Source organism: Salvia splendens, chromosome 2 (assembly GCF_004379255.2).
Source record: "Salvia splendens isolate huo1 chromosome 2, SspV2, whole genome shotgun sequence".
Lineage (NCBI taxonomy): Eukaryota > Viridiplantae > Streptophyta > Magnoliopsida > Lamiales > Lamiaceae > Salvia > Salvia splendens.
In genome coordinates this window covers 40,335,731-40,396,678 of record NC_056033.1, presented here as the reverse complement: position 1 = coordinate 40,396,678, position 60,948 = coordinate 40,335,731, and the positions used below count along the sequence as shown (strand labels likewise).

Below are 60,948 nucleotides of genomic sequence, written 5' to 3'. Positions count from 1 at the left end.
GGGAAGAGACAAAGCAAATGGAATTAAATATGTAGGTGATAAAATACTGTAAATAATTTTTTTTATTGTTATAGAAAATTAGAATTAAGCAAATTGGAGAAGAAATCATTTGTTGATGGAGAATTATAATGGGAGAAGAAGAAAATGAGAAATTGTTTATAGCAAATTATAATTGGAGAAATGGAAAATAAGAATTTATTGATAAACATATAAATAGAAAAGAAGAGAGAGAGCTTGACAACTAATGAAATAAAAATCTTTAAAATGCAATTAAATGTTAGGCACTTAATTTAACAAAGCTCGTTAACACACTCACATTCCTTAATTAAAAGCATGACAAGCGTTCATTAACCTTTTAACCCTATTATGGCAATGACATTATGTCGATAAATCATTTTCCAAATAATAAATAAAACACAATCCAATCGCACTTGCGCCATTTGTGCATACCAATGGTCAACATTAGATCTTTAAAAAAGTCATTAAATCCGACATCCTTTGATTTTATTCTCACACAAGATCTTTTTTTAACAACCTCTAATCTTAATTAAATCAATTTGTAATGTGCATCGAAGATTTATACGGTTTAATATTTTTACCTGGTCAAATAATTACCTTAAAGGTTATGAGTTAAGGTGATTATGTTCATGTTTAATGACAAAGTTTAAAAGTTAAATAATAATTTGAACTTATACTTAATTCATACCCACGTCCATATCTACGCACATTGGTGATTGGAACTTGGAATGAAAACATCTTGTCAAATCAAAATTATGTCACAATTAAAGTTGTATTGATGGATACTAGTGGCATTGATTGATAATGGTTGATATTTTTTTTACATTGTGATGGAATTAAGATAAAATTTAAACGCCGTTCGAAGATTGGTAAGACCATCCACAATAGGCGCCCAACGACCGCCCAGCCGAGCGCCGGCGCTGGGCGGTTCACTGGGCGGTCTATTGCAGCCGCCCAGCGGCTGAGTGGAGAGAGAAACCGCGCAGCGCTGGGCGGTTATGTGGCGCTGGGCGGTCGGCTGGGCGGTCCGTTCGGCGTAGGGCTGGCAAATCGTGCGGATTGGGTCGTTATCGGGTCAACCTGATAATGACCTAACCCAATAAGGCCTAACCTGAACCCGACCTGTTAAGGAAACTGTAAATCCGAACACGAACCCGACCTGCTACCTTCAAATCCGAACACGACCCGCACCCGACACGAACCCGTTATCGACACTATATAATATGGGTTGACACGACACGATAACAACCCGAACCTGATATTACAGATTAAAACCTGATATTACACGATTAAAACCTGATATTACACGATTAAACCTTAATTTTTAACCTAATTTACACAATTAAAATTCATTTTATACTATTTAAACCTAATTTATAAAAAATTAAAACATTAAAGTAATATATATATTTTTTAAATAATAATAAAAATAATAATATTATTTCTTAATGGGTTACCCGTATCCGACCCGCATCCGACCCGAACCCAACCCGAAATTATCGGGTTCTTAATGGGTCAACCCGATAAGGACACAGATCCAATAAGACTTGACCCCAACCTAATAATTTCGTGCGGATTCGTGTCAGATTATCGTGTCGTGTCGAAAATTGCCAGCCCTAGTTCGGCGCTATTGCAGCGCCCGGATCGCCCAGCGCACCGCTAGCGCGAAAATTAATTTTTTTTTCCGAAACACTATATATACGCGCTTTGCTCGTCATTTTCATTCGCACCACTTGTTTTAACGAGTACTCTCTCTATCTTAATTTCTGTTCAAGATCAACAACGGGAAATGGATCTCAACAACGAGCCTAGTTCCGGGAGTAGCGGGTCACAAACTCCGACGATCCCTGTGGGAAGTGGATGGGGTCAGGTGCCCGGGTACTACAACATGTACCCGTGGCAGCAGATGATGCCCGGGGCCCCAATGGGGCGGAGTCCGCCGGGGGGGTTTCCGCCGATACCGGGGTGGGTACCCGGGATGCAGATGATGCACGGGGGAGCACCGGCGACACAGTGGACTCCGGGGGTCGTACCGGCGACACAATGGACTCCGGGGGTCGTACCGGCTACACAGGGGACTCCTGGGGGGTCCCCGGCGATGGCGGGGGATGTCTATCGCCCCAGTTTTGATTTTTCGACTGGGTCTTCGCACACATCGACCCAAACACCCTTGGGGTTTGATAGTTTCTCCTTAGATGTGTTGGGGTTTGATACTCTCGGAGCTCCGGAGACTCTAGTTCAAGGGGGGGGCAGTGCCGGGGCGTGGCGCCCCAAAGAAGAAGGGCAAGAAGAAGGTTGGCCAGTCGTCGCAGCCAGGTGAGGAGGAGGTGGACGGACGACGAGAACGTCGCGCTCAGCAAGGCGTGGGTGAGTGTTTGCGACGATCCTCTCGTTTCGAACGAGCAAAGGATCGTCAACATGTGGGGCAAGATAGCAGCAGCCTACCAGAGATTTTGCCCGGAGGGGAGGCCCCGCAACGGGGAGGATTGCCGGAAGGGCTGGAACCGAATCAGGGCGGCGGTCTCTCGATTTTCGGGTTTGTACACCAACGCACTCCGCATGATGAGCAGTGGCCAAACGGAGGATGAGTGCAGGAGAATAGCGGAGAAAGCCTTCCCACTGAAGGGTTTATACAAGGACTTCACCTACTGGAACTGCTATCTTGTACTGAGCGAGTCCGAGAAGTTCCGAGTAGGTGTCGACTCTGGCTGGCCGAAGAAGCAACGACTGAACTACACCGGCGATTACAGCGGCAGCAGCGGAGGTTCCCACGACCTCCCCGAGACGACGCAGGAGTTCCCCACGCCGCGTTCGGTCGGTGGCCGACCTCGCCCGATTGGGCGCAAGCGCGCTCAGCAGGCGGCGAGAGGGAACGCCGGGGCTTCCCAGGAGGTCCAGTCGGCATCCCCCCTTGGCCAATCCACCCAGGAGCTCAAATTCTTCGCTCGCGCCCAAACGCGCGCTCAGTTGATCAAGACGATGGCCGAATGGCGGGTGGCGACGGATCCCGTGGAGAAGAGCGTGCTTCAAACCTTGCTCATGAGCCTGCAGGACGAGTTGGAGGCTATACGGAGGGAGACCGGTGGCGGCGGCAGCGGCGTAGGCGGCGGAGGCGACGACGATGGTGGCGGCGGCGATGGTGGCGACGGAGGCGACAGCGACGGAGGCGACGACGACGGAGACGAGGAGTGAATTGTCACTCTTTTTTATTAATGTATTTTTTTTTAAAATTAATGTACTTTTTTTAAATTATTGTACTTTTTTAAATTTTAATAGTATTATTAAACTTTTCCCGTATATGTCTCGTAAATTAAATTCCGTATATTGTGTGATTGTTAATTATGTCATTTTATATAATTGTTATTAGTGATGTGGCTATTGATCTGGCTGGGCTATTTATGATGTGGCTAGGCTATGGCTGGGCTATTTATGATGTGGCAGGAGGATTTTTAGTGCTGATGATGTGGCAGTGGCTAGGCTATGGCTGGGCTATTGCTGGGCTATTCCTATTGTGGATGGCCTAAGGGTACCTAAGACCATCCACAATAACCGCCCAGCGACCGCCCAGCCGAGCGCCGGCGCTGGGCGGTTCGCTGGGCGGTCTATTGCAGCCGCCCAGCCGCTGACTGGAGAGAGAAACCGCGCAGCGCTGGGCGGTGGCGTGGCGCTGGGCGGTCGGCTGGGCGGTCCTTTCGGCGCTATTGCAGCTCCCGGATCGCCCAGCGCACAGCCCAGCGCGAAAATTAATTTTTTTTTTCCGAAACACTATATATACGCGCTTTGCTCGTCATTTTCATTCGCACCACTTGTTTTAACGAGTACTCTCTCTATCTTTCTTTCTGTTCAAGATCAACAACGGGAAATGGATCTCAACAACGAGCCTAGTTCCGGGAGTAGCGGGTCACAAACTCCGTCGATCCCTGTGGGAAGTGGATGGGGTCAGGTGCCCGGGTACTACAACATGTACCCATGGCAGCAGATGATGCCCGGGGCCCCAATGGGGGGGAGTCCGCCGGGGGGGTTTCCGCCGATACCGGGGTGGGTACCCGGGATGCAGATGATGCCCGGGGGAGCACCGGCGACACAGTGGACTCCGGGGGTCGTACCGGCGACACAGTGGACTCCGGGGGTCGTACCGGCTACACAGGGGACTCCTGGGGGGTCCCCGGCGACGGCGGGGGATGTCTATCGCCCTAGTTTTGATTTTTCGACTGGGTCTTCGCACACATCGACCCAAACACCCTTGGGGTTTGATAGTTTCTCCTTGGATGAGTTGGGGTTTGATACTCTCGGAGCTCCGGAGACTCTAGTTCAGGGGGGGCAGTGCCGGGGCGTGGCGCCCCAAAGAAGAAGGGCAAGAAGAAGGTCGGCGAGTCGTCGCAGCCGGGTGAGGAGGAGGTACGGAGGAGGTGGACGGACGACGAGAACGTCGCTCTCAGCAAGGCGTGGGTGAGTGTTTGCGACGATCCTCTCGTTTCGAACGAGCAAAGGATCGTCAACATGTGGGGCAAGATAGCAGTAGCCTACCAGAGATTTTGCCCGGTGGGGAGGCCCCGCAACGGGGAGGATTGCCGGAAGGGCTGGAACCGAATCAGGGCGGCAGTCTCCCGATTTTCGGGTTTGTACTCCAACGCACTCCGCATGATGAGCAGTGGCCAAACGGAGGATGACTGTAGGAGAATAGCGGAGAAAGCCTTCCCAGTGAAGGGTTTATACAAGGACTTCACCTACTGGAACTGCTATCTTGTACTGAGCGAGTCCGAGAAGTTCCGAGTAGGTGTCGACTCTGGCTGGCCGAAGAAGCAACGACTGAACTACACCGGCGATTACAGCGGCAGCAGCGGAGGTTCCCACGACCTCCCCGAGACGACGCAGGAGTTCCCCACGCCGCGTTCGGTCGGTGGCCGACCTCGCCCGATTGGGCGCAGACGCGCTCAGCAGGCGGCGAGAAGTAACGCCGGGGCTTCCCATGAGGTCCAGTCGGCATCCCCCCTTGGCCAATCCACCCAGGACCTCAAATTCTTCGCTCGCGCCCAAACACGCCCTCAGTTGATCAAGACGATGGCCGAATGGCGGGTGGCGACGGATCCTGTGGAGAAGAGCGTGCTTCAAACCTTGCTCATGAGCCTGCAGGACGAGTTGGAGGCTATACGGAGGGAGACCGGTGGCGGCGGCAGCGGCGTAGGCGGCGGAGGCGACGGCGATGGTGGCGACGGAGGCGACGGAGACGAGGAGTGAATTGTCACTCTTTTTTATTAATGTATTTTTTTAAAATTAATGTACTTTTTTTAATTTATTGTACTTTTTAAAATTTTAATAGTATTATTAAACTTTTCCCGTATATGTCTCGTAAATTAAATTCCGTATATTGTGTGATTGTTAATTATGTCATTTTATATAATTGTTATTAGTGATGTGGCTGGGCTATTTATGATGTGGCTAGGCTATGGCTGTGCTATTTATGATGTGGCAGGGGGATTTTTAGTGCTGATGATGTGGCAGTGGCTGGGCTATGGCTGGGCTATTGCTGGGCTATTCCTACTGTGGATGGTCTAATTCCTGACTCCCCTACTATAAATTTCTCAAAACTTTGAAAGTGCAAAGAAAAATTATATAACTACCACTACTGATTATTATAATGTGTTGTTATGAATTAAATTTTTATTACACCATTTAGTATAGCATTTATCGTCGCACTTATGGGGGCATTGATAGTTTTATTCAAGTCAACTTCACATTTATTGCCATTGAAGATATTATTTCATAATTAAAGGTAGGTTCATAATGCATTGATAATTTGTATATCTCCTTTGCCTATTTAACAAATTAATTTATACAATTTATCTGTCTATCATCCATAATTAATAATCTTATTTTACAAATTTTAATTTATCCATACAAGTTAATCAACTTTTATTTTTTGTATACTTTACAACTTTATTTTAAAATCCGTGTTCTCCATTATTAAAAATGATAATGAACATAGGGAGTATTACAATTGGCTAAGCATCAAAGATTTATTTAATTATCAATACATTACGATTGTCAATAATTTGCCCCTTTTTGTTTTATCTTATCGTTACGAAGCCTGTTTATCAATATAAATACAATGAGTAGTTAAATTAATAGTGCAGGCCCAAAATAATGAAAAATCTTCTAATTGACTTAATATCAATTAACTAGAGTTTCTTATGGATTATAAGTATTTGTAGCGTATTCATTATATATCATGTTCGCTGATTATAAAATGAGGAATGTTATTTCATATTAATTGGCATATTTTAGCTAATATTTAATGCCGAAAAATTCCAAGTTTGATCGGCTTGCAATCCTCCCTCCACCTACCCTCAATTATCTCTTCCAAAATAATGGTCAATAATTTCAACTGCAATATATTCATCACTTGATTTTTCTTGGACCACAATTGTTTATTTACTCGTTATATCCAGTTTTCAATCAATAAACATTTGGTGCAAGGAAAAGGAATAAGTGGCCAACTCCAAGACATATACATTGCGTGGGCCTTGCTTTATTAAATATATTCCAATTTTTAGTAGTAGAAATTAGTACTATTAAACTGTAATTTATATATAATTTTATATATAAAACGAAACTAAATAATAAACAATGTATATTTGACCAAAATATCCATCATGATTAAATTTAATCACCCAAAGTCCACAATTTCTTCTCCTCACTAATTTCATTTCATTTCATTTCATACACTAAAAAAGCAAGAGAGAGAGTGGCAGTAGTAAATAAAACCAAAATGGGGCCAATGCTTGTCTTTTTTCCGGCCATCGTTGACCAACATCGATTCTCTCTCCTTTTTTATCCAGACGGCGGAGATCAAAACTTGCGGCGAGTTCCTGACCGTCGATCAAGAGGAGGATTCGAGAACGGGCGCCTCCGTATTGGAATAGGCGTGATTGTGATCTCCTTCATATGTTACTATTAGCATTGTCGGGTCGTCCAAGGCCCGCTCCACGTGCTTTCGGGCTGGGCACCCTTTTAAACTACTACACTTGTAATATCCCCTGCATTTCCAACAAATTCCACATAACAAATTTAGATCTATGTGACTAGAATTGATTATACAATTGAGCATGTCATGTGTAGGTAGTCATATAAAAATTCTGATAGAGATGCAAGTCCGAATTTTGACAATTGAGCGGAATGTTAATGTTTCTGAGCGATTGTTAAAATTACCTAGGGTGAGGAGAGCCTTTGATGGGCTTTTGACCGTATTTTCTCCAAGAGTAATCATCAGGTGGAATATCGGCCATCTTCATGCTTATAGCTGCAACTCTCACTACCTTCTTCAATCTTGATTTTCTGTCACAAATCACAACAATTAATGGTAATTAACTTTTAATATTTTTTTCAACTTTTGATTTTGATCAAGTATGTTAGTACCTTTTCTTCGGGCAGCGGCAGCGGCTGCCCGACGACGAGCCGCCGCATTTGGCGCTGGACTCGTCCATGGAGCTGCACTTCCGCTTGAACGACGACGTCGACGCCATCGGCCGCCCGGCCGATGACACCTGGGAGAGGTTCGTGATCTGGAACCTCGACTCGCTGTCGCTGGTCACCGACGAGAGGAACGAGTTCGCCGGCGAAGAGAAATTGATCGTCGTCGTCGACTCCTTCCTCTCGAGGGATCCGTTCCGGATCAGCTGGTGGTGGTGAAGGTGCGGCAGCCGCTGGATCGGCGTCGGGTGGTAAATCTTCGAACCCGGTTCTTTTTCCTCGGCTCTCACGGTCGGACCGGCCGGTTCGGTTACCGGTTCGATTTTTGGTTTCGGATTTTGGGGGTTTGGAATCGGGCCGCGGCGGAAGCGGGCGTGGCCGGTCCGGGTCCGGTCGAGGAGGGAGATGAATTTCTTGAATTTATCGACGGCGACATCGGCGGCGACGCGGTAGTCGGCGGAGGGGCTTTTTTGGTGGGAGTGGGAGAGTAGTCTGATTAGCTTCTCGACGCTCTGGAGACCGGCGGCGGCGGCTTCTTGAGCGGCATTCGCTTCCGTTTTGGCTGAGAAATTGTAGCCCGGCATCAATTCTACTGCCATTTTTCTAGAGAGAGAAAGAAGAAAAGAAACAAGCAGATTATAGTTGACGGAATTCTCAGAGAAGAGAGAGAGTAGAAGTAAATATAGAGAATGGGTCAAACATGTGATGCTTTTTCTATTTTTTTAATTAAAAAAAAGTGTTATTTTGAAGAGTGTTTATTCCACTGTGGGTGGTGTCGATTCTGACCGTGTTTGCTGTTAATTGGAGGAGCCATTGAGATTGCTCCACGTCATTGATTTAGAGAGAGAAAGGGAGACTGCATTGACCAATATTCTTATTGTGTGTGGGCCATTATGATTATAGGGATACAAAAGTCAAAAGGACTTTATGGGTGTCCACGATAAGGCGGACACCCCAATAGTCCCGTCCCAGTTTTTGTCTATATCCACAATTTTTTATCTATAGCCCCAAAATTTTGTTTCCGCCCACTATGATGGACACTTCCTATAGCCCCAAATTTTATAATCAATTTTCATTTTATAATGTTTTTAGTTTTAATTAGGTATAATTAAAATCATCGCAGTGTAAATAATTAGAAAACGAGGTGCTTGGGGCCGACCGTGCATTTTTAGAGAGTGAAAGTGTAGATAGTAAATGTAGGGATTATGTGAAAATGGTGAAAAAAATAAGAGATGGTGAGTGGTATTTATAGAGGTAAATAAAAAAAAATTAAAAAATCAACAACATGTCAACCGCCGCGCCGATCGCCGCAAGCTTTGGGAGGCGCGGCTATAGCCGCGGCGCACAGGGGAGCAGCCGCGTCCTCGCCCCCCCCGTCGCCTATCCGTCGTCCGCCGCCCACCACCCCAGATTCGTCGTCCGCCCCGTGGGCGGACACCTCCGCCACTATGGACCGCCCCGAGCTAGCCGCGCCTAACCATTGTGGTTGCTCTAAGAGCATTAGCAATGGGGCGCCCTAAGGCGCGCCCTATGCACCGCCACGTCATCATTTTTATTCTCCCACCCTCCCACCTGCAGTGTGGCGCCCTAAGGCGCGCCCTATGCATTTTCTTTTATTTGAATATTTAAATAACTACAAAAATTAGAAAAAAACTTCATTTCATTTATTAAAATTAATACATTACAATACGAATTAAAAAAATACGCAAACTCAGTGACGACAGTTACGGGCTCACACTTCTTCAATCATGTCGTTCATGAGCTGGGCATGGTCTTGTTGGTTGCGCATTGAGGCCTGTCTAGATAGAACCTCATTGAAGCACGTCGGTAATCCTCTAGCTGGGGGCTCGGTCGCCGTGCTGGACGAGCTAGATGCACCTTCATTATCGTTCCAGTCGGTGATGGTCCCACCTTCTTACTCGACTATCATGTTGTGCATGATTATGCTCGCATACATGACATCGGCGATGACTTCCTTGAACCAGAGACGAGCGGCCCTTTCACAATTGCCCACCGTGCTTGGAGCACACCAAATGTCCGCTCGACATCTTTCGGCGCTGCCTCCTGCTTTTGCGAAAATAAAACCCTCTTCTCACCAATTGGATAACTGATCGTCTTCACAAAAATAGGTCACCGTGGGTATATGCCATCGGCCAAGTAGTACCACATGTGGTATTGGCGCATGTTGGCAGTGAATTCGATGGCCGGGCTGTTGCCATTGTATTGCTCGGTGAAGAGGGTGGATGAGTTGAGGACGTTAATGTCGATGTTCGACCCGGCCACGCCGAAGTAAGCATGTCAGATCCAGAGTTGATGGTCAGCGACGGCTTCGAGGATCATCGCCGGGTGGCTGCCCTTGTATCCACTAGTGAATTGACCTCTCCACGCCGTCGGACAATTCTTCCACTCCCAGTGCATACAGTCGATGCTCCCTAGCATCCCAGGAAAGTCGTGCGTCGTCTCGTGCATCTTCATCAGGCCCTGGCAATCAACGGCAGTCGGCCTGCGCAAATATGTGTCGCCGTAGGCCTCCACAACTCCCCTACAAAATCTCTTCAGGCACTCCCGGCCTGTTGTCTCCCCGACGTGGAGGTACTCGTCGAAAATATCCGTCGTGGTGCCGTAGGCCAACTGACGGAGTGCAACCGTGCACTTTTGCAACGGTGTAAGGTCGGGTCTACCGACGCCATCTTCCGAATACGTCATGTATTCATCACGTGACGACAAAACCCAGACAATACTGAGAAAAAGGTAACGCGACATTCTAAACCTGCGGCGGAAAATGGTCGGTCCCCACCGTGGTTGCTCGGCAAAATAGTCTGCAATCAGACGTTGGTGAGCTGTCGCGTGGCCGCGTCGGACAACCGTCCGACGTCGAATAGGTCTGTGGATCTGCTCCTCCGCCTCCGCCTCCTCCTCGCGCTGCATTTCGACTAAGCATTCTGCCATGGCCTCTTCAACGGCTGCATCTAAGGCTTCTGAGGTCGGCCTACCTGACTCCAAGGAACTAGAACCGGTGTCGTCGTCGTGGTTAATTTTGGTATGTGAGAGAGGTAGAAATGTGAGAGAGGCGAGAAATGAGAGAGACGAGATGTTTGTATGAACAAGTGAATGAGAAACGAGGTTTAAATAGGCAAAATTCGGGAAAAAAAATTCAAAAATGCGTGCCATCGTCCGTCGAGCCCGCAATGGTTCCCTATGGCGCGGACGATGGCCTATCGTCCACGACCATCGTCCGCCGAGCCCACAATAGTGCCTGATGCCGCGGAAGATGGCGCGGACGATAGGCCATCGTCCGCGCTTCTTCCGCGCCCGAAGCCTAGGGCGTGGGCATAGGGCACGCCCTATGGCGAGCACCCACAATAGAGGCATCGTCTGCGCCCGAGGATGATGGCACGCATAGGGAGTTCCATCGGGCGCCCCATTGTGGGTGCCATAATGAGCCGATGGATCGGACAAAGGGTAAAAATTAGATGGTTGTTCACTTTCATAAAGCTATAGTAAATTTGTTTAATTGTTTATGATAATATTATTAAATTAATAATTCAACATTCCTTTTTAGGTTCCAATAAATAAAATACAGAGGATAAATAATTAGAATATTATAAAATTTACTCAAATTTTGGCTTATCACACAATTTTAAAATTTATCCGATAAAATTATAAATTTTGAATTTATTTATAATTATCATACAATGAAATTATGTCTGATATGAAAGTCATAAAATCATATGTGAACATCATCACAGTCCAATTAAGCAATATCGAATCCTTATAAAAAAAGATGTTTATTAAAAATAACTACAATATATTACAAGATCAGACTCTGTTGTCATATTAAATTACGAACAAATCTAAATTTTATACTCCCTCTGTTTCATAGTGGTGGAGTCATTTTGCCTTTGATACGTTTCACATTAGGCCATCCACAATGGAGCGGACGATAACGCGCCCGATGCATCGGACGCGCTATCGTTCGCCACTGTGGCACCGCGGACGACGGACGATGCGTCGTCCGTGCCCAATGCTTAGTCCGCGGATGAAGCGCGGACGATAGGGCATCGTCAGCCCATTGTGGGCAACGCGGACGATGGCGCGAACTATGCAACGCGTTTTAGTTTTTTTTTTATTCGAAAATTTTGTTATATATATACCCTGACTTCACTTTTCATTTGTAACTTTTCGATGAGTTGAGCCGGAAGTTGGGGCTTTTGTAGAATAGTCATTTTTTTTATTTCTAACTCGTGTAACTTTTTTTTTAAAATCAATGATTTTTTTGTCGTTCTTTTAGTTAATCGTGGTGTTTTTTAATAAGTTTGCATTTATATATTTGAAAACATTTAAATTAATAACAAAACAATAGTAAAATGCTTAGGGCGCCCTTTAGGGCGCCTCACTGCAGGTGGAAGGGCAGGAGGATAAAATGCTGACGTGGCGGTGCATAGGGCGGGCTTTAGGGTGTCCACTATAAGGCGGACACGCCCAATAGCCCCGCCCCAGTTTTTGTCCATAGCCCCAAAATTCTATTTCCGTCACTATAGTGGACACCTCCAATAGTCCCCAAATTCCAAATACAAAATTCAACAAAATTCACAGCCGCGTCCTCGCCCCGAACGCGGCTATCCCGCGTCCGCCGCCCCAATAGCCCCCAAAAGTTGTCCGCCCACCTTCCCCACTATAGCCGCCCGCCCACGGCCCAGGACGCGGCTATAGCCGTGTCCTACCCATAGTGGACACTCTTAGGCGCGCCTTAGGGCGTCCCATTGTGGATGACCTTAGTGGAGTCATTTTCATTTTTAGTAAAAGTCAACACAATTCTTTTCAGTTACTTTACTTTCTCTTACTTGTTATCTCTTCGTCTCTTAACATTTTTAGTATTCTTTTACTTAATTCACTTAACACAACTTTTCTTAAATCGCGTCGAAAAGAAACGTTTCTACTACTATTGAACCGAGGGTAGTTTTCTAGACAATTTTTTTATTAATTATGAAAGGAACGAGCACTTGATCAAGGTTTGTGAGTTTTTCGCTAGGAAGACCTTGAGATTTTTAGTATAGCCTATTAAAGAGTTTGGACCAGGGACCCACAATTATTCACTGTGTCAGTAATTCATTCATTTTATTTCAAGGTTTGAATGGGAAATAACATAATTGTGAGGGGTGTTATCACATGGGATTCCTCCTATGGTTTCGACTTTTTCTGGATGATAGAGAATAAAATGACTAGTTTCTCATTATTTTATTTTATCCCTTTTAATTTCTACCTCAATTAGGGAATTCTTTTGACTTACTTTCTCAACCATAAGGATGACTTGGCTCTATTTTGGGCTCTTATAATAATGTCGCAATTGATGTTCGGTTACTACTAGATGTTATACTAGTTTTTACAATTATAGAGTTATTTTTTGTTTGGTGAATCAGATGAGAGTGAATTGTATGAAAATTGTTTAATCCTATAGATAAAGGCAGGTATTTAATTTTGAGATAATATCATAAAGTTTTAATTTTGGATTATGAGTTTGACATTTTTATAACAACATTGATTTTATGTTAATTCGGGTCAATTAATCTCTGTACTTGAATATTTTATGTGGAGCTACTGTTTACATATTGTGTTTCACTAAAATTTCTATGTAATTACTAATTATTAGTATATCAAGTCGGTGTAATCGGATATTGGATATTGTATCATGCCGGATCACCAGTATTTAAAATTATGCTCATACTATTAAGCAAAACAATGTCTAAATAAGTACTCATATGTTGCATGTGTTTGTCAATATTGTGGTCAAATAAATTATACTACTATCTTGAATATGCGTGTGTTAAATTGACCTTTTTTCTAATATTAATTAAAACCAAACACAAATTAATTTGTGATCTTATCCATCACAATATTATGAACAATATTGCTCAACAATAAAAAAACGCCAAGTATATAAATAGATTATTTACAATAATCAGATGGTATAATCAATACTATAAGGATGAAGATAATCTTATATTTAAAAGTTTTTTTTACTGTCCTGAATTCTATTTATGTATTTTGATAAGAATACTCAGTTATAAGACGTGATTTGAATATTATACATGCCCTTGATTTTATAATTGAACATCACTCAACTAGTATTGAACTCTTCCTCATTTGTATTTACATTTTTTATGATGCAATCAATTCCTATGTGATATGATTTGAATCTTATATACTCTTTGATTTTAACATAGAACACGAAAATAATACTTTTATGTTGACTTCATCTTCTTTTAGATGAATTCAACATTATATAGGAAATAGATTAAAAAAAACCTCTAATTATACCCCACTATTTAAAGTTTTGAGAGGAAAAAGTTGACAAATTATGTAGTACTCCTTGATTTATAGTACTAGTATTTTAGCAATTGAAATTCAACTTTTTTCATTGCCAACTTCTTAAACTGAAATTTTTCCTTATTACTCATTCGAAAATGATAAATCTTACATCAAAGTATTTGTGTTTTCGAAAACACCAAAGCTCATGAATGCATTGCACTATATATTTTGGCAGTAAAAAAACATGGAAAGACGATTGTATGTGAACTCAATTTGAACATTGAAAATCTCATTTATTAGTGGTTGTTAGAATTCGATTCAACATGTATTCCATTTTCATACTTTTGGATTATTGATTTTGTCTGATTAATGACAAGTTATGAAATATCTAGGTAATGATAAATTGAGTAGGATTATCATGAATTTGATATGCTATACTTATATTCAAATATTTTCACGTTAAAACCATGCCAAATTTGCAATGATTCTAAAATTTTGAAATATAATTCAAGTAACGCCGATATTACACATTTTATGTTGTCCCAAAAAAGCAAGTATTTCATAATATATTCAATGACATTTTTTATGATTAAATTACAAAAAATTATTAGTGTCTATTGATATTAATCTTACAATGTAAAAGTATCAAAGATACAAAGTGAATTAGTTATATAATTAAAGCTAATTTGTTATGAAACACCCTCATCATTCTCAAATTTAATAATTAAAAAAGCTTAATTTGAATTTTAAACCAATAATACCCCGTAACAAATTTTAAATTGTTACGGTGCTAGATTTGAATAACTATCATAGTTTGTGTCCTGATTGGTCAAAATAATATTTCACTATTTAGCTTATTTTATTACATTTTCACTATTTAGTTAATTAGGAGTATAAATTTGATACTCGAATTATGTTTCTAATTCTTATTAGTACTTAGGAGTATTAATTTTAAGCCGAAAGCGGTCATTTATTTCAAAATAATTGAATCAAAAAGCCAAAACCAATACATTTGTACCCTCAAAAGTCTAAAAATGGAAGGCTCAACTTGTATTCAGTGTAACTTTGTTCTTTGCTTATCATTTTCTTGTATAAATTCTCTTTTCATATTTACTACTTTTTCGTATTTTATTTTTTTTGCAACGTCCTTCACCCGTCTTTGTGCATGTAAGAATAAAAGTAAACGGAAACAAAGTACTATAAACTTTAATAATCGATATGATAAAAGTATCATACAAATTATGAAATTAATTCTTCTAAAAATCATGAGTTTCTGAGACAAAGTTCTATAACTTTAAGGACTCGTTCGCTAAGATTGATTGGGCTGGGCAGAATTAAAACAGAGCAGAATTGATAAGGTGTGGCCCACTTGCATCAGATTGTACAATGGTGTTCACCGCTTCAGTTTTGGGCTATGTTTTGCTGAGCTCTCTCCATCAACCGCTGCTTCAAAGGGGTCGGTGTTCATCTCGAGTCGTATAAAATTATGGAGAAGGAAACACGCCATGATTAACCTGATTTGTGTTTGAATTGGGTAAAAAGACGCACTACGTAATATCCCCCAACGCATCTTCAAAACCGCAAATGCTCTCTCGATCACATTCCTAGCCTTGTTGTGCCTCATGTTGAACAATTCCTTCGGATTTTGTGGCTGTGCATTCCCTATGCCCCATTCCTTGAGGTGGTATCGAACCCCTTTGTACGGCGTCAGAAACCCGTTGCTATTGGCGTAGCCGTTGTCACATAAATAGTAACAGCCTGAAACGGTTGAGATTGGTACATAGTTAAACCCAATACATGAAAATCCTACAAACATAACATCCAATGACCTCAGAAAAACGATAGACCAGGCTACATACCCTGTGGAACTCTTAGCCCGTTGGGTCGCGCCACAGCATCCCTGAGTACGCGAGAATCACCGGCGGACCCTTCCCAACCAGGTAGGAAATAAACAAACTGCATATTGCGATCGCAAACAGCCAAGGTGTTCGTTGCAATAGACCCCTTTCGCGTGCGATAACGTGGTTTGTCACTGTTGCTAACCAGTACGTTGATGTGTGTACCGTCGAGTGCACCGAGACAGCCCTACAAGAACAACAACCGTTTACAAACATTTACATAAACTAAGCTAAAACCAAGTTCATGCTGCTGGGGGAAAGATTAAATACCTTGAACCATTTCCATCTGTTATCAGTACAATCAGCCGACACTGGTGTAGGCTTCGCCAATAACACTCTGTGGAGACTCAAAACAGCCCCCAAAACCTTGTTCATGTAATGGGACACTGTCGAACCGGATCTGGAAAAACTGAAACGAACAATGCGGTTTTTATTGTGATGCGCTAAGACGCCCACAAAAATCGCCACCTGTTCTTCAATGCCTAAGCATTTCCCTGTTCTCAAGCCTCCCTGCTCAGTAAGGATGCGACACAACTTCCCAAATGTGTTGCGATCCATTCTCAAGTTTGCTATGCAGTCAACATCAGTGACATGAATGAGTCGTTCCAAGTGAATCAATTGCTGAGGATCCTTGCTTATCAAGCTGTACTGCCTCGCATGTTCAATGATCCTACGCCTACCACGGTTTGTGCGGGCTCTGATGTAACGCTGAACGAGAATTGTGCTCTCTACCCGGTATAATAGCATGATGTCTTCAAGCATCATCAGTAATCTCGCTGAATTAACTGGAGTTCTCATCGTGGGTATGGCACAATGGCTGTGTAAAATGTTTGGTAGGCTGATCACCAGATAAGTCCCTGACTACTCTTTCTATATGATACATATGCACACATTAAAAAATAAAATACGGCCAAAACAGAAGAACAATGGGAATGGTGGAATTAAAGTCAATATATATGTAACTAAAAAAGGCTCATATTATGGCCGCCTAGATAATCAAAGCACGCCACATATTGAAGTTAGCACAGCAAAGCACGCAGATTTCATTACAAAATGCAAGCTCAATTGCAAACCGAAGATGCTCACCCCGACGGGGCAGTACGTACCTCTGTAAGTGATCCGTTTCTTGCTACGTCGTAGGTGTAGGTATGTTGGTTTTCCAGCAACCTATAAAAAACCCAAATTCCCTTGTCACCTGATAGTCCGAAAAATGTTGACGGTGAATCGCGGGGTAAGAGGAGATTGGTACACGAATTCAACCAAACACTTGAAGGCTACAACGGGATGAGAGCTTCTGAACCTGTTGTTGACGGCGTGAATAAATCTTGGAGACGGGATGAGAGATTCGACGCCCGCTGGCTAGGGTTAGGGATTTACTGAAATCTGGAATGTTCAAATGGGTTACGGGAAAGGGGGGAAAATTAGATGAGAGGGGTAATGGACACTTCTCATTTTTTGGTTTAATTCCTGTTGAAAAAGTCGACAACACGCCTGTTGTGTAGACTTTAGCAATTTCATTTAAGAGACACACAGTGCGGTATCATCATTTATGTGGGGCCATCCGAAATAAACAACACACATCGAACAACATAATTGGGAAGAAATAAATCAATTTCTGGTGAACGCGTCCTAATAATCAAGACCCTTAGACCATTCACATGCTTTTTGACCCCTCCCAGTAATAGTTGAATACAAAAAATGAGTACAACTACTACACTATACGGTTTTCAATTACATGTTAAAAGTTCTTGAAACATGACACTTGTCGTCGTCTACACATTGGATGGCAGTAACTGTGCGCAAGCATGCAACGGTCGCGTGCTCACCGCCTTACAACGTCGTGCTTTGGTGCTGAGTACGCGTGCTTACTTCGAAGATCACAACGCTATAAATACCTCAGTTCATACCTTACTAGAAGACGTAAAAGTAATAACTGTGCACTCGTTGAAGAGCATGACACTATAAATGTGGAATGCCCTAAGTTGGTGACATTAAAAAAAACACAACAATATTAACCATAAAAGTTATTTATATCCCTTTTTAATTTTAGTAGTATTATATTTTTGCTCAAACCATACCACAATTTAATTATTATGTGACATTATCATAAAAAGATCAATAATAATAAAGCACAAATCAAATTCATAATTTAAATCCTACTAATTATTTTATATATTTATTACATTTCGATTATTTTAAAAAGTTAAACAAATATAATTAAAAGTCTGAAATTACATTGAAATTGAAATTGAAATAATTAGTGTACATGGAAATTGTTAGCGAGCCAAGTAAATTAAACTGATTTGGTATTTTAATTGGGTAAAATCACCGACGGCCGGCGCAACGCCTCTCCCAGGTCCGACCGCCGCCTCCCTGTAAATGTAACTTTCATCATTTCTAATTTTGTTTTCGGATAATAAAGCAATTGAATTTCATTCTACATTCATATGTTGACTTTGATCGGCTTGATTCAGTAGTAGTGAAGGAAGAAGAGATGAACCAACTGCAGCAATCGGCTCTTCTCAACGCCGCGTCTCGCTTCCCCATACCAGCAGGAGCGAAGTTTTCGTACGGCACATCTGGATTTAGGGCGGATGCGTCGTTGCTTGAATCGACGTTATTTCGCGTGGGGATATTGGCGGCTCTGCGGTCCTTCCAGACGAGGTCAGTGATCGGCCTGATGATCACCGCTTCACACAATCAGATTTCTGATAACGGTGTCAAATTAGCTGATCCATCTGGTGGAATGCTTACTCAGAGCTGGGAACCCTTCGCCGACACCCTTGCTAATGCCTCAGATCCCCATTCCCTCCTCCAGGTTCGATTAGCTTCAATTAAATATACCTCTTGTGGTTGATGATTTTTCGTTTTTGAGACTTCTGTTTGGAACCTATCCGTTGATTGAATCATAATTGTGATCAATGAACCATGATTAGGGACTGATGAATCCTAATTGGGAATTAATTCACCCTATTTGGGGTGGATGCATTTTACATCAAGATGTACAGAAGTTTTTGCCAAATTTGTGATCTTTTGTGTGTCAGGACGGTTTTAATTTGGGAGAAGCGAGGTCTCGACTTCTATGTGATGATTTTTGTTTTAGTTTTTGGAGCTATGCCTTTGTTTAACTTGGAAAATCGAGGTTTGGGCGATTGTGAGATACTGGCTTGGTGCTGGATGTGCTTGTTTTGATAGTTGAAGTTTGATTCATGTGGAGGTTTCAGTCCCAGTTGACTAAGAGATCTTCTTTTGATTATTGAAACAGTTGCTTGGTGATTTCATAAAGAAGGAAAACATTATACTTGAAGGAGCCCCTGCAGGGGAAGTTTTATTGGGAAGAGATACCCGGCCCAGTGGGGAGACTCTTCTCGAGGCTGCTAAACAAGTAATGCTTTGTTTTATTTCTACCCTTTTTTTGTGAGTATAAACTCATGTCATCTATTTGATAGCATCTAACATAATGTTGCATTTTGATACCTATTTATTGTTTTCCATCTGATTTCTTACAGAAATTGGATATCTATCATGCATTCTCTTATCTGAAAAGTTTTTTCAAACCAAACTTGGCCCTTTTGTATTCATTTTGTTTCAATCCTAGGTAGGGTTTTGTTGTTTAAAAGTACTGATGGGGGCAAGCTCATTAACATTTAATAGGGCATAACTTCACTTATGGGCACCACTGCCTCAGATATGGGAATCCTGACAACTCCTCAACTGCACTGGATGGTTCGTGCAAAAAATAAGGGCATTGAAGCAACTGAACTCAATTATTATAACCAAATGTTGACGTCCTTTAGGTTAGTTTCATTGGAATATTTTATTTTATACTATGTGATTATCAGTCTGGCATTGAGATTTTTCGTCAGAGGTGCCATGTAAGTCTGTATGTGATATTTCAGGTGCTTGTTGGATTATATTCCCCACGGAGATAGCAGCAAAAATGTGAGTGATAAATTGATTGTGGATGGCGCTGACGGTGTGGGAGGAGAAAAGCTTGAAAATTTGAAGACAAGGTTAGGTTATTTGACCATTGATGTTCGCAATTGCGGTGAGGGTGTACTTAATGAAGGTGTAGGTGCTGACTATGTGCAGAAAGAGAAGATGGTTCCTCGTAATTTAGGCCACGCTGATGCTGGCATGAGGTGAGCTATCTTCCTTCTGGATCCTATATTAAATTAGCCAGGAATTTTCATGTAAGGGCCTCATCACTTTAAGGTTTATCTCTAAAATGCATATAAATCGTAAATTTTTACTTTTGTTATTGTTTTGTTGTCTGGGTGATGGTGTACAAGTATCTTCCTTTCATGAAGTTGTTGTCTTTTGATTGGTAGATGCTTTGCACAGTTTTTCTAATGAATGCATGCATATTTATTTTGGGGAGATGTCAAAGAAGGCTTCACTAGTTGTAATTTACAGCTCAAAATAAAATTAAACAATTTAATTTATGGTTTTCCTCAGAAACATTTCTTACAAAATAGTAATCATTTTCAAGGCTACTCCATCTTTTGTTAATGGGGAACTGAAACCCTGAACTTGTCTGGCTTAGTGTTTCAGGTGTGCCAGTTTAGATGGAGATGCTGACCGCCTTGTATATTTCTATGTAATATCAAATAGTAATAAGATTGACCTTGTTGATGGGGACAAGATATTGTCTCTATTTGCTTTGTTCCTCAAGGAACAGTTATGCCTTCTTAATGGACCCGAAGATGGAAAGACAAACAATTCCTATAAAGCTTCACTAGGTGTGGTACAGACGGCTTATGCTAATGGTGCATCCACTGATTACCTGAAGCAGATGGGGCTGGAAGTTGTTATGACTCCAACAGGTGTCAAGCACCTGCATGAAAAAGCTGCCGATTATGATATTGGCATTTATTTCGAGGCCAATGGGCATGGAACTGTCTTGTTTTCAGATGCCTTTCTGTCATGGTTGGAGATAAAAAACCAGGAACTTTCATCAACATCAAAAGGTGAAGTGAGCTCTTCTTGTGCTACCTTTTGTTCTGTGACCAACTTGCTTCTGATAAAGCAAATGCTTCTGTTCGGTTATCTCTAGATTCGGATCAACACAAGGCTGCTTTGAGGTTATTGGCTGTAAGCGTATTGATTAATCAAGCTGTTGGAGACGCATTAAGCGGGTTGTTTTTAGTGGAAGCTATCTTGAAACATATGGGATGGTCTATCCATAAATGGAATGAACTTTATCAAGATTTACCTAGTAGACAGCTTAAGGTTTGTTTCTCCTTATTAGAGTATATTCTTCAATGTTCCTTGTATAAGTGTGACAGAAAAGAGAAGAAGATTGAAGACTCCTACTCCGAAACATGTTTTCCATAGGGAAATGTTTACAAACTAACAAAACTGAAACCTACCAAAGGCTAAAACTTTTCATTCATGTAATATCATGTTCCTTTAATCTTCGTTCACTTCTTCAGGTAAAGGTTGTTGACAGAACCGCGGTTATTACTGCAAATGCAGAGACTAAAGTTGTGAGCCCGACCGGTATACAAGAAGCTATTGATGCCGAAACTGGTAAGCTTATCATGATACACATGCCGAATTTCACAGTTAAATATGTTTAACTGAAGCATTCAAGTGTACTTGGTTACATGTCCCAATGGAATTGCTCACCTTATACACTTGATGAACATGTATAAACTGCAACACAAAACCTATTTCGCTGGAGTTTGTTTCTTTGCCAAGTACTGAAGGTGTTTTTTGTCAGATAAATACCCGAAAGGAAGATGTTTCATACGGCCCTCAGGAACTGAAGATGTGGTAAGAGTGTATGCTGAAGCATCGAACCAAGAAGCAGCAGACGACTTAGCTAAGTCGGTGGTGAGGCTTGTGGAACAATATCTTGGATTTGGCCGTAGCTAATGAATCCATTATCTGTCGAGGTACGTAGTTTCTGCAATCATGAGCTGACAGGATGGGACGTCTACAACTACTGAGCTTGTAAATCCCATTCTACACTTTTGCAGATTAATTCCTATTTCCTCAAACAAGTATTTGACAATCTTTCAACTTGGTTGTTCCAAGAATGATTGAACCGTTGCTATGCAATAAAGGATCTTGACCTCAAATTGTAGAATCTATGCTTTGATCTATTTTTAAGGAGCCTGTTCGAGTTGTCTGTATTACTTCCTTCGTCCGCGAATATGAGTCTCATTGTGAGTTTGATGCGGATTTTTAATAAATAAATAGAAAAGTGGATAGAAAAAATAGTGGAACGTGGGTTCTACTTTTATATGGGGAACTAGTTTTATGAATATAAGTGAAAAGAGTTAGTAGAATATCCGAACTACTTCCCATTTATAGCTAAGCGAATTGGAACTCTTACTGGCAGACGAACTAAAATGAAAAAATGGGACTCCCGATCACAGACACAGACATAGGAAGTAGTTTGCAATAAATTATTTTTCTAGGGAATAACCATAAAACCAATATTATGTAGTCTGTAGATTATAGTGAATGTAAGCTAATTTTTTACATGGATCTATATATTGTATTACTCTGTCCATCATATTTAAAGTGGAGTATTTTTTATTCGACATATAATATTATGTAATGTTGTTTTGCGTATTAAATGGAGAAAATAAAGGCAAAAGAATGATACTTATGTCTTTAGAAAAGATTTACTCTTAGCGGGATATTAAAAAGGAAAAATGTATCAATTTAAATGAGATAGAATGAGGATATTACATTGAGAATAATAGTAGAAATTATGAACGGAAAAAATGATTCATGTATTGTGTAGTTTCGTGCAATAAAGGTGAAGTTGAAATATGAAGTGATAGTTTACGTTATCGTTTCGTTTAACAATACATAATATCGAATATACGAAATATTAAATATTATAGTACTCGTATCTTGATATTTGAGTTTTAGTTTCTTTAAAATTCGTATTATTTTCCAATCAACTTAGATCAGCCTAACAAATTCCAAAGATCCATTGAGTGGGACCACTTCTGAGTTCTGACCTTACAAGTTCAAGTTGAAGAAGCAACTACACAGGCCTTTCTTTTTTAATCTTTGTTAGAGATAGTTGAAATTTTAAATCTCAAAATTTGGTATCTTGTTTCAAATTAATTTCATTTTAAAAATATTTCAATAATGTCTAGATCTTTAGATATTTGGTTCGAATAGGGAGTTGAGATATAACTAATGTTGATACTCAAAATTAATTAAGGGGCTTTTGGAACTCTATGTATGGAATATTGTCGTTCTCATCTGTTAATTTTGTCTTCAAATTTCTAACTTGGAATAATGTTTAAATATCAACTTTAATAAAAATGGATAAAGGAAAGGTTGAAATATCATTACAAGGTCTATATGAATCAAAGTAGTAGTAAAAAAAATAAAACTGTAATTTTAATATCTCTTGTTTTTATTTATTGGAGGGGATAACTAAAAAAGCAAATTGAAAATATCAAAGAATCGCATTTATTCCGATATATTTTAGACATTAAAACGTCACTTTCTTCTATTTATTAATGTGTTTTGAGTTAGGTGTTGTTTTTTGGAGTAATTTAGTTAGGTATTATTGTTAAAACCATTTATATATGGCATTGGATATCGTGACTTTGCTCTTTCTTGCCCCCAGCTAGCTAGACATAAATATTTAGTTAAGTTCTCAGAGTATTAATATGATCACTGAGTTGAAAAGGTTCGATTAATAAATTGATGCTCGAATAAATTTAATAAAAATTGAATTAATTAAGAAGGTGGTTGAGTTTATGATCCTTCTAAAGCAACCAATAAGTACTTGAAAATTTATGAAAAAAGTTGTTATGGAGTTGATATGTTGTTTCTAAGAAGGTGAGAATTTTTAATAATTTCATAAAAAAAGTCTAAATCTTATAGAAAACCATTTGTAATGGAGAACTTGCCTAGTGGTAAAGGCTAAATCTATGACTTTTAATGGTTCTTAAGGATCTCAAAGATATGGAGTTCTCAAAGAGACCAAGTATGGCAAGGTACTTGACTAAGAATCACCTATGTAAGTGCGAAGTGTGGTCGCTTCATAAAACGCACTTATGAATCCAGAGTGGTGTCCTAGGCCTGAAATGGACACAAAACGTGAGAACGGATGAGGTTGAGGTGTTTAAGCGTTAACACCATTGTCTCGGTGCACGCCGTGGGTGATTAGTTCAAAGCATCGCGCTACTAAGCCGCATGTGTATCCGATGGTGTCGACTATGGAGGTTTCAAAGCCAAAAACTACTTATCCTTATGCTTATATACCTCTCGAGGGTTGAGCTTGTGTCTGCATGCATATGCATTTGGCTATTTCCACTCATGTGGGGGATTGTTGGAATCTTGATTTAAGATGTCCGGACAATAAAGTTTGATCAATAATAAATGTGACGAGACATTTAATTTTGGAGAATTAAATGATATAGCTTTGATCTACGTTCCGCGTAGATGACCGTAGTATATTCACTTTCTCAAATCCGATTCCCGGTGAGTGAGAAATAGTGGATTAAAGTTGGTCACATTGTAGCTTTTGATAAAGCTAGGAGTTGAAAGTGTAGGGAGTAATTAACTAGTGTTAATTATCCCACATAGGAGATGAGACATGTCTTTAAATGGGTATTTATTAAGTGACTAATTACACTTAGTAATTATCGTGGACTAAGATGGGTGAAAGAGCCCACACGCGCGCCGAGCTGAGCCATGCCCGCGCCCGTGCTCGTGCTCGTGACCATGACCGTGCCCTTGGTCTTGGTCTTGGACTTGGATCTTGGCAATTGGTCTTTGGGCTTGGGCTTGTCCCTAGATCCAGACTTAATGTTTTAGACCACCTAAGTTTTGGGCAGCAGCCTGATCAACTTGACATGCTGCGCCTTGATCAGCAGTTTGATCAACTCGACCTGCTGCGCCTTGAGCGAAGGCTTGATCAGCGTCTTGATCAAGTCGAAGTCCACATGTGACGGTTGAACTAGGGCGTGTACAGCGTCTAGATTCAAAGTCGACCACTCCAGCTTTCAAACTCGTAACGGCCGGCGGTTACAGCCCCGCCATAATGAGTCATGATGACAACCATCAAGGCTGAGTTGACCCCGCAGTGGACCAAGCCTATAAATAGGCTAGGCATTCCTTGCATTAGGATATAGTACAACATACGCACAAGCATCATACTCTCTCTGCATTGTCTTTCTTCCGAAGCTCTGCCCTCTCCTCCATCCAGTTCGCCGGAGCTCTGTTGATTGCGGTGCTGCTTCATCAGAGACGTAGCCGTTTTATCTTTGGGGACGACACGCCAAACCGAGAGCACTACCGGGGCGTATCTCGTCTTGCTGAAAGAGGACTCCTCGACTCGGCTAAGTTTATTTCCGTTTACAGTTTCGATATCTTTGTAATTTTTAGTTTTAGTTCTTCTTTCTTGGGTTGTATTACGCCCGATATTGTTTATCTCTTGTAGTAAACTTCCCCACCACAATATAACAGCTTTGATTCTCTAATCCTCTACAACGCGCTCATGGTGATTTAATCCTATCGCAATTCCACGTGTGCATGCACACATTATTATAGCTAATCCATCGCGTGCGCTTATTGATAGGCACTTTCACGTATCAGTCAAACTGTATTATTGACAGACAGAATTGCACTCAATAAGAATGGATCTAAGCTACTTGATATATTCACCATAGAATGGAAAGAAGGATTCGGAATGATACAAAGACAAATGAACGATACATATATTCAAGGAGTCACCAGACTCAACACACTATTTTCATGAATGTATAAATTGAATCGATTCTATTTATTATTTTCATTCAATTATTTATTATTTCAATATCGTGACATTTTGTTTCTTGTTATCTGGGATTATTTGATTATTTTTATGTTTTTGTTACTTGTTAATGCATGGTGTGAGCTGATTGAACAAATTATAAAGCTCAGGGACCTGCGTGCAATTAGCTATGTGTAAATTAGTTAAAACGGTTGGGATGAGAAGTGAAGCTTATGTGTGAGCCGAGCCATCTACCGTGGAGCTGGGAGAATATATATACAAGATCCTAGCATAGCATAGTTAGTTAAAAAAAGTTACAACAACACACTATCTTTGTGAGATCATCTTCAAGATTAGAGAGTTCCGAGAGATAGGGGCTTCTATTGGAGTGGAGTGATTTGAGTGTGATCATTGATTGTAATTCGTTATATCTCTCTTCTTGTTGTTAAGTGAATATAGTAGATCGTCTCCTTCGTGGATGTAGGTCATTTTACGGCCGAACCACGTAAACTCCGGTGTGTTCTTCATTCTCGTTTATCGCTTATTCACAGTCCTTCAACACTCGATCAACCGCGATCACATTACTTTTGTTGTGTAGTTTGTCTTTATGCTCTTTTTTACTTTCAGTTATTTTATGTATTGTCTTGAAGTTAAATTTTTTTTATTGTTATAAAATCACTTATATTTATGGCGAATAAAGTTAAGAAAAAGTCAGAACTCTTATTTTATCGTGATTCACTTTATTATAACTATATGACGGAGTATTATCATATCTTACAAATATAATCTATATCATAGTTATAAAAAACAACATAATCTAGCCATGTTTTATGCGTGTGGATATAGTTTTTGAACACAAGGGATTCATCGTATGGTTAATTTTACCAAATTTACCCAAAGCAAAGGATTGCTACAAACCTTTAGAATCGATATATGATTTGAGTATTTTCATACTATCTTACAAATATAGATCAACCAAACCCATGTTATTAACTTTATGGAAATTTGACTTTTTTTTCCTTACTTGGATCATGTGTTTTTATCTTTCTCACCCTTGGCAAGAGATGACGTGTCTATGGATATGAAAGAAGAATATAAAAGGGAATATATGGAAAATCAAAGATTATTTTATTAAATAATAATTCACCCACCAATTGGACTTCTCCATTTGTCTTCTATCTACAAGGTTATTTTTGCCCAATACCATCTCACCAAAAACACTATACGCAACCCCAAAATTAATTTCCACACTCCAAAACTTACCAAGCAAGACAACACGCACGCCTTCTCCGTTAAAACAGAGCAGGGCGTGCAAAGCAATTCCGGAGTGTATCTAACAAAAATCCAATAATTTCAATATTTTAACCAAAAAGAAAAAGAAAAAATCAATTTTCTGGCCTTATATAAACACCTTTAATTCTCCCAGACTCAACACACAGTTCCAACACCATCAACAATGGCTTCTCTTCTCAATCTCTTCCTTTCTCTCTCCGTCCTCCTCTCGGCAACAGCTCTGGCTTCCGATATGTCGATCGTGTCCTACGACGATGACCAGTTGAGGTCTCTGCACGCGGTGTGGATGGCGAAGCACGGCAAAACCTACAACGCTCTAGGGGAGAGCGAGAGGCGGTTCGAGATCTTCAAGGACAACTTGGGCTACATCGATGAGCAGAACGCGCTGCCCAACCGGAGCTACAAGCTCGGCCCCAACCGGTTCGCCGATCTCACCAACGACGAGTACCGGAAGGCTCATCTAGGAACCAAACCCGACCCCAGCCGCCGCCTCTCCAGTGTGAAGAGCGATCGCTATGCGCCAAAGCTCGGCGACAGCTTGCCGGACTCAATTGACTGGAGAGAGAAAGGCGCCGTCGTGGATGTCAAAGACCAAGGCAGCTGCGGTAACCTCCCTCTCTCTCTCTCTCTCTCTCTCTCTCACACACACACACACACTTGTTATTTTGTTGCTTTGACTTATAGCAGACTGATGAATTTAACTGAATCCTGATTTATTATGTCGATCTAATTATGAATTTTGAGTAATTGCAGTTAGATTCTTCTAATTTCCTAATATTACTCGGATTTATGTCTTCTGTGGATCATCTGCTATTTGTTCGTTAAGTTGTGGAGCTGATAATTTTCATCGAAGTTCCTAATCTGTTTTAATGGCGGTGGATAGATGCATTGCGTGTGAACATGAATTTCCCCAAATTGTTTTTTAACCTAGATAAATATCTAGAGTTTTATTATTTGTTTACTAATTACTATGCGGCGGTTACCTACCATTGCTTTGCATACCTCGTGCGTGATAGAATTTATGTTGTGGACCTAACACCTTTTGTAACTCTGCTCCACTTAATTACCTTTTGATTAGAGAAAATTATGAAAAAATTGTTGACTAAATGTTGTTCCTTATGAATTATGATGGTTGATCAAGAAGAATGCCTAATGCTTGTTGAATTGGTTGGAATTGTGCAGGGAGTTGTTGGGCTTTCTCCACGATTGCTGCTGTGGAAGGAGTAAACGCCATTGTAACTGGCGATTTGATCTCACTTTCGGAGCAAGAACTGGTTGATTGTGATACCTCTTACAATCAAGGCTGCAATGGTGGTTTGATGGACTATGCATTCCAGTTCATTATCAAGAACGGCGGTATTGACTCCGAGAAGGACTACCCCTACACCGGCAAGGACGGGAGATGCGATCAGTACAGGGTTTAGTTCCTCTCTCTCTCTCTCTCTGTAGATTGAGATAAAGAAATCTACCTTGATTGAGAGCAGTCTCTAACTACAGTTCTTGTTCATTCATTGCAGAAAAACTCCAAGGTTGTGTCAATCGACAGCTACGAAGATGTTCCGGTAAACAACGAGGCCGCACTGCAGAAGGCTGTCGTCAGCCAACCAATCGCCGTTGCCATTGAAGCCGGAGGGAGGGACTTCCAGCTTTATGAGTCAGTAAGTATACATGACATGAAATTATGTACTACTATTAGTGAAGTGAAACACAAGAAATGCTGCTGCTGATGCTCAGTTTTCTCTTGCTTTCAGGGTATCTTCACAGGTTCATGTGGCTTGGCCTTGGACCACGGCGTGAACGTGGTTGGGTACGGAAGCGAGAACGGGCTGGACTACTGGATCGTGAGGAACTCGTGGGGCAGCGCGTGGGGGGAGAAAGGGTACCTGAGAATGCAGAGGAATGTGGCGGCGAAAGAAGGCCTGTGCGGAATTGCAGTGGAGCCATCTTACCCTATCAAGAAGGGTCCGAACCCGCCCAACCCAGGCCCCACCCCGCCATCCCCACCTTCCCCAGTGGCGCCCCCCACCGTCTGCAGCAAGTACTACGCTTGCCCCGCCAGCGAAACCTGCTGCTGCATCTTTCAGTTCGTGGGGATGTGCCTCGAGTGGGGCTGCTGCCCCCTCGAGGGCGCCTCATGCTGCAAGGATCACAGCAGCTGCTGCCCACACGATTACCCCGTGTGCAACACCCGCGCCGGCACCTGCTCCATCGTGAGTCTCTTGTTATGTTATTTCTGGTTTTTTTATTTGTTTGCCATCGGTATAAAGAGAGAACTGAAATTGGTTCTAACATAGATTTCTGCTTTTGAAATGATACAGAGCGCCAACAGCCCGCTCGGGGTTAAGCCGATGCAGCGGATGCGTGCTAAGCCGATCGCGAGTTATGCTAGGGATGCCACCGCCGCAGTTAGCAGCATCTGAAGGAGTTCCAACAGCGGGCAATGCTGCCCGACGACGGAGAAGGTGTGATGGCAATGTCGTCGGCGACAGTGGATTTGCTGCAAGGTTAAAGCAGGGTCGTATTTTTTATGTATGATTCTGGATATTTATTTATGGCTTCTCAATTTGGACCCTACAAACTCATTTATCTTTACTTCCATCACACTATGTATATGTGTATGCTAATCAATAGAACTTTCATTCAGAAGGGAGTTTTCAATTTACAATTGGTCTGAATGGCCATTTGAAAACTGAATGCGAATCTATGTTACATAAATTTAAGAAAATGTCATTCTCACGTTTGTAAGTGTCCAATTCTTTGAGGTGAAATGCTCATGACATTTCAAAAATTTTAATTCCTTTTATTGTATGTTAATTCTAATTTCTTTGTTTTTAAAATATACAAGTTGACTAATGATAAAATATTTATTATGCGTACCTATCAAATTGAATATGATATGTGACGTTTGGTTTCATAAATAAAATAGTACCAATATATAAAATTTTGAGATTATTTTAATTGGATGTGATTGATTATGATAAATTATTAAATGATTATCCACTAAGTCTTATGATTGAGTTTTGAGATTCAATCTCATGAACAAATACATTATATATTTAATTTTGAGATACAATATTACAAATCGAATATCCTCTATGAGTGTAGTGATATTTCTCAAAAATATAACAGAAATGTTTGAAAAATTAAGTGTGCCCATAGTTAGGTGTGAATGATATTTTTAGATAATATTCTATTTATTGGTATTAGTTAAAATTACAAATAATATGATGATGCTTAAATTGCATAGGTATAAATATAATCCTGATGACATTTTTTATACAATATTATTAATATAAATGTTGTATCAATATTATCAAAAGTTATGGCATTTGTACAAGTCAATATTTCCTATATGACAATGGAGTGGCAGAATCGAAAATATTTATATTAAGCCCATGTAGTAAAACAAATAAAGCGGAAAGTACCAAGAAATTTCCGACAGATGACGATATTGAAACGTGATTTGTAATTCGAAGTTGAGCCGTTCGATTTCTCAAATGAATCTTTTTGGGCTCTGAAATCTTGCCACTTGTCCATCTAAATCATTCAATTGACCCACAAAATCAGCAAATTGAAATTAATACTCCATCCGCCTCTCAAAATTATGAATATTTAGTTCGGCACACGGTTTTCATACATGATTGGAAAAGTAATAAAAAAGAAGAAAAAAAATTTGGTCGGTTTGACCACAGGTGTACTGAACCCGCCTTTTGGAGGAATCCGACTAATCTGCTTGACCGGGTTTGCGGATTAAAAGAAAAAGAATTAAAATAATATTAGTAAAAAAAGATTATGACCTCATTAGAGAGAAAGAACTTTTCAAAATTATAAAGTTCATACTTTTTAGAGACGGATTAATAAAGAAAGAGTTAATAATTTTCAAGACGGAGGGGGTATTAATCTTCTTATTATCATTCTATCCACAAAAATAATTATGTTTATTACTTTAGCCATTAAATTTTATTTTTTTAAAGAATATTTTTGCCAATAAATTAGAGTTCATTTTCATTAACAATATTTCCTCATTTTTATATTTCTCTTCCATTTTTAAAGTTCATTTGGTTTCCAAATTCCCTAATTTTTAAAGGGCAAAATCCAACACCACTTAGCAACATACTCCCTCTGTCCAATAATAGAACACATTTGACCGGACATAAGTTTTAAGAAATGTTTTTTATTAAAATTGTACTTCATTTAGAAAATTAAATGTATATATAAAATAAAGTAAATGATTATATAATAAAGTTAGATACAATATATAATAAAATAGGAGAAAAAAAGAGTAATAAAAAAGAGAGTAAAGTAATTAATACTTATAATTTTATGTTTTTAAAAATATTCAAGTAATTTAAGACAATCTAAAACGCAATAAGAGCTAATCAAGTAAATTGGAAAGAAGTATAATAAATTATTTTATAAAAAAGCTAATTATAAGGAAGTGCTAATAAACTCTTTTCGTTCTGAGGTAGATGTCGTATTGGAAATGTCACAAGATTTTAGATAATATTGTTAAGTGTGTTAAGTGGAAAGAGAAATATGAGTGTAAAAAAAAGATTCTCACTTGTCTTGGGACGGAGGAAGTATTTGAACCAAAATTTGAAAAAAGGTTCTCGATAAAGTAATTAATATCGTTTCAGGTACCATCTGAATTACGCATATTAATGGATACATAGTGAAATACTTGGCTCAAAAACTAGTTAAATGGGTAAAAATGTCCAGGAATAATGAAAATTCTCTCTAACATGATTATCTGATATAGTAGTATTTAGAAACTAATGATGCTAATCTGATATAGTAGTATTTAGAAACTAATGATGCTAATAAAATTGTTGAAGATCCGGATCCGGATAGATTAGATCCCTATTGTCCATGAACCTAAAATGTTCTTTACTCAATATAATATTATCCATTTTCACTCCACTCCAAAATTGGAAATTATTATAAATCTCCCACAACTCCAATTTGCCATGTGAAATTCATATTTTTTTTATCTATTTATTTGCCGTTCACACTATGAGAAATAATGAAATTGCAACAAATTAAAAGATCGTGATATTAACATTTTTTAATTTGTAATTCTAATCTAAAAGCAAAACTCAAATTAATTAAATTATACTCTACTACTAATATAAAATGTTTAGAAGTCAATACTAAGCTAATGATAAAGCGAATCTTTTTTTGGCTATTCAAGAGGTTGAGAATTTGAATTTTCATAAAATATATGAGAAACTAATACTGATCTTAATTTTTTTTAGAGAAAGAAAAAAATTATCCACAAACCAATCAGAATAATAGCTTCAAAAGCAGCTGTAATATGAGTTTTCAGATAAATTTTCATTGACAGCTAAATCAATCGTATAATGCATACCAATTATAACTATACAGTTATTTGACCTGTTCCAATACTTATGAATGTGCTCTCCATTATTTTCACATTACAATTGCAACTTGAAGTTTAAATAATTAATCCAGGTCAACCTAATATAAACAATTTATGATAATGATAATTGATAAGGCATGAACGCATCGAATCGAGTCCCACGTTTTCAATCCCATCTACTTCGAAAAACTCATTTGAATTTAGTGAAGCTATTGATGTAGTTGTGATTCAAAAGTTTCGGTTGAAATGAACTATAAAAATATTTATACGTATAACCTTTGTTTTTTCATGGATATGAAAAATACACTTTATAATAAAAAAATTCAAGATTTTAGTTTTCTAAAAATGGAAATAAAGCAACGATAAATTCACTTAAACTCATTGTAAATCACTGGAAAATAAAAAAACAAAGTCACGCAGATTATCCATGTCAATGGTATCTTGTCGTGTTGCACAGTTTCATTAGACTTGGTCTTGCAATTATAAATTATAGTAGTAATCATTTTCTAAGAAATAGTTTAATTTATAAACTAGTATTGTTCAGAAAGTCTTGTTTGCAATTTGGATTGCACATGCAGCTAATGTAATCCCAAATTAGAGAGGATAATTTCCCCCACTTATAAATGTAATGCGACTAATGTGACATTTTCAAGTCAACTTGTACACCATAATCAAATTGCATTACTTTCAACTCTCAACTTCAGCAACCATGGTCGGAGCACCGGTTTCTTACTCCGGCAATCAGCCTCCTCCGCCCGCGGCTGGTACGTACTCACGAAATTTCAATTAAATTAAATAATTAAAATTAATTGCGACTACTACTAATTCATTCTTCGCTTTCTTTATAGCCACTAATCCGGCCATGAATCCCGACGCGGCGGTGAAATACGCTCCTCAGCCGTACGCCACACCAAGCGCGCCCATCTCGTCGCTCCTCCTCCCCTACTCCGGCCAAACTCCGCCGTACGGAGCGCTGCCCGCTCCTCCACCGACGTCAGCGCCTATCGATACGAGCCAACTCTATCCCGCTCCTTTCCCGCCAAATTCTTCTTGTTATCCTGCCGGTGCCGCCCCGCCCTCGCCTTTCCCGCCATCATATTCTTCTTATCCGGTTGCTTCTCAGCCGCCTTTCCCGCCAACTTCTACTTCTTATCCGGCTCCCGCTCAGCCGCCGTCCTCCGCCGCCCCGCCGCCTCCTTTCCCGCCATGCTCGACTCTTCCAAACAATAATGCTTATTCGCAGAATCCATCCGCACCTTTCCCTCCTCCTTCACAGCCGCCCTTCACCGCGCCGCCGGCTTATCTTTCTTCGCAGCCGCAGCAACAAAACTATCCTGGTATTTCCAGTATTATTTGTTTTGTTTTATACTACTATATAGTATTCAATTTATATTAAAAATTATCACAATTAATTTTATATAGTAGGAGTATTACATAAAAAAATAATTTATCAATTTTCTAAATAATTTTAAAAATTAAATAAAAGAATCAATTTTCTAAATAATTTAATATTTTGTCAAATGGAGCAAATCAATAAAAATGTTAGATATTACGTACTAGGAGTATATTAGAAACCAATTTAATGGTAATCTAAAGTCTAAGCCAAACGAATTTGATGGTCATAGAGGTTTCAAAACAAAAAAATTACTAAATCACAGACAATTTCAAATTATAAGCAACCCATTGTGTTGTAGTATTAGCTAGATGAGTAGACCGTTATTTTTCATCCTCTAAATAAAATTTTCAATTTTGAATGATTATTGATAAAAACCATACATTTACTTAAATATTTCCAATTATTTGTGTAACGTTGAAGCTAATGGTAATGTTTATGAAATTAATTATGCAGGTGGAAACTATGCCCCTCCTCCATATAATCCACAGGCGCAGCCGCACGGATCCTACTCGGCGCCGCCTCCCCCAGGCGGTGCCTACGGTGTGCCTCCGTCCAACGGTGGTGCCTATCCGCCCCAGTATTAATGTGCGAGCCCACAAAAAATTGATTATGAGTTCGAATTCAAACTTAAGAAAAATTGATTTTATTACTCCATTAAGAAGTTTGTGACACCATATCTTATTCTTCTTCTTCAGCAAGTTTTATAATTAAATCATATTTTGTGCTTCCTTGAATGATTTCAGCTTTAGTATCGGATGAGTGGAAAAAGCTGTAGCTACAAATGTTTTATTTTGTTTTCATCCTATGAATTTCAGTCCATTTTGGTTAGGGGTGAATATTTGAATTTCGACATAGATTTTTTTTAAAAATCTGAGTCGAATTACTTGAAAGTCTATTTTTAAAAAATGTGATCTGAAAGAAAATTGAATTCAAAAAATCGAAATAGAAATTTCTGGAAGAAGCTCCAAAAGAATCATGGTGAACAAAAATAAAACTTGAGTATTCATTATATGCATATGCGATAGCAAAATAGTGGGATAAGACAATAAATACCGGCCGTATAAAAATACGTATGACTCGAATTTTGGGGACTTTTAAGTTTTAAACATTGAGTATATGTAAATTATACTACAATTACATAGCTTGAAATGGAGGAGTGCAATTGCAAAATAAATTTAATTTAATTTCAATCTCATTAGTTAAAAATTCGACGAGCTCATTTGGCTTTCTAAACTAAATCAGCAATACTTCCTTCCAAACAAAAATTAAATATTTCATATAATTTGAAGTTTTCCGTAAGTTGAATTCCTTTGTAAAACATAAATTTAAAAATTCCAATAGTAAAGTATTTTAAAACTAGTAAATACATGATTAAATTTCTTTTTTAATAGATGGTATTAAATTAAGTAATTGTTAACTTTTGCAACTAATTAATGTTTTACATTCTTTTGCATTAATCAATACATTTAAATCAGATAATAGCCCACACAATTATAATCAACAAAAAAGAAAATGATAAAATTTTAAAAAAAATTATAAAGTTTGATCAAATTCTGATTTATTCTGCAATTTTAAAAATAAAATCAAATAACTATAAATTTGAATATGTTCTCATTATTTCTTAACAAAAAAATTAGATGAAATTATGTTTGATATAGAAGCCACGAGATCATGTGTAGACGTCACCGTCCATAAATTAAATGACATCATCTATTTATGAATAAAATGACATCATTAGTAATATATATTGAATCCCTTGAAAGAAAAAAACTCCATGATTCCAATAGTAAATTCTTTTTATATATATAAGTGATTAACACGTGGTCATTAAATTACATAATTGTCAAACTTTACAGCAACTCATTAATGTTCTACATTCATTTACATTTAATCAATGCACTCAAATCAGGTAATAGGTCCCATAACTACAATCTAAAAAATAAAGAAAATAACATATTATCAAAAATATCATGAAGTTCCATATCAAATTTGATATGTTTTGTAATCTTAAGAATCAGTCCAAAAACTATGAATTTTGAATTTATTTTTATTATTTCATCACAAAAAAATTTAGAAATAAATATAGTATCAGATATAAAAATTGAAAAATTCATATCTATCCATTAATAAAAACAACATTTCATTGAAAGCATATACTACTACTACCATATTGAATTCCATTGAAAAAGGGAAACTTTAAAATTCATAGTAAATTATACAGAAATGAGTAAATTTATTTTAAATAAGAGATAATTGATGTTCTACATTCTTCTACATTAATCAATACATTACACTTACTGTAGTTGCCCACACCACTATAATCAAAACATAAAGGAAATGGCAAATTGCCATCAATATAATAAAATTAGTTAATAGCCCACACCACTACAATCAGAAACAAAAAAATAGATACTCCCTTCCTTCGCTGTTAAGTGTCACGACTCACAAATTGACCCTATACAAGTTATAAGAAATGTGAAAAAAGTGGATGAAAAAGTTAACGAAATAGGAGTTCTATTTTTCATATTGGTTTTATAATAAAATGTGAGTGAGAATGAAATAGTAAAATATGAGGTCCATTACCAAAAATAGTAAAAATTAAATGTGACAGGTATTGACGAACCGTCAGAAAAAGAAACTACTACTTAATAGATAATGATGGAGGGATTAACAAATCACCGTAAAAAACACAAATTTTGATCAAATTTTAGTTCAATAAGTTATTTGACAATCAGTATGATATAGTGAATACTTTCACAAAAAGAAACTCGGAAATTTCTAATAATATACTTCATCCGTCTCATAGAAATAGATTATATTTTTTTTTTCGTTCAGTCCATAGAAATAGACTATATTTCCTTTTTCGCCCATCTCATAGAAATAGTTCGTATACATTTATAGTAACTTTTTTTCTTCTTCTCTTCTACGTTATCATTTATGGTCCCACCATCCACTACACAATTTCAACTACTTTTTCTCCTTTTCTCTTACTTTACCAATTACACATTAAAACTCGTGTCAATCCTAAATGGTCTATTTCTATTGGATGGAGGGAGTAATATAAAGATCTAGTAACAATCGTTAAATTTCATATAAGTGTTTAATGGTAGTACATTCTTTTGCGTATGATGAATACTCCATCCATCTCTTAAATTTTTTCACATTTTTTCATGTCTGTTGGTCCGATAATATTTATCATATTTTACTTTTTACCATATTTAGTAATGGATCCTATATTCCATTAACTCATATCAACTCAGATTTTATTATAAAAGTAAGACGCACTCTCCACTAATTTTTTTCGACTCACTTTCTATATTTCTTAAGATCCGTGTATGTCAAAATATGACAATATTTAAGGGACGAAAACATACTACTCCCTCCATCGTGAAAGTTTGTCCCTTTTTTTTTTATTTCCGTCCGTCCCACAAAATTTTTGTCTCATTTCACTTTTTACTATTTTTGTAGTGGACCTCATATTCTATTAAATCATTCATATTTACATTTTATTATAAAACTAATATATAAAAATAAGACTCATCGATTCGTATCGGAAGTAAGATAATATTTGGGGGACGGAGGGGGAGTACATTATATGAGAAGATAGGTTCATAGCTTCCACTACTAAAAATGTGGATGCACACGACACGCTACAATTCCACCTCCACTGTCAACTTCAACAACTTTGATACACAAAGATAAATAGCCATAAATAGAAATCAGTGAAGATTTAGGAGAAATGGTAGAGATGAAGTTTCTCGGAATGGATTTTACCTGCGCCTTGGAAAGCGGCGAATTTCCAGAAAGTGATTGTTTGCTTCCGTTGATATCAAAGTTAGTGGGTTACTTCCTCGTTGCCGCTTCCACCACCGTTAAACTCCCGCAAGTAAATAATTATCCCAATTTTACAATTAATGTTGTTCATTACCTTCCTATAATTAAGATTATTCATCCTTGGGAGTAATGCAGTCGAACAAATTCAGATAATTAATGAGTTTGTTGATGAGTTTCTCATAAAGCTTTTTTATGGAAATTGAATGTTTGATTTGACCTACATATCCTAGGCGCTGTGTAAGTTAATTTGTGGATTTTACTTTTCAGATGATGAAAATTGTACAAAACAGTAGTGTGAAGGGGCTTAGTGTTGCGGCTTTTGAACTTGATGTTGTTGGCTACACTATTGCTCTGGCATACTGTCTTCACAAAGGCCTTCCCTTTTCAGCTTATGGAGAGCTTGCATTCTTATTGATTCAATGTATATGAAAACAAAACCAAGAAATCTATTACTTGTTGGAACACAGATTCTTATATTCATCCCTTTTATTTTGCAGCTATAATTCTTGTTGCAATCATCTATTACTTTTCTCATCCTCTGGGAACTAAGACATGGATCAGAGGCTTATTGTATCCTTTCAGTGTTCCACTCTACTGAAATTTCCATTCCACGAATTACCACATGCATAATCATGTATACTACTAGCATTTTATTTTTCTGGCTAATGTAATTGTTATTTTGGCTCGAAAATATGATCTCCTCAGCAATTAGCAGATACTGTGCAATAGCTCCAATGGTGTTGGCTGGTAAAATCGATCCTATGCTTTTCGAAGCTCTATATGTAAGTCCCCTTTGTCTCTCTGTTTTGTTTTTCCTGATAATTTCTTTACATGTATTCATCCTACTCCGGTTGTTAGTCATTTCAAACAAATGTAACAGGCTTGTCAGCATGTGATCTTCTTCTGTGCTCGAGTTCCACAAATTTGGGCAAATTTCAAGGTATATTATTGGTTCTTTGAGCTGCTCTGCAAGTAGAGCTGCCACTTAAATGCTTATTATGTTAACATTATATCGAGCAGAATAAGAGCACCGGGGAGCTTAGCCTTTTGACATCGCTAATGAATTTTGCTGGATCTATGGGTAAGTTGATTTCGATGTCGTTTTTGACATAGCAGATTTGACAAAGTTGGTAGACTTATACTATAACTTTTGATGCTTGGCAGTGAGAGTCTTTACCAGTATGCAGGAAAAGGCGCCAATGAGCGGTACCCATACAACCTCACTCGTTCTTTATCAAGTCGTTTTCCGATTGTTTTTGCTGATTACCATTTATGACGCAAACTAGTGTTTATGTTATCATTTCTTGTTTCAACATCAAACGATTAAATCCACACATTTTGCATCTGTCTTTAACTAGTTCCCTTTTCATCCCTTTTTCAGTGGTTCTGGGCTCGATGAAGAGCATTGTCATGAACGCTACGATCTTATCGCAGATAGTTGTGTACCAGAAACCAGCTGCAATGAAAGAGAAGAAATCTGACTAGGGAATGATCAACATCTCCACTAGTCTGAATTAAGAGGCCTCTCTGTTTTCAGGCAAGTTGATCGGAGTCGTCACGTAGCCATCACCTCAAGAAGAGGGTAATGCATGATATATAAGGGATGTAATCAAATAATAACGGAAATATCAACATATATGTATATATCAGTGAACTGACTCTTCCAATACACATAAAATATCAACAAACTCATTTGAATGTATCAATAAAAAGATCATCTTTGTCTACCTATTCCTAGTTAATATAGAAATCGCAACCAAGTTAATTCACATCAGTATAATTGAAATTGACATACATTTTGACGATTCGTCCAAGATAACTTCCTTTCTCTTCTTCCCTGACATCATTTGGTTGTCTAATACAAGAAAAAAGATATACTTATTGTGTTCCGTTGATATCATTTCTGTTAGTACGTTCCTCTTTTTGAATAAAAAAATTAATCATCATTATTAGTACAAGAGTATTTTTTATTTCTTCATTAATACTCCAATTATCAGATTTTAAGATTAATTATATATCGCCTAATAAGTACTCCGTATGACATATTAACTGTGACGGGGTAATATATTTTGAAACTGATTTCTTTCAAAACTGAATAGTTTGATATGTGTAGTATATTAAAATTCAGGATATTAAAAATTGTGAATTCTCTTATTGAGAATAAATTGACACGAGATCATTAAATTATGACTAATTTTTTCATATAAAAACTAAACGACAATGATGGTATTATCTTTGAAATTTTCCATTGAAAACGAATATTTAAATCTATATAATTTCTTAAATCAAACATAGCAGTACTTTTTAATAACCCTTTTTAAGTTTAACTAACCATCATTGTCAATTTTTTATTTAAAACAATGCAAATGTAATTCACACTTCACCGGCGCCGCTAATTGGAATGCTGTTTTCTTCAATTTTCCTGCCAAACCACAGCCGCCACCGCGCCGCCGCTCTTGTTCCGAAACTCCGCTTCTCTGCTACGGCAGCTCATCGCTGCGTCTCCTTACCCGAGGACGATCTCATCCAACCGCAGAGCATAGCACCCTCCTCCCCCTCAGATCCAAACCCCACCGCGCAACTTCTCTCCGATTTCCTCTCCGATGGAAGGCACTCCGACGTGCTCTCCATCCTCCGCCGCACCCCGCCCTCTCGCTACCTCGTCTTCTACTGGAACAACCTTATCAAGCGGAGCGTATCCTTGCAAAACCACAGAGATGTCCTCCACCTGTTTGATGAAATGCGGCGCCTCCTATGGAAGCCCGACGGCCATACATATCCTTATGTTCTCAAATCGTGCGGGGACCTGACGTCGCTGGCAGCGGGGATGTCTATCCACGCGCTCGCGCTCGTCTCTGGCTTCACTAACTGCAATGTGTTTGTGGATAACGCCGCGGTTGCTATGTATGGCCGTTGTGGCGCGTTTGACAAAGCGCGCCAGTTGTTCGATGAAATGCTTGAGGCTGGCGTGTTCGACACAGTCTCGTGGAATTCGATTATATCTGTGTATGTACAGTTTGGCGACAGTAGGAATGCTTTGCGGATGTTTAAAGAGATGGTTTCGAGAGGTGATATAGCGTTGCGGGCGGATGCAGTTAGCTTGGTGAATATTTTGCCTGCTTGTGCTTCTCTTAGATCGCAGAGGAGAGGGGCGGAGGTTCATGCTTACTCTGTAAGGAGAGGTTTGATCGATGATGTCTTTGTGGGTAATGCTCTTATGGATATGTATGCAAAGTGTGGTCTAATAGATGATGCGAAGAATTTGTTTGAAAGGATGGAGGTCAAGGATGTGGTATCCTGGAACGCGCTGGTGACAGGGTACTCTCAGATCGGGAAATTTGAGGATGCTTTAGGGTTGTTCGATAGAATGAGGGAGAAAAATATTGAATTGAATGTGGTGGCGTGGAGTGCTGTGATTGCAGGATACGCACAGAGAGGTCTTGGTAACGAAGCTATTGATATATTCAAGCAGATGATTGTCTCAGGATCACAGCCAAACGCTGTTACCCTCGTCTCAGTTTTATCTGGCTGTGCAGCGTCAGGTGCATCGAATCCTGGTAAAGAGACGCACTGCTATGCGATTAAGCAGGTATTAAATTTGGGGGGCAATGACTCAGGGGATGATATGATGGTTATCAATGGTTTGATTGACATGTATGCGAAGTGCAAGAACTTGAAAGTGGCTCATGCCCTGTTTGATTCTATTGAGATGAAAAATAGGAGTGTGGTGACTTGGACGGCCTTGATTGGAGGGTATGCTCAACATGGGGAAGCCGGTGATGCCTTAGGGCTTTTTGCTGAAATGCTAAGTGAGGGATGCAGAATGATGCCAAATGGCTTCACTATATCTTGTGCACTTGTAGCCTGTGCTCGTGTGGGTGCACTGAGGCTTGGTAGGGAAATCCATGCCTATGCACTCCGCAATAGATATGGGGACGCTATGATATTTATCTCGAATTGCCTGATAGATATGTATGTCAAATCTGGTGATGTTGATGCAGCTCGAGCTGTGTTTGATAATATGAGCCAGAAAAATGCAGTCTCTTGGACATCCATTATGACGGGATATGGAATGCATGGTCGTGGTGAGGAGGCAGTCCAAGTTTTCGAGAAGATGAGGGCTACCGGTCTTCCAATTGATGGAGTGACTTTTGTGGTATTACTTTATTCATGTAGCCATTCTGGGATTGTTGACCAGGGTATTAGTTACTTCAATCACATGAAGGATTTTGGAGTAGTTCCTGAAGCTGAGCACTATGCTTGCATGGTTGATCTGTTAGGCCGTGCTGGCCGACTGGATGATGCTATGAAGCTCATTAGGGATATGCCGATGCAAGCAAACCCGATTGTTTGGGTGTCATTACTTAGTTCTTGCAGGCTTCATGGAAATGTGGAAATTGGGGAACATGCAGTTAATCAGTTATTAGAGTTAAAATTTGAAGTGGATGGCTTGTACACGCTTCTCTCAAACATATACGCCAGTGCTAAGCAGTGGAAGGATGTTGCAAGGATTCGACTGTTGATGAAACGGGCAGGAATCAGGAAGAGGCCTGGTTGTAGTTGGGTACAAGGAAGAAACGGGACAGCAACCTTTTATGTAGGGGACAAAACTCATCCAATGACTAAAGAGATATATGATCTCCTTTATGATCTGATTTATCGTGCTAAAATCATGGGCTATGTTCCAGAGACTAGCTTTGCGCTTCATGATGTAGATGATGAGGAGAAAGGCGATAATCTAGTTGAACACAGTGAGAAATTGGCACTTGCTTATGGCATTCTGACTACAACCCCTGGGATGCCTATAAGGATTATGAAGAACTTGCGTGTCTGTGGTGATTGTCACACAGCCATCAGTTACATATCAAGAATAATTGAACACGAAGTTATACTCAGGGACTCAAGCCGTTTCCACCATTTCAAGAATGGATCCTGTTCCTGCAAAGGATATTGGTGAATGGAGATTTCTATCTCAATGATTCGTGGGGGCAGAGTCATCCGTACACCATGTCAGCTATATCTGGATGAATGTCATTGAGGTATCAAGATACATTAAGTTTTTTCCTTTCTTTCTTTGTTAGTTTTAATTTTTAGATGAATTGATCTGTAAATTTTGTTGAGTATATTGATCCATGCTATTGTCATCCAGTTGTTTTTTTGTAGGGTCCAAATGATGTCTGTTTGCAACAAAAAGGGGTTGATCAATTAGAACTCTACTTTATAGTATAGCTTAGAAACTACAGAAGTTGACATAAAATTAGGAGACGAGAGACTTTCACTTGAGTTTAATGATTGAAACGCAATGCATAGGTTATAATAATCTAAGAGCTTCCTATGTCACCATCCTTTCGCTTTTTCTTGACACACATGCTCTTATATTTCTTCCGTATCTCTAATGCCCACAATTAACTGTTGCATGTTTGGGTGAAAAGAAAAAAAAAAAAACTGTTGCATGTTTGACCCTTAAATGCAACTTGACAATCCTCATCGTTTGCCTGTGGCATGAAGCTTGAGTTCTTTATGACTTTCTAGACAATCCCTGGTTGGAAGAACTTGATTTCTTACAGCATAATGCTTGCATACACAGAATATGCTTTTTGCAATTTGTTTTCATGAAATAGGGTCAACAAGTCCTAGTAATCCAGTTTCATTGGTAAATACGTAAGAGGATATGTCATTTTCATCATTCGTTCTTTTTCCTTGTGTGCAGATACGCTCGGCTACCCTAAAGCTGGTGGAGAGAATCTGAAGTCCATCATGTATCAATAGCTAAGGTGCTGGTTTTATTTATTGTCAATTATTATTACTCCTACCATTTTGTTCTTTTCTAGCCTTCAATGTCGTCTTGGCAAGCGACTTCATGATACCAGATGTCTAAAGCCTTTGATTTTAGGTTTGTACGGTCATCTCCTTCTTCTATAAGTTCGCCATAGAGATATGGGCCGTGCAGGGAGAAGTCCGAAGAGAAAGCACACAAGCTGGCAGGAAAACTCTCACCCTAGATAAAAAGGCCTTCAGATTGATTCTGAGATTACTGAGGAAAGGTGCTGTTAAAAAATTAAAGGTATATTTCGTTTTAATTTCTAACTGTTTGAAAACTGCATTTCATGAATGATCTGCTATAGAGAAGTTTCTAGATTACTTATTTATTCACTTTGAAATTTGTAATTTCCAAGGTCTAGTGTTTCTGGTAATTTTTTTATTTTTCGAGAAAAATTAAAATATACCTGTACAACTTTTTCATTCAAATTTAGAATTTGTAGCCTGTTGCAACGTAAAGGATTGATATGCAGCTTTTTTAATTGCCTCTACAATGGGAAAACTCAATTAAATCTTTACTAACTCTATTTACTTTTCATGTTAACAACAGCCTGTTGATATTTGAGATGCAGAATTTTACAAAGATATTTCATATTTTAATGTATATTGATTTAATATTTTGAATATGAATCTTTCTACAGATGATAGTCTTGAAAATTGTGGTACATGTACGTATATTGATCGTTTACATTTATTATTTTTATGTGCCATGCAACTGCAAAATGTCAGTAGATAAAAAGAGATTAATGCCCATTCTGCAATGTGTTTAGATTTGGCGACACAAAATTTGTTGAGATATTATACTATAGAAGTATATCCAAAATATAAAGGGTTAATAGCCAATTAAATCACGAATTTTGGTCAAATTCTGGTCGGGCTCACGAAGTTTAAAATTGGAATATTAAATCATGGAGTTTCAATTTTTCTCAATTATCCAATATATATATATACAAAATGTACTCTTTAAAGTATTCAAAATGACGTGTTTTATGAAAATTAAAAACGTATCATTTTGAATATAATTTAAAGACAACATTTTGTACATCGATGGAATAATTGAGAAAAATTGAAACTTCGTGATTTAATATTCCAATTTGAAACTTCGTGAGACAGACCACAATTTGATCAAACTTCGTGATTTAATTGGCTATTAACCCAAATATAAAAGAAATAGTAATGTTACATTTTCGTCGGCATTCATTCATAGAGAAACGATGAGATTTGAATCCTAAGACCTCTCAGACACGTGGCGCAAAATATTCCGAACCATTATACTTTAGCCTAAACAAACAAGATATGGCTAAGTGCATAATTTGTTTTCATAAACAAAACATACCAAATCAACAACCAAAACTATAGCAAATAAACAACCACCAAGTTCTTAAAGTCAAATGCAGTAAGGGAATGCAAAGGCCTTTTTCCCCTTCCCTAATCAAATCGAATGAGCCATTGTTAATACTTCTCAAAAACACATCAATCCATGAACTTTGAAAATAACCAGTCACACAATCGAACGCATGGAGTTACCGGCATCAGCCCCTTCCGAAGCTGCTCCTCAATCTACCACCAAAGCTCGGCCACCTCTTGAATGTGCACATCACCAAGCCTCTCCTTGAGAAAGACCCTAGCCTCATCTTGAACGAAATGAACCTCCCGTTGCTGCTGCTGCTGCTGCTGCTTGATGCAATGCTAGGGTCTCCACTTCTCCCACCCAGTGGAGCATCAACATCAGCAGCATCAACAACTTCCTGCTCACTAATGCTTGCCTCTGGCAGTTCAGGCTCAACAGCATACAAATTCACGGAAAGAGAACCCCTGTTCGCCCTCAACCAATCCGCTCCCTCAGACGTCACCCCCTTACACTTCTTCACCTTCACCTTCACCAGATTAGGGCACCCCCCTGCCAACGCCTCCATGCCATGATCCGACATCGGACAGCTCTTGATGCACAGCTTCTTCAGTGCGAAGCATTTTGCAGCAATGCACGATATCTCCGTGTCTCCAACAGTTTTACTCCCACAAAGGGCTAATCTCTCCAAACTCTGACAATTCGTAGCCAGCTTCTCCAAGCTCAATCTTGTCGGATTCACACCAATCAAGACCAATTCTTGCAGATTAGGGCAGTTATTAGCCACAGCAATCAATCCATCATCATCTATCCTATTAGTCTTCCATCCGTCAATGTGGAGCTTCCTAAGCAACCTACATTTCTTCGCGACAGCCATAAGCCCTATGTTTGTGCATTCGGGTGTCTTCACCAAATGCAGCACCTCAAGATTAGCACATTTAGAGAGGGCAGAAAGCCCTAAATCACTAACCTGAATCCTCTCTAGATGAACCTCAATCAAAGTATCAACCCTATCAGCAATCAATTCTAACAATTTATCCCAATCTCCAGAGCATCTAAAAAGCTTCAAACTTCTCAAATTCTTAGCCCCAATCATCAAAGGGCCAAAACACTGCCCATTGTAAAGATTCTTCAAACAAATAATTTTCAAAGAATCAGCAGCTTTACCAGGCCCAATTGCTTCAGCTGCAGCAGTGTCAGTAATCCCTCGCAATCGCTTAACCGAGAGCTCCTCGAGCAATCTGCAATTCTCGATCAACGCATTCATCCCTTTAGCCCCAAAACTGGAAGACCCGCACGAGAATTTCTGCAGATTTCTGCAATTCGCGGCGAAAATCGACATCCCCTCGTCGGTGAGCTCGCGGCAGGCGCGGAGCTTCAGCCTCGTGAGGTTCCTGCACCTCTGCGAGATCAGAATCAGCGCCTCGTCGCCGATGCTGACGGATCTGCGGTCGCATTTGAGCGCGAGCTTCGTGACGGAATCGAAGCGGGCGAAGAGGCGAGGGATGGCGTCGGAGAGCTCCGCCACCGCCTTCAGCGAGAGGCGGTGGCGGCTCTGCCCCTCCACCGCGAGCCAGCGGCGGCACACCACCGACGCGCGCTTCCTGTCGCCGGCGGAGAGGGATTGAAATATGCACGCCAGGCATTCGTCGGGGAGACTCAGAGAGTAATCGATTTCGGTGGAATCGTCGGGATTTTCGGGGGGCGGCTCGGGTGGAAACGGTGGGATGGCGGCGGAGGATCTGGGCCTCGCGGAGGAGGCGGTTTGGCCCATCGGCAGCGGCGGGTAAAGGTGGGGTTTTTCCTCTGTGTGGTCTTCAACTATGTCAGTATTTTTGCTTTCTGGTTGAGGGAAATGGGGAATTTAATCGAGAATCAGAGTTGTTTGTAGAAAAAGATTTTATTTTTGTGCTAATTTTGTAATCAGTTGAGGCAATTAAGGTGGAGGAGTTGGCCATTTCCTTTGCCTTTTCATTTTGGGATCATTATCTTTCCACTTTATTGTAAATTCAAATATTTTTGTCTTTTCGTATATTCGTTGCAAAAATGTTTGTGTTTGATTCGGGATTGGTATTCCATTTCTTATCGTTTTCAAATTTAGTACTAGTATGTTTGAAATTTGAATAGTACGTTTTTACAACAAAATATTTTAGTAATTTTCAAAATATTTAGTAAGAGAATCGCCAAGAGTTAGGTCACAAATTGCTCACATAGACAATAATGGTATCTAGGAAATTAAATTTGTAAAGTCAGACATACGAAAAAATTAGGTTATTGTTGATGTTGAAAGGTATAGATAATGCACCGATTATCATTGAAAAAGAGATTGTTAAGGTGCCAAATTAATATTTATAGCAAAAATATCAAAAGAACGAATTATAGTATTTAGCTAGCGATATAATTAACTAAGAGAAGTTGTGGCATATCTTATCTCTTGTAATTGGAGTCCCTAATCACCACTTGCACACCGAAATATTCAATCTATTTGAAGTTTTGATGTTAGAGCATCTCCAAGGATAGAGATAAATGGAGAGGTAAACTAATATAACTACTATATTTACATTTGTTTTCATGAAAAATCATTCTCTAAGGGGAGAGGTATTTGAGAAGGTATTATACATTTTTCCTATTTTGAAGAGGTATCTTTACCTCTCCATCAATGGAGAGGTAAAATATTATAATTATCGTATTTGCCTTCTTTTTATGAAAAATCATTCTCCAAGGGGAAATATATTTGAGAATGTATTACACTTTATATTTTTTAATGCATTTTGTACTATTATTTTATTTTTAAAAAATAATTTACCTTTATATATACATTTTCCCTTTGAAATGTGTTACTTTTTAAAATGATATATTTCACTTTTTAAGAAGGTAAATACATAATATGCATTTTCTATATACCTTCTCCCTTGGAGAAGTTGTTAGAGATATCAACTACGTACAAAGTTTTGAAAAAATAAATAAAATGCGAAAGTTTCATATGAATCAAAAGATTGGGCATTTAAAGTTGTGTTTAGTTTCAAAATGACTGAAAATTTGAAATATAGTAATTTGCAATTGACTCTTTTATATATATAAAATAATAACTAAAAACTACATTAAAATACGTTATTATGTCATGAATTTAGCTAAAACAAATTGTTTTGAATATAACCAAGTTTGTCTACAGTAACGCTGTCACATTGATGTCATGGATAAGTTTAATCATGGAATTGTAAGGTAGGTCCACACTCCACATTCACCATGTGATTTCTCAACTATACTTCAACAAATTAAATTACATTAATTCTTCTTCTTTCATTTACTATTAATTTCACATATACTCTATATCTTATTTTCTCTTTAAATCTTACTCCATTTTGGTTCTTTAGTTTATTTGGGGGTGGAGGGGATGTGTGAACTTTCACAACTAATAAAGACATCTGATTAATATAGCAAAATAATTAATGGCTACATAGCCATTAACAATTTTTTTCACTGAATAAGAATGCATATTTGATTAAAGTTAGAAATTAAACAAATGCACATCAATACTTATCATCAACTGAAAATTACCATTGTCATAGTCACTATCCATTTAAATCAATTCGACAATTTTCATATGCGGTTTAAATCAATTCCTCAAAAATAAAAAGGTGTGGTTTTCTAGAAGAATAGTGAACCACGGTTGCTTCTGAAGGGGCAAGAGTTACAAGGATGAGTTAATTATATTTATATGTTGGTGTTTGGTTCATTAGATAAGATAATAGTGAAATATATATATAATAAGTTAAAATAAGATTTATCTAGAATTAAGTTAGTCATGAGGGTGGAGATGAGATAGTTAAACTAGTTCACTGCCTCTAATTTTATAGTACTATACAGAGGGTTCGGTTTCTGTTTTTTTTCCTATTATTCTACATTTCTACTATTAATTATATTATTGTAATGTTGATTTGATTAATTATGCGAATCGACTAGATTGTAGTGTGTGTTATTGCATTTGTTTTCTCGAGAAGAAAGATATTATTCGCTTTGATATACTATATTTTATAAGTTTCTTGTTATAATCTAGGAATATTCCGTGTAACATGATTTTTTAATAAGGGCAGTGTAATATTGATTGGTTGGTTGATTTGTTAAACAAATTACTACTACTTGTTTAGAACAAAAATAGCGAGTATCAGTTATGTACATATAAAACATAGTACTCCATAAAATTAATTAAGTTTGTAACATCAATGTGTGTGGATATTGGATTGATAACACGACATCGTATCAAGGAAAGGAAGCGTGTCATGTGCATTTGTTAGCGATCAATCATAGGTTTGAGAAGCGATCTATACTTTTTTTAATATATTATCCATAAAAAAGGAATTCATGAAGAATAATCATTATTTAATTAAATAAAGAAAAATCCCATTTTCACAATAATTCATTCCTCCTTTATATTATCAAAAAAGTACTATTAGTACTTATGCTTTTAACATGTAGATAAGGGAGAATTTTTTTTAATATGAATGAAATGTTCCGGCCAAAAGGAATGGGCGAGTAAAAAAAGTCTTCAATATACAAAAGACTAAGCACAAAACAAAAAATCATACATCACCTAAACAAGCACTATAAAAATTACTCCTTGCTAATTGTTCAACCTAGCTACCACCTAATCAACAAATCACTAAGTAGATAAGAACAAACTTTTATATATATTATCATACATAATTATTTATATTAAATGTATTTAAATTGAATAAAATATATGTATAACAAGCAACTGCGTCAGTCGATAAGAACAAACTTTTATGCATATTAATTGTCATATATAATTATTTATGTAGTATTAAATGTATTTAAATTGAAAAATATATAATTCGGTGTGACAAACACCATGAAATAAAGGGCACCAAGCAGAATCACTATTTAATACGTAGGCCATTACGTCGAAACCTTTAAGGTTGAAAATGTGAAAAGGAAAGCAATATCACAAAACTCACATGAAGTTATAAACATTGACCTAAATCCAATTCAATATTCTACTTATGTTGTGGACTTAATTGAATTTGCACAATTAAAGTTGGACTCTAATTATCTTACACTGAATTGTCCCCTAAAATCCATTCCAAATCTCAAATTTCATGGAATAAGTAATTAAAACCAAACCCTATTCATAAATTGAAATTTCCAGTCAAAATTTCCATTTCACACCTCCTTTTCCTGCATGCAGTCTATAAATAGTCCAACCTCTCCAACAACTACATCAAACTCTCATAGCTTACAAATTTTCAAATTAAAACTCAAGATTTTGTCTTAGTAATTGATGGCAAGAGGTGCCACATTTTTCATTAATCTTCTTTTTCTTCTTCTTCTCAGTTCTTATATTTTTAGTAACGAAGCGTGGATGATGCAACCTCATAGCTCTTTAGAAATGGAGATAATGAAGGTTTTGGATGATCTGTACGTAGAGGCCGTGAAGACCGGTGGCGGGCCGAGCCCCCGCGGCGAAGCCCATGCAACAACCAATAGAGCTCTGACTCTCGAGGGAATCAAGAAATCTGGTCCAAGCCCTGGCACAGGAAATTAATTAAACTAGTTCTAGTGAAAATGATTTAGTTTCTGCTTTTTCCCCTATAGTTCTACTCCCTATTAATTATAGTAATGTTGATTTGTTATTCTTTCGTTGGGAATATTGTAAATAAATAAATTATTTGTTTAAATATTTTACGTGTTCTTTTCTAAATACTCAGATTTTGGTGATATATAGATAAGTTTCTCACATGCTAAAGTAAATCTATAATTACATAAAAAATGAAGGAGTTGGGATTAAATATGAAAAGTTGAACAGCACTACTCTGTTTCGACCGAAAAAAATTGCTTGTGTTAAGAATCAATGGCTGCTCCGCCTCTTCTTCCGCTGTGCACCGATTCTACCGGAGGCAGCGGTGATAAATCGACCTTTATAGCTCAAGTTTTTCACTCTAATAGGTGCGCTCTCTCTCTCTATGAGTCTAGGTTAAATAGCTTCAATTTCTTCGCTATTTAATTTCAATTTCTCGCGGATTATTGATTGATTATGGATTTTGAACTTTAATGTGTTTGTTTTTAAGTCGATGAGCTTTTGTAGCAATTCTATGTATAATGTACTCTTGAAGGACTCTCGGTTTAATATTGAGTACTGAGAATGTTGTGTTACTTACCTACGTTTCTCGAAATTATAGTTGTTATGCAGCATGACTGATGGAGTACGCACTAAACAAGCCCAACAGCAGTAAAGCCCATCAGCCTAAAGCCCAAGAAAGAGTATCAGTTCGGCATGGCTAAAGAGTATCAGTCCGGCATGACTAAAGAGTATCAGTCCGGCATGACTAAAGAGTTCAGTTCGGCACAACCAAAGAGTTCGGCCCCAGCCTACAGCTCGGTAAAAGCCAACCAATCAAACTCTGCTCTCAGGTCGGCATCAAGCTCTACTCTCAGATCGGCAAAAGCTGCTCGGCAATAATTCAGCAGTTCGGTCTCAGTATTCGACCGAACTAGGAGATAGTGGACTCATGCAGGATTTCCACCTCCACTACACCCACGATCTATTTAGTGGTGTCAAGCAGTCATTAACTCATGCAGGATAGTGGACCCATGCAAGATCGCCACGATCTCCACGACATCCACTGCCTAGTAAATGGTGCTGCATGCCACGATCTTGGTTCAATGTATAAATAGAACTTAGATCAGATAGATAAGGTTAAGTTCTGTTAAGCTCTCTAGAGATAAAAGATCAAATAGCAAGTCTGTATTGTAAGCTGTAGCAAACAGATCAAGCAATACAACTCTGCCCTCTTTTCTTCCCGTGGACGTAGATTTACCTCAGTAAATCGAACCACGTAAAATCTCTGTGTCGTGATCTGTATTTTCCAGCATTCATCACCATCAGAAATTCGCGAAACCATCACTGGCGCCGTCTGTGGGAAACAGAGAACCAAATTTGTGATAAAGCGAATTTTTGACCCTTTTTCCACCCCAAAAAAATGCATACCAGATCACATACTACCCGTAATACCGTTCGTGATAACCGTGAGGAAGCTAGTCCAGCTCGCAGGTCTGAAAAACGGCCTCGGGAGACATCTACCTCCGGTTCTCACGAAGAAGGAACAAGCCACTCCAGGAGAGATCGCACCGAGTCTTCCCAGCAGCCCGATTTAAATGAAGCTGTCAAGCTGTTCTTGGCCGAGAAGCAGGAGGAGTTCTTAACCTTCCTGCAGAAGAGCCAACAGCCGGAGAAGACAACGGCGGATTCTCCCTCCTCATCCAGACATGAAAGTCACTACCGCAGTAGTGACGTGTCTTCCAGGAGAAAGAATCCTCAACCCCGACATGTTCCTGTTCCTCCTCGGTACCGGAACCACAGGAGAACTCCATCTCCTCCGTACCGAAGAAATATCGGGTTCGCCATGTACGGAGCATTAAAGACTCCGTTCTCGGACGATATCACCCGAACTCCTTTGCCGCGGAACTACCGGACACCGTCAATGACTTATGACGGGCTAGTGGATCCTCATGACTTCTTGGGACGCTATCAGTATAATATGGCGAACCAGGGTCTCAATGAGGTCCATATGTGCAAGCTGTTCCCCGAGCTGCTCATCGGGAACGCCAGAAGGTGGTTCGACAGCCTTCCTCAAGGCAGCATTAGATCCTACCGAGATCTAATGGATGCTTTCCACAGGAGGTTTTTTCAGAAAGCGGAAGCCCGAATCACTTCGGCTCAGCTGCTTTCTATACGTCAAGGTCGCGACGAAAAGATCAGCGACTTTTTGACGAGATTCCACAAGGAATGCCTACAAGTAGATGATCTCAATGATCTACTTGTCATTTCGGCATTCCAAAATGGAATCCTGCCCGGAGCTCTCTACAGAAAGCTCGTGGAGTGCGGTCCGCAAACAGCTCAAGAAATGTGGGACATTGCGGACCAGTTTTCCCGTGCGGATGAGGCAGACCGTCGAAAACGGTCTTTAGACAGCTCATCCCGAGAAGAGAAAAAGAAGCCCGATCAAAGCGGCCAGGTGCTTCCTCGCCGAACTCCTTTTGAAAGAATTCAAAGGGCACCGGTACAAGGCAGATTGGGGCCACGTCTCAATCCTGAGAAGCCGCCCGCTCAGTTCGTACCATTGAACAAGTCAAGAGCGGAAATTTTCGAACTGCATTCCGATATGTTCGAAAAGCCAAGGCGGATGACGAAATCGGCCGCGCGCCGACCTCAGGATCAATATTGCTCCTTCCATCAAGACTACGGTCACGATACCGAGGAGTGCCGACATTTAGCTGCAGGTATTGATGCCCTTGTGAAAGCAGGAACGTTAAAAAAATACCAAAGCAAGCAGCCGAAAAGGAACAAAAAGCAGGGAGGTGCGAACTGCGCTCCTCAGGATCCGAAAAGGCAACGGGATCCCGAAGACGATAACGAGCCGCAATATGATGGAGTAATCCTAACTATTAATGCTCTCCCTGCCGGGAAGACTAAATCGTCTCTGAAGTCATAGAGCAGAAAAAGGCTTTTGACGAGCTCAAAAGTTATTTAGCCGAGCTTCCAATTCTCTCTGCTCCAACAGATGCCGAAGTGATTTTCTTATACTTAGCGGCATCCGATCAAACCATTAGCGCGGTGCTTGTACGAGAAGAAGGCCTAAAGCAGTTTCCCATCTACTTTACAAGCCGAGCATTAAGAGATCCAGAAACAAGGTATCAACCTCTGGAAAAAATTGCTCTGGCGTTAGTAAATGCAGCAAGGAGACTGCGGCCATACTTCTATGCTCACAAGGTATGCGTCTTAACCGATCTGCCTCTTCGGCAAGTTTTGACCAAGCCAGAAGCATCAGGCAGAATCGCCAAATGGGCCATAGAGCTGGGAGAACACTCAATCGAGTACCTAACTCGGAAAGCCATCAAGGGACAAGCCTTGGCAGATTTTCTTGCAGAGGCCAAGTTCGATCAAGCAATCCCTGTCATTGCCGAACAGAAAAATTCTACCAATGCCGAACTAGCACAGCCCTTGGAATCCGAAGAAGAGCCGCCGGACTGCTGGAGCGGATTCGTAGATGGAGCTTCGAATAAAACGGGAAGTGGAGCTGGTATTCTGCTTATCGCTCCCGATGGACACGAGGTAACCTATTCACTTCGGTTCTCATTCCCAACCACTAATAACGAAGCCGAATACGAAGCCCTCCTTGCCGGACTCCAGCTAGCGCAAAGTCTATGTATCAAGTCTCTCAAAATCCATTGTGATTCACAAGTCATAGTGAATCACATGTTGGGTACAAGTGAAGCCCGTGATGAGAGGATGAGGAAATATTTAGACAAAGCGCAAAGCATTAGCCGAAGTTTCTCTTATTTTCGGATAATCCGCATTCCCAGAGCGGAAAATAGCCGAGCAGATACCTTAAGTAAGTTGGCCTCAGATCCGAGCTCAAAGGCGGAAGAATTAATGCATCGAAGCATTGATGAAGCCGAGGTACATTCAGTATCCAGCTCGCCGAACTGGATGACGCCGATCTTGCAGTATCTGGATCAAGGACAATTGCCCGAGGATAAGAGAGAAGCTCGGAAGATCACGTGCCGAGCACTTCGGACCAGAAGAGACGGACTACATCCTCAGAGAAGTTCATGAAGGATCGTGCGGTAGCCACATCGGAGCCAGAGCTTTAGCTAAAAAAGTTCTGAGATGGGGATATTATTGGCCAACCATGGTACAAGAGGCAGTGCAGCTCGTCAAGAAGTGTACGAAGTGCCAAATTCATGCAAATGTCCCAAGGATGCCGCAGACCGATCTATACACTATGCAAAGCCCTTGGCCTTTCATGCAATGGGGCATAGACATAGTGGGACCACTTCCTCAAGCTCCTCGGCAAATGAAATTCCTTATCGTTGCCGTGGACTACTTTACGAAGTGGGTGGAAGCTGAACCATTAGCTACGATAACGAGCTCGAAGGCATTGGATTTCGTCTGGAAGAACATAGTGTGCCGATTTGGCATACCCCACATCCTCATCTCGGATAACGGGACTCAGTTCACCGACAAGACGTTCAAGAATTGGTGCCAAGAGCTGAATATTCAACAGCGGTTCACTTCGGTCTCTCATCCACAAGCAAACGGACAAACGGAGGTAACAAATCGTATCCTGGTGAAAGGGTTAAAAGCTCGGTTAGAACAAGCCAAAGGACAATGGGTAGAAAATCTCCCTCAAGTCCTATGGTCCTACCGAACTACACCCACAACCTCCAACGGTGAAACTCCGTACAGTCTTGTGTACGGCACTGAAGCCGTGATTCCGGTGGAGATCGGCATACCCAGTCCCCGAACTCTAAATTTCTCAGCAGAAATGAATGACGACGGACTGAGAGCCGAGCTAGATCTTGCCGAAGAAAGAAGAGAATTGGCATGCATAAAAGCAGCCAAGTACAAGGAGCAAGTAGCCCGGTATTACAACCAAAGGGTGAAGAAGCTGCAATTTCAAGTGGGAGATCTCGTCTTGAGAAACAACGAAGTAAGCCGAGCAGAAAAGCTGGGCAAGCTCGAACCCACATGGGAAGGTCCGTATCGGGTGTCAGAAGTCCTCGGCAAAGGGTCTTACAAATTGGCTCACATGTCAGGAGAACAGGTACCCCGAACATGGCACATTTCCAACCTCAAGAAGTTCCATTTGTAAGAGACAGTCCGGTCAGTCAGTCTTGAGTCCTGTTCGGTCAATGTGCTTTATTTGGTTTGCTTGGTCTTTGTTTGTCTCTGTGCGTTTTGTCTATGTGTTTTGTCTGTCTCTGTGCGTGTCGTCTCTTACAAATGTTACTGAGGTATCTTGTTCTTCGAAGGCTGATCCCCTTCTTAGAACATATATAAGCCAACGATTGTGAGTCAAAGCTTCTAAAGAGGATACAAGACCACAATTCCGCTTAAGAAACAAGCACTTCGTCTGAAACGAACTGCAATAAGCCAACGATTGTGAGTCAAAGCTTCTAAAGAGGATACAAGACCACAATTCCGCTTAAGAAACAAGCACTTCGTCTGAAACGAACTGCAACAAAAGTCCGATTCACGCGATAAAACTTACCTGAATTAGGACAAGGGAAAGTCCGATCCACGCGATAAAACTCGCCGAATTAGGACAAGGGAAAGTCCGATCCCCAAATTAGGACAACGGAAAGTCCGATCCGAGCGATAAAACTCGCCAAATTAGGACACAAACCAAGTCCGGTCAAAGAAGAGTTCACTTCATGAGACCGAGGACAAACATCAACTTACCCCGTACCTTTATTCAGAATGCCGAAGTGATTCACTTCGCTTTTCGGGGGGGGTAGTGATGGAGTACGCACTAAACAAGCCCAACAGCAGTAAAGCCCATCAGCACTAAAGCCCAAGAAAGAGTATCAGTTCGGCATGACTAAAGAGTATCAGTCCGGCATGACTAAAGAGTATCAGTCCGGCATGACTAAAGAGTTCAGTTCGGCACAACCAAAGAGTTCGGCCCCAGCCTACAGCTCGGTAAAAGCCAACCAATCAAACTCTGCTCTCAGGTCGGCATCAAGCTCTACTCTCAGATCGGCAAAAGCTGCTCGGCAATAATTCAGCAGTTCGGTCTCAGTATTCGACCGAACTAGGAGATAGTGGACTCATGCAGGATTTCCACCTCCACTACACCCACGATCTATTTAGTGGTGTCAAGCAGTCATTAACTCATGCAGGATAGTGGACCCATGCAAGATCGCCACGATCTCCACGACATCCACTGCCTAGTAAATGGTGCTGCATGCCACGATCTTGGTTCAATGTATAAATAGAACTTAGATCAGATAGATAAAGTTAAGTTCTGTTAAGCTCTCTAGAGATAAAAGATCAAATAGCAAGTCTGTATTGTAAGCTGTAGAAAACAGATCAAGCAATACAACTCTGCCCTCTTTTCTTCCCGTGGACGTAGATTTACCTCAGTAAATCGAACCACGTAAAATCTCTGTGTCGTGATCTGTATTTTCCTGCATTCATCACCATCAGAAATTCGCGAAACCATCAATGACCTTGTGGCAGGATACACTTTATGAACTACTACCTTGCTCTTGACTATGCAATCTTCTAATATTCTGTTATCTAATATCCCCGTATCATTTCCAGCTTAGCATCCAATTACTTGTTACTACTACTTGTTTGTTTTTCTGTAGGATCTTGCTCTCCCCCTTCTTGTATAACTTTCACTACAACAAAATAACAAATGCACAAAGAAGTTCCCTTTGCATCATGTCCAAATATTATTAGAGATTGTTTTAGGATGTAGTAGCAAAATAATCAAGAAAGTGTCTCTCAATATGATGGAAATATAGTAGTACATCTGTACATGGGAGTGAAGAAGATAGTAGCTAAGTAGTCAAGAAATGGGATCTAACGGGTGCGAGGAAAGAAGAGTTTGCAAGACGGTGGATAACCAAACCAAAATCAGTAGAATTGGACAACTTTGCTTCTATGATTGTTTTTGTAAACAAATTTTCCTGTATATATTCCGCTTAGATATTTAGATCCGACAGGAAACCGGTCAACTTGTTTGGACTGTTAACTTAGACGTCTTTGACTCTTTGGTTCAAAGTCGATGAGCTATTGTAGCAATTCTATGTTCTGTTGAAGGACTCTCACCTTAATATTAAGTATGAGCAGTGTAACCTACATTTCCCTATACTATTATAGTTGCTATGCAGCCTGACCTTTTGGCCGGGAACAGTTTATGAACTAGTACTACCTTGCTCTTGACGATGTACGATGTAATCTTCCAATTTTCTGTTATCTAATCTCGTCGTAGCATTTCCAGCTTGGCCTACATTTTACTTGTTACTACTCCGTACTTGTTTTTTTTCCATAGGATCTAGCTATCCTCCTTCTCGAATAACTTTCGCTACATGGGTGATCCTTGGTCTACCTCAAACAAATGCACAAAGAACTATTCCTAGTTTCTATCATATAATCTTATACTCCATATCACAGCCATAGACTCTTGAAGGAAACATGTTGGTTAAGGGAAACAAAGGAATGAATGTGAAATAAGTCATCTTAAGAGAACTAGTAATCATTTTAGGTTTCCTCTTATAATTACTTGCACAATATTATGATTTGCAATGAAGTTCTTTTGCTGGGAACATAATGCCATGGCTTTCACAGAATGAACATGCCATAGTTCCTGCTGACTTGTGCAGTCTTAGAGAAGCTGGCAGATGCTACCTTATGTCCAGGGAGAGCACTTACGTGAAAGATCATGATTATGAGAGGTGTATCTGAACATATTGATGTAAATAAATTTAGTGAAAGGAAAGGGAACTGCAAATACTCATTTTGATTTGCTTGAGATTTTTTTGAAGTAATCGATTCATTCTTCAATGAATTGGTGTAGTTCGTTTATGCACAGAAAGCAAAGAAGCCATGATATGATGGTAATATAGTAGTATAAGATTTCTATTTCTTCATTATTTCAAATTGGATGGATCTAGTGTTCTGCACAACAATCTGGTGTAAGCCTATTTCCAGGTCACTTGTTACGTAGAACGTATATATAATCCTGTGAAGAAGGATAATAACAGGTAGCGTCCTGGTTATGATGACTTAAGCTCTAAAGGACATTTGACAAAAATTGGCAATTAACTTAACATTTCAATATCAAAAAGCCCCCTTCTAGATTTAAACCAATGTAATAGGTGCCACCAGAAACTAAGTTTGCTTTTGGATTTGGACAGTTTGTGTGGAATGTCATCAGTTCGGAATGGTGTGCTTGTGGAATTCCATCTAAGGCCTTTAGTCTGTTCATCAATGTATGACATTCAATGATTGAAGATACTATGTTTTGTTTTGCTTAGTCGATATTATACATGATCTGTTATAAATCATATTTTCCCTTAACTGCTGCATCCGCCTGTGTCTCATCTGTCTTCAATCTCATATGTTGTGCATGTGCATCCCTTCTCGTATTTCTACTGAATCGTATCAACACCAGCTTAGTTGCAGGAGGCTACAATTTGGTGAACTACTTAGCAATGGTGAAGATTTTATGCAACTATGAATTTTTTGTTAGCCAGCATGTTTCACTTAACACATTGCTCTCCGACATTATTGATCTCCTAACATATGCGAGTTGGATGGAGGTTGATCGGCATCCCCATTTCACGAATTCAAGGTGCCTCTTTGCCGTAAGAAGTATGAACTGAGGGTGGATGTATCGACTTCTCCTACGAGAATTGCCTCCGAGAAAAGTGCCCCTCTAATTTATAAAGATTTGAAAAGAGCGCACTCCTTTGCGTTTGAGTATGAAGCAATCTTAAATCGGTCCGTGTCCAGATGCCTAATCCCTTCGAATTGCTTACAAATTAACGTGGAGAATAGTCACTATGTGTGTCAGTAACAACAACAAGAAAATAAGTGAGAAAAAAGGTGGGGGAAAGGGGTGATGGGTTAAAGCCTTTAAGAGCATCCGCAGCGGCAGGCGTCCCGGACGTCCGCTATTAGGCGAGCGACCGGCGGACGCAGACGTCGCTTGCCGACACCGGAGTTCAGCGGATTTCCGATGACGTCCGTCGGGACGTCTGTCGCGACGTCCGCCATTGCGGGTTCCCGACGGACGTCCCGATTTTTAAATTTAAAAAAAAACTCTGTATATACGGCTTGTTGAACTTCATTTCATTCGCACCACTTGTTTTAATGAGTTTCTCTCTCTTTCTCTCTCTCTACGTTTCCTTTAGCATATCCAAAATGGCTAGTGGTAGTGGTGCAGGTGCTGATGACGTACGCAGGCGAATTAAAGAAGAGTTGCGAGCCGTTACGCCCAGGGAGATAAATCGCTTGATACAAGCGGCCTTGCAGCAGCAGCAGAGCCGGCGGTACCTCGACCCATCCATCGTCGAGCTATAGTACCTCGGGACCACATCGCTGTACACCGTCGATTGTATGAGGACTACTTCGCTCCGGAGCCGTGGTTTGGGGAGAACATGTTCCGGCGACATTTTAGGATGCATCGTCCGCTATTTCTGCTTATCGTGGGCGCTTTAGAGCGTCGATACGAGTATTTCAGGATGAGGGAGGATGCGGTTGGTAAACCCGGCCACACGCCCATACAGAAGTGCACTGCCGCAATCAGGCAGCTGGCATACGGAGGTGCGGCCGACATGTTCGATGAGTACCTCTACATCGGCGAGACGACTGGCCGCAAATGTCTGCAGTATTTTTGTGAGGGCGTTAGGGAGATATTCGGAGATAGGTATCTTCGGAAGCCTACCCCCGAAGATTGACAGGCTCTGATGGATATGCACGGGAGTCAGCACGGTTTCCGGGAATGTTGGACAGCATAGATTGTATGCATTAGGAATGGAAAAACTTCCCCGCCGCCTGGAAAGGGGTGTACACTACCGGTTTCATGGGCAAGAATCTCACGATGATCCTTGAAGCGGTAGCTAACTACCGGCTGTGGATTTGACATGCGTATTTTGGAGTAGCCGGGTCGAACAATGACATTAACGTCCTCCAGTCGTCGCCCCTTCTCAACGAGCAGTGCATGAGCGTTGATCCGGCCGTCAGTTTCGTCGCCAACGGCAACCAGCAAAATATGAGCTATTATTTTGCGGATGAGATATATCTTATGTGGCCCGTCTTTGTGAAGACGATCAGATGCGCAACAGACGAAAAGAAGATCTATTTTGCGGGTCCTCAGGAGGCAGCGCGCAAGGATGTGGAGCGGGCATTTGGTGCGCTCCAGGTTCGATGGGCGGCAGTGAAGTGTCCATCAGGGTCGTGGTATATTGGCAGCATCGTTGATTTCATGTACGCATGTATTATCATGCACAACGTGATTGTCGAAGATGAAGGTCCAACACTGACTGATTGAGCCAATGATGGTGTTGATGCTGCCGGTCCAAGCCACGGCGTGGCCACCGCCAATGTATATGGGGATACCCCATGAAAAGGTCGATCGTCCGTGCATTTGCCGACATGCGCCAACGACAAGCCCATATTTGACTCTAGAACGATATAATTGAAGAGCTATGGACGTGGAGGAGTCGTCGTTGATATTTACAATGTAATTTGTTTAGTATTTTTTGTGTGTTGAAATGTACTTTTTTATTTTTTTTTATTTAATGAAATTATCATTGCACTTTCTCCGTCCGTATTCGTGTCGAAATTTTAATTCCGTAAATTATTTAATTTGGTGAATTTGTGAATTTTTATTATTGTGAATGTCCGTTATTGTGCAGTGGGATGTTCTTATTGCGTGGCATTGCAGTGGAGGGTCCTTATAACTTTGCAGGAGGTGCTTTTGGAAAGTCCGTCGGGACATCCGTCCCACTTTGGATGCTATAAAGGGAGTGATGGGTGTGATTGCGACTTTAGAATCTTGTACCACACGCTGGAAAAGTGGGACACTGCCTCGCATCACATCAGAATCACACAACAGAATTTCCCCA

General features: G+C 39.7%; 7 protein-coding genes across 11 annotated transcripts; 4 read left to right on the top strand and 3 right to left on the bottom strand.

The window, feature by feature from the left end:
* Positions 1 to 6,632: 6,632 nt before the first annotated feature.
* Positions 6,633 to 8,160, bottom strand: LOC121766505 (probable WRKY transcription factor 7). The gene is made up of 3 exons (XM_042162762.1): positions 7,435 to 8,160; positions 7,228 to 7,353; positions 6,633 to 7,055 (listed from the first exon to the last, which is right to left on the bottom strand). Exons 1-3 carry the CDS (start codon positions 8,085 to 8,087, stop codon positions 6,899 to 6,901), a joined length of 936 nt encoding a protein of 311 aa, XP_042018696.1. The 5' UTR covers positions 8,088 to 8,160; the 3' UTR covers positions 6,633 to 6,898.
* A 6,817-nt stretch (positions 8,161 to 14,977) lies between these two features.
* LOC121792820 lies at positions 14,978 to 17,234 on the bottom strand. The gene is made up of 5 exons (XM_042190928.1): positions 16,996 to 17,234; positions 16,802 to 16,862; positions 15,966 to 16,552; positions 15,657 to 15,882; positions 14,978 to 15,555 (listed from the first exon to the last, which is right to left on the bottom strand). The coding sequence occupies exons 3-5, from the start codon at positions 16,491 to 16,493 to the stop codon at positions 15,191 to 15,193; spliced, it is 1,119 nt and encodes a 372-aa protein (XP_042046862.1). The 5' UTR covers positions 16,494 to 16,552; positions 16,802 to 16,862; positions 16,996 to 17,234; the 3' UTR covers positions 14,978 to 15,190.
* A 729-nt stretch (positions 17,235 to 17,963) lies between these two features.
* LOC121792818 (phosphoacetylglucosamine mutase-like) lies at positions 17,964 to 21,828 on the top strand. 5 transcript variants are annotated; one of them, XM_042190925.1, is made up of 9 exons: positions 17,964 to 18,051; positions 18,170 to 18,513; positions 18,961 to 19,080; positions 19,350 to 19,492; positions 19,595 to 19,837; positions 20,250 to 20,665; positions 20,752 to 20,927; positions 21,131 to 21,227; positions 21,421 to 21,828. In XM_042190925.1, the coding sequence occupies exons 2-9, from the start codon at positions 18,190 to 18,192 to the stop codon at positions 21,573 to 21,575; spliced, it is 1,674 nt and encodes a 557-aa protein (XP_042046859.1). In that variant the 5' UTR covers positions 17,964 to 18,051; positions 18,170 to 18,189; the 3' UTR covers positions 21,576 to 21,828. The 5 variants fall into 5 exon arrangements, with proteins under 5 accessions (XP_042046859.1, XP_042046858.1, XP_042046857.1 ...); XM_042190924.1 differs by having other exon boundaries at positions 17,965 to 18,076; positions 18,173 to 18,513; XM_042190923.1 differs by having other exon boundaries at positions 17,971 to 18,076.
* A 5,025-nt stretch (positions 21,829 to 26,853) lies between these two features.
* LOC121792817 (low-temperature-induced cysteine proteinase-like) lies at positions 26,854 to 29,416 on the top strand. Its single transcript, XM_042190922.1, has 5 exons — positions 26,854 to 27,332; positions 27,910 to 28,145; positions 28,245 to 28,385; positions 28,479 to 28,937; positions 29,046 to 29,416. The coding sequence occupies exons 1-5, from the start codon at positions 26,891 to 26,893 to the stop codon at positions 29,145 to 29,147; spliced, it is 1,380 nt and encodes a 459-aa protein (XP_042046856.1). The 5' UTR covers positions 26,854 to 26,890; the 3' UTR covers positions 29,148 to 29,416.
* Positions 29,417 to 37,121: 7,705 nt separating this feature from the next.
* LOC121766490 (mannose-P-dolichol utilization defect 1 protein homolog 2-like) lies at positions 37,122 to 39,064 on the top strand. Its single transcript, XM_042162761.1, has 8 exons — positions 37,122 to 37,389; positions 37,605 to 37,758; positions 37,835 to 37,907; positions 38,053 to 38,119; positions 38,218 to 38,277; positions 38,358 to 38,418; positions 38,502 to 38,543; positions 38,719 to 39,064. The coding sequence occupies exons 1-8, from the start codon at positions 37,243 to 37,245 to the stop codon at positions 38,820 to 38,822; spliced, it is 708 nt and encodes a 235-aa protein (XP_042018695.1). The 5' UTR covers positions 37,122 to 37,242; the 3' UTR covers positions 38,823 to 39,064.
* Positions 39,065 to 39,708: 644 nt separating this feature from the next.
* On the top strand, positions 39,709 to 43,498 carry LOC121792816 (pentatricopeptide repeat-containing protein At5g16860-like). Its single transcript, XM_042190921.1, has 3 exons — positions 39,709 to 42,376; positions 43,048 to 43,111; positions 43,231 to 43,498. Exon 1 carries the CDS (start codon positions 39,739 to 39,741, stop codon positions 42,292 to 42,294), a length of 2,556 nt encoding a protein of 851 aa, XP_042046855.1. The 5' UTR covers positions 39,709 to 39,738; the 3' UTR covers positions 42,295 to 42,376; positions 43,048 to 43,111; positions 43,231 to 43,498.
* Positions 43,499 to 44,458: 960 nt separating this feature from the next.
* On the bottom strand, positions 44,459 to 46,501 carry LOC121766476 (putative F-box/LRR-repeat protein 8). Its single transcript, XM_042162760.1, has one exon. The coding sequence runs from the start codon at positions 46,277 to 46,279 to the stop codon at positions 44,690 to 44,692; it is 1,590 nt and encodes a 529-aa protein (XP_042018694.1). The 5' UTR covers positions 46,280 to 46,501; the 3' UTR covers positions 44,459 to 44,689.
* Positions 46,502 to 60,948: the final 14,447 nt, after the last annotated feature.

Excerpts from the sequence above, each read along its gene's own strand:
- LOC121792818 (XM_042190925.1), top strand. The coding sequence starts at position 18,190 with ATGAACCAACTGCAGCAATCGGCTCTTCTCAACGCCGCGTCTCGCTTC. Across the intron at positions 20,928-21,130 it reads TACCTAGTAGACAGCTTAAG|GTAAAGGTTGTTGACAGAAC; the intron begins GTTTGTTTCTCC and ends TCACTTCTTCAG. Across the intron at positions 21,228-21,420 it reads AGCTATTGATGCCGAAACTG|ATAAATACCCGAAAGGAAGA; the intron begins GTAAGCTTATCA and ends GTTTTTTGTCAG.
- LOC121766490 (XM_042162761.1), top strand. The coding sequence starts at position 37,243 with ATGGTAGAGATGAAGTTTCTCGGAATGGATTTTACCTGCGCCTTGGAA. Across the intron at positions 37,390-37,604 it reads CCACCGTTAAACTCCCGCAA|ATGATGAAAATTGTACAAAA; the intron begins GTAAATAATTAT and ends TTTACTTTTCAG. Across the intron at positions 37,908-38,052 it reads ACATGGATCAGAGGCTTATT|ATACTGTGCAATAGCTCCAA; the intron begins GTATCCTTTCAG and ends AGCAATTAGCAG.
- LOC121792817 (XM_042190922.1), top strand. The coding sequence starts at position 26,891 with ATGGCTTCTCTTCTCAATCTCTTCCTTTCTCTCTCCGTCCTCCTCTCG. Across the intron at positions 27,333-27,909 it reads CAAAGACCAAGGCAGCTGCG|GGAGTTGTTGGGCTTTCTCC; the intron begins GTAACCTCCCTC and ends GGAATTGTGCAG. Across the intron at positions 28,146-28,244 it reads GGAGATGCGATCAGTACAGG|AAAAACTCCAAGGTTGTGTC; the intron begins GTTTAGTTCCTC and ends CATTCATTGCAG.
- LOC121792816 (XM_042190921.1), top strand. The coding sequence starts at position 39,739 with ATGCTGTTTTCTTCAATTTTCCTGCCAAACCACAGCCGCCACCGCGCC.
- LOC121766476 (XM_042162760.1), bottom strand. The coding sequence starts at position 46,279 with ATGGGCCAAACCGCCTCCTCCGCGAGGCCCAGATCCTCCGCCGCCATC.
- LOC121766505 (XM_042162762.1), bottom strand. The coding sequence starts at position 8,087 with ATGGCAGTAGAATTGATGCCGGGCTACAATTTCTCAGCCAAAACGGAA. Across the intron at positions 7,354-7,434 it reads TGCCGCTGCCCGAAGAAAAG|AAAATCAAGATTGAAGAAGG; the intron begins GTACTAACATAC and ends GATTTGTGACAG. Across the intron at positions 7,056-7,227 it reads AAAGGCTCTCCTCACCCTAG|GGGATATTACAAGTGTAGTA; the intron begins GTAATTTTAACA and ends TTGGAAATGCAG.
- LOC121792820 (XM_042190928.1), bottom strand. The coding sequence starts at position 16,493 with ATGAGAACTCCAGTTAATTCAGCGAGATTACTGATGATGCTTGAAGAC. Across the intron at positions 15,883-15,965 it reads ACAGATGGAAATGGTTCAAG|GGCTGTCTCGGTGCACTCGA; the intron begins GTATTTAATCTT and ends TTGTTCTTGTAG. Across the intron at positions 15,556-15,656 it reads CGGGCTAAGAGTTCCACAGG|GCTGTTACTATTTATGTGAC; the intron begins GTATGTAGCCTG and ends CAACCGTTTCAG.